The sequence below is a fragment of the Triturus cristatus genome, chromosome 10, assembly GCF_964204655.1.
Source record: "Triturus cristatus chromosome 10, aTriCri1.1, whole genome shotgun sequence".
NCBI classification, from domain to species: domain Eukaryota; kingdom Metazoa; phylum Chordata; class Amphibia; order Caudata; family Salamandridae; genus Triturus; species Triturus cristatus.
The window spans coordinates 473,220,593-473,292,681 of NC_140593.1; the positions used below are offsets into that span (position 1 = coordinate 473,220,593).

The following is a 72,089-nucleotide window of genomic DNA, read 5'->3' on the forward strand; positions in this document are numbered from 1 at the left end:
TAGGCTACTTTATGAGGAACCTTTGGCTAAAATCGCGGTGAGCGGTAGGGCGTCATCTCCGTCCGAGCTTGGGAGGAGCACCCGGCAGGGTTGTCCTCTGTCGCCACTACTGTTCGCTCTCGCCCTCGAGCCGCTGGCGGCATGGATTAGATGGCAGCCAGACATAAGAGGGATCCAATGGTCGCCAGACCACGAGGACCGCATTTCTTTGTATGCAGACGACATCTTGTTATACTTGACCTCGCCTCGGAAATCCCTCATAGTGGTCTGTGACGTTTTGAAGTCTTTTGGTAGTAACTCGGGTCTCGCCATTAACTGGGGAAAGTCGCACCTATATGTTCTCAGTGGGGACACTCCTACCGTCCCGCGGGATTGCTCCATCCAGATCGCCCAGCGGGGCTTTCTGTACTTGGGGATGTATATTTCCACAGACCCCTCTGTCCGATACGAGAAGAACCTCCTCCGCTGTCACGCTTGAGACGGGATGTTGCGGGTTGGAGGCGGCTACCGCTCTCCATCCTAGGCCGCGCCGCATTGTTTAAAATGATGTCTCTTCCCCGGTTTCTCTACGCCTTACAGAACACCCTAGAGTTAGTTCCTGCCTGTTATTTTCGTGAGGTGGAGAGCCTCCAGCGTTCGCTGTTATGGGACGGTCGACCGCGTATAGCTATAGCAAAGTTGACCCTTCCATGGTATGACGGAGGGATAGCACTCCCTGACATCAGAAGATATTATTGGGCTACCCAATTGGGAGCGATCAACCATGGGGTTTACGGTCCGGCGTTGAACCCTGGGTTTGCTGTGGATCGGTGGCTGTTGCGCGGGGGTAATTACCTTAGGGCGCTGTATTCCAAATCATTGGATGGGTCCCTCACAGGACCGACCAAGACGGCAGTGCATGTGTGGAAGGCGGTTACAAACTCGTTGGGCTGGAAGAACAGACTTACCCAGGCTACTCCGCTTTTTGAATCCGATATCCTAGGGAAATTATGGCACACGAAAGGGTTTGAGAAGTGGGACCTAATTGGGATTTCTAGAGTTGGGGATTTGCTGACTAAGGGTAAGGTGAAATCGTTTGAGACGCTGCAGACGGAATACGAATTAGGGGGTACTGAATACTTTCGATATGCCCAGGTGCGTCACGCTCTGCTATCTGTTCGTGCCGAGGGGGAGGCCGTGCCTGAGTCTTCTCCTTTGGAGGATCGGATTCTGGATGGTCATATGCCGGAGAGTACAATCTCCTTGATTTACAAAAAGCTTGTAAATGTCCGGACCGACCTCCTCCTTGATGTGCGAGAACAATGGACCAGGGATGGTCTCGAACTGGACGATGAGGACTGGCAATATGCCGTCTCCTCTCCGAAGGAGGTTGCGATCCCGGCTAGACTGCGGCTGGTGCAGCTTAAGATACTTCACAGGGTTCATGTCACGGGGCCCCGCCTGATTCATATGGGTTTCTCTGACGATGGCTTATGCAAGAGAGGCTGTGGGATGGTGGGCACCTTTCTACACATTATTTGGGAGTGTGGGGAGATCGTAGAGTTCTGGAAACAAATTCATGATGTGATGGAAGAGGTCACGGGTATCGCACTCTTCCCGGAGGCAAGACGATGCCTGTTGAATGTCTGGGGCCCCACCGACTATGATGCCGCTCAGACCCAATGGGTGACTCTGGGGAATATGGTGGCGAAGCGAGATATTGCGCAGCTGTGGGGATCCCAGAGACCTCCCACCTTGGTAACATGGATGGAAAATATGGACTGGGGCATGTTCCGGGAGAAAACGGTGTACAGTTCCCGGGGTCGCCCTAAGAAGTGGCATAAGATATGGGGGCAATGGAACCACTATAGGGGAGATATTTGTGTGCCCCCGGTTGCTGAGATGCTCGATGTGCAACTTTCCCCCTAGCTCTACTCCCAACTATATACGTAAACTGTTCATAACCTGGAGTCCGTACCCCTGCTTTCCCCTCACTTCTTTGGAATGGTCTACCGCTCCGCTGATGGGAGTGGGACCTCGCCCTAGCTGAGAACTAGCGCATGCTTATTATATGCTTTGCCTTGCTCGTGTTTTTATTTTTTTGGTTTACATTAAAACTAAACCTTTGTTACTCCTGATGTACGGATATGGACCTTCCTACGTATTGTTCCCATCGTGCTGCCGAACCTCCGGGATGTCGGCTGAATAGCTGTGTACCATGTTGACGTAAATAAAGGTTTTAAAAAAAAAAAAAAAAAAAAAAAATCTTTTATCCTATTCTGACTTTTATAGACCGTTGGACTCATTTTGCTGCTTTTTTATATTTTATTTTTTATTTTCTACTTTTTACAATATTTAGAAAAAAAATGGAGAGATTATTTTTGATCTGCATTAATGTGTGAGCTTCTTCTAGCATGAGATCTAATTATCATTAGAGACAAGTATAAAGGTCTTCGGTTGTATTCAGACCCGTGGGGCTCTTGGAGTCAAGTTCTAAGATGTATTGTATTTCTAGTTTGCATAGGGTTCTCTCCCTGTCACCTCCCCTTCTGTTAAAAGGTACACTATCAATTATGTAATATTTCAGATGTTTAGGGTCTGACTGATGGTGTTCCTTAAAGTGACGGGCAACTGGGTACACAGGATCCTGATTGACTATTGCTCTGATATGTTGCAAAATCCTCTTATGTCCCTGCAGCTTGGTACTTCCCACGTACCGAAGACCACAGGGGCATTCGAGGACATATACAAAAAATTCCGTTTTGCATGACAGAGCTTTTGTAATCATCTGTTCTTGCTCACTAAAGGCTGTTTTGTATGCTGTAGTGTTAGTGCCATATTGGCAGGCCTTACATGTTTTACATCTTTAAAAACCGTTCCTTTGAGCTAACCAAATGCCTTTTAGTCTGTATACTGGATTATTTTGTACCAGCCTATCCTTCATATTTGGTGCTCTTCTGTTGCGGTTGATGTCCTTATTTTGTTTGCTGTAGCCCACTAACATCCTGAATTCCTCATTTGCTGTTTTTTTCGGTGATTCCGGGGCATCTGGTGTTCTACCTGTATGGTCCCCTGATACATCTAGTTTCAAAAGAGTATCCCTGTTTGTCAACTCACTTTTGGATATGGCGGCATCAATACATCTTTTAGTATATTCCCGTTCGAGGAATCTGACTCGACTATTTTGTTGAGCTATCTGTAGCTCTTTGTCAGTGCTACAGATTATTTTGAGCAGAATCATTTCCCCGTAGGGAATACTTTGAATAAGATGTTTTGGATGTAGACTTGTCGCGTGCAGCACTGAATTTACTGCTGTGGGTTTCCTGTGTATTTTTGTCTCGACTTTACCCTTCTCTATATATACTTCTACATCCAAGAAAATGACCTTCTCCGCACTGATGTTTGCGGTAAACTGAAGGTTAATTTCATTTTGGTTCAGTTTGTCAATGAATATTTTAGACTCTATTTCAGAATCATGCCATACTAAAAACAGATCATCAATATAGCGCCACCAACATTTCACATTGGACTTCAGAAGGTTTTCAAATCTTCTATGTAGGACCAGTTACTCCCACCAGCCCATGTGGAGGCAGGCATCGCTGGGGGAGAAACTGGCCCACATAGCTACTCCCCGTAACTGTTGGTAAAGAGTGCTCTGAAATAAAAAAAATTATTATTCAGGCAGAAATCAATCATGTCTATGAGCATTTTACTATGTTGTTCTTGCATAGCTGGCCTTTTCCTAAGGTAGTGTTTTACCGCCCTTAGACCATCTTTGTGACTGATGCTCGTATAGAGAGCTGTGATGTCCATTGTTATCAATAAAAAGTCGGGTTGCCATTTGCAGTCATGCATTTTTGCCATCAAATCACCTGTGTCCTTTAAGTATGATGGTAGAGATTGGACCAATTCCTGAAGGAAATGGTCTATATATTGAGATGTGTTTTCAGTTAAGCTGTTGTTGGCGGAAATAATAGGGCGTCCAGGAGGTTTGACCGGATTTTTGTGTAGTTTGGGGATGAAGTATATCACTGGAGTTGTGGGTGTGCTATTTCTCAGAAAAAAATATTCATCTTTGTTAATCAAACCCAAATTTTTCCAAGTCATAAATTTGCTGTAATAATTATCATATGTTGCTTTCAGAGTTGCTTAATCGCTTTTACGATAACATTGGCGGTCTGTCAATTGTTCTAAATCCTCTTTGATATAATCCTCCTTTGCCCAAATTGCCGCCTTTGTCAGCATTCCTTATGATTATATCTTTATTGTTTGACAATTTTTTCATAAGTTGATAATATTCCATTTCCTGTTTATTCTTTTTGGTGCTTTTTGTCTTATTCATCTTGTGATTCAAATGTTTAAATCCCGTGATGACCTGTTCGTGAAATAGATCGATTGAATCCCTCGGCATAATGGGAACAAATGTTGAACGAGGTTTAAATGTCTTACTTTGGATGGTGACATCGATGTTAGTCCCTGTGGATAAGCTCCGATTGAGCTCATCCAGAGTTTCAGTTGTTTGTGCCAACATCTGGAGATTTCCTTATTTGTTGTGTCTTTAAGAAGATGGTATTTTTTAAGTTTTAATTTTCTAATACCTTTGAAATCGTCAATTTGCGTTGCAGCATAATCAAACGAGCTTTCTGGACAAAACGACAGTCCCAGGGAGAGTGGTTGTAGTTCTGCTATGTTAAGGACTGTGGTTGATAGGTTTGTCGCTGTGATGTTACTAGCTTTGACCTGTTTGTTGCTTATTCGCGATTCCATCGGCGTGTTTGATGTCGCCTGGTTGGTTCGCCTTTGTTTTGCCCGTCTCCTTTCTCGGCGTTTGGAGGTACTATTTTTCCTTGCTGTCGTCTTGGTCACAACGTTTGTTTTCGTTCTTCCACTAAAAAATCCAATTCTTCTTCTAATAACATGGCAATCGGGAAACGTTTATCTCTGGTTTCAACCTCCGTTTCACTTTCAATAGCTGAACTCGGGGAACCACCTTTACAACGCAACTTTTACAACGCTATGCTATTACAACGCATTTTTTACAACGCAAAAACTTTTACAACGCATGCTTTTACAACGCATGCTATTATATGGTAAGTACTTTTACAACGCATATACCTTTACAACGCATTATTTGAAAATGCCTTTACAACGCATGCATTTACAACGCATGCATTTACAACGCAAGATGTTATATGGTAAGTACTTTTACAACGCATATACTATTACAACGCATTTTTTAATGTTGGTATTTTAATTAAAATAAATATATATCGTATAATTATTTTTTTTTTTTTAAATTGTAATTGAAAAAAAGTGAGTAGTTTATCAAAATATTAATACTTGAGTATTTTGTCTAGTAGAACTGTTTTGTTGGATAGTTAAATTAATACTTGAGTATTTTAATATTAATACTTGAGTATTTTGTCTAGCAGGAATGTTTTGTTGGATAGTTAAATTAATACTTGAGTATTTTAATATTAATTCTTGATATTTAATACTTGAGTATTTTGTCTACTAGAAATGTTTTGTTGGATAGTTAAATTAATACTTGAGTATTTCTCAAAATAGAATGAGTTTTTTTATATTTAATTTTATAAATAATTGAGAATTATTCTAAATTGAAAGAGTATTTAATATTTTATTTAAAATAAATAAGAGTGAGTAACTAAATTTTAATAATAGAGTATTTTTAAAATATTAAAGTGTATTTCTTAAATTAATTTAGTTCATTGGTTTTTTCAAATTAAGAAACAGCATATATTAAATTTAATTTATTTAAAGTTTGTGAGTACTTTTTAAAAATATTAATAATACAGTATCTATCAAAAATTTAAGTAATCAGATATGTAAATACTAGAGTATTTATAAGTTCCAAAAATACAGAACATTTTTTTTTAAAAAAGGAAGAGTACTTTTGGATTATTTATTATAAAAATTAGATAAATTTATTAAAAAAAATTAAAAATATAATAATAGTTGAAATATTAAAAGAGTAATAAAAAATGCATTTTAAAAACAATAATAGTTTAAAAAAAATAAAAGAAAATAATTACTTACTTTTTAAAAAAAATTCCCACGCTTTTCCATTGAAGTCTATGAGCGTCTTTGTCCTTTATTTATTTTGGCAGCATCAGAATATACAACCCGCGGAACAAGAAAAGAAGGATCAGAAAGTGAAGAAATAGAAAGTTTTGAAGGGAAAAGACAATAGAGTCGAGGTAAGGAACATATTTAGTAAATTAACATTTAATTAGTTACAATTTTGAAGTTTAAATAACTATTTAAAAAATAATGACAGCAAACAATTTTTGTTTTCACATTTTTTATTTATAGAAAAATCACGAAAAAATAAACCATATTTTTAATGAATTTTGCAATGTAAGTAACATTTTTAAAACAAAATATAAATATTTTATTTACATTTATAAACATTTATTTACAGATTAGTTAAATAAAGTAGTCCGCTATAAATTTAGATGCACGCGATGACGTAATGACGTGAGCGTCGACGTAATACGCCATTTTGCAGAGCATCGGAGGAGGAAGCAGCAGGAAGCTGATCTGCGGCCAGGTAGGAAATATTTTCATTTGTAATTGTAGAATAAACCTTTAAAAGGGATACATATTAAGGGCCTCATGTAGGTAAATAAATTTTACCGGTTCTTAAATACCGAGCCGTACCGAATCGGTAAATTAGAATCGGTAAGTTATATGTAGGTAAAAATTCGGTAACAGTTACCGATTCGGTAACATTCGGTAATCACGAATCGGAATTCAACGAATCGGTAAATACCGAGGTGGTATTTACCGAATCGGAAAATACCGAGGTGGTATTTACCGAATCGGAAAATACCGAGGTGGTATTCACCGAATCGGAAAATACCGAATCGGTATGTACGGATTCGGTAAATAAAATCACATGACTTGACGAAACAGCTAATCCTGTGCAACGACAGCCCACCCAACCAGGAAGTGCCCACACCCAGGCAGGTGTACATAATTAGCCGAAGTGGCCACACCCAGGCAGGTGTACATAATTAGCCGACCCTGGAGAGGCTTGGAGTGCAGAGGAGAGGCAGGGAGCCGTTGCATGTGCGAGCGGGTAAACGAACAGCATGTCCAGCCAGAGAACACAGAAAGACGGAGGGGAAAGGAGGAGGAAGCTGAAATTTAGCCCCAAGGAACTCCAGGTGCTGGTGGAGGAGGTGGTGAAGCAGCACCAGAAGCTGTTTGGAAGGCAATCCCTGCAAGTGCCTGAGGCGGAAAAGCGCAACATATGGCTGGCCATCCAGGCGCAGGTCAATGCTGTGGGAGTGACCCACAGGGACATTGAGGTCCTCAAAAAGCGCTGGTATGACCTGAGGATTGTAACCAAGAGGAAGATGGGCGACATCCAGAAGGAGGCCAGCCAGACCGGAGGTGGAACCAACAGGGCACCTGCCCTCACCGAACTGGAGGAGCTGGTGGAGGCCACAATCCAGCAGGAGAGCGTCGTGGGTCTTGGGGACGCCGACAGCTCTGCCAGAGCCGCAACACACCAAGGTAAGACGAAAGCACAGCAATGTAGCCCCCCCTACCCCAATCCCACATCCCCCATTGTGAAACGAGAATCACACTGCAGTCCACACGTGTCAGTGCAGACAGGCAATGCATTCCGGGAGATGTAGTCAGGGCAACACTAACCATGACGTAAATGTTACAGTAAATCACAAAAATAATCCTTGAGGATTTATTCCACTTAAATCAATCAATTCAGTAGTCACCACAGTGAGCTTAATTTATCAGATACTCAGATATATACAAAAAGAGGACCACAGTTCATTCTTTTGTATTCGTTTTCATCTGAAAAAGAATCTTTTTTACTTCATAAATATAATCATTTGCTTTATACATGTACATTCGAAATACACAAATTAAATTCAAACATTGGCAACACAAACTACTGTCTTAATATAGAATATCCGCAGTAGTTATTGACACTTTTCTCTCCAATATATACCATCCACAGTTGGTTATATAATTTCAGCAATTGTAATATATTTTGACACCAAATGAAATTTCTTTGCGTCAAAACAGTGTCATAGCGTCGACGTTTCGGTCTCTTTATCTGTAAGGTTATCCACCGAGACCATCATCAGGACCAAAGTTGCACCATGTATCTAGTACAGAAATACATACATATGAAAAATACCACATCATTTTCAACAACATCCGAGTAATACTTAAAGTATTGCCATACACCGAAGGAAGACAGGTCAATAGGTGTAGTCCCTTAACACCAAATTGGGTGCACAAGTAATGAAACCCCAAGAATTATATAGCCACCAGTGAACCAAACAATAACCACCAAGTCAAACGTGCATTATAAAAATGTCACACTTGTGCCTTAGAAACACCTTATAGTAAAACCACTATACGTCACTTACTCCTTCAGTAATGATTTCTCTCTTATTAAATCGTATCGTTTTGCAAGGGAGCACTAAATTTAAAAAGACAACCAAAGTTTATATTAAAACCGACTCTGCAGTCCCAAACCTTTAGAACAAGAAACCCCTAAACAACACTGTGGCAGACGATTACTTACAATGAAGCAGCTGCTTGCATCAGTGCTTCCGTGTTCTAAAAATAGCCAAAAACAACGGTGAAAATGCTTTTGTATCTGTATTCATGTCTATGGCTGAGACTGGTGAATGACAGACTACACTCCAATATGGCCGATTCATTTTCACCACTAAGCGGCTGTTGTTGCAAGGCCATGACGCTACCGGATATATAATTGACTTCCGCCTTGTTCCGATGCTTGCTGCTCGGACTGGTTTGGCGAGTGGAACAGGAGAAGGCGACTTGGTAGCCTATGAGGTAAATTGGACACGCGATATGGGTACACAAGTTTAGCGCTATTAGGGAAGAGTGAGAGGTGTCCGAGTGGACCGTTTTTGTGACTCCGTTGTTTTTGGCTATTTTTAGAACACGGAAGCACTGATGCAAGCAGCTGCTTCATTGTAAGTAATCGTCTGCCACAGTGTTGTTTAGGGGTTTCTTGTTCTAAAGGTTTGGGACTGCAGAGTCGGTTTTAATATAAACTTTGGTTGTCTTTTTAAATTTAGTGCTCCCTTGCAAAACGATACGATTTAATAAGAGAGAAATCATTACTGAAGGAGTAAGTGACGTATAGTGGTTTTACTATAAGGTGTTTCTAAGGCACAAGTGTGACATTTTTATAATGCACGTTTGACTTGGTGGTTATTGTTTGGTTCACTGGTGGCTATATAATTCTTGGGGTTTCATTACTTGTGCACCCAATTTGGTGTTAAGGGACTACACCTATTGACCTGTCTTCCTTCGGTGTATGGCAATACTTTAAGTATTACTCGGATGTTGTTGAAAATGATGTGGTATTTATCATATGTATGTATTTCTGTACTAGATACATGGTGCAACTTTGGTCCTGATGATGGTCTCGGTGGATAACCTTACAGATAAAAAGACCGAAACGTCGACGCTATGACACTGTTTTGACGCAAAGAAATTTCATTTGGTGTCAAAATATATTACAATTGCTGAAATTATATAACCAACTGTGGATGGTATATATTGGAGAGAAAAGTGTCAATAACTACTGCGGATATTCTATATTAAGACAGTAGTTTGTGTTGCCAATGTTTGAATTTAATTTGTGTATTTCGAATGTACATGTATAAAGCAAATGATTATATTTATGAAGTAAAAAAGATTCTTTTTCAGATGAAAACGAATACAAAAGAATGAACTGTGGTCCTCTTTTTGTATATATCTGAGTATTTGATAAATTAAGCTCACTGTGGTGACTACTGAATTGATTGATTTAAGTGGAATAAATCCTCAAGGATTATTTTTGTGATTTACATTATACCCAATTCCTTGGGGTTTATTGGGTTGCCCTATTGTTTGATATAGTAAATGTTACAGGGCAACAAGGCATGTCACGCACTCGAGGCACAAGGAGACAGAGGACATATTGGAATGTGAAATGTTTTATTGTGACGCTTGCAATGCAGCCCTTCGGGGACACTGAGCCAATGTTGTATTTCTGTCCACAGATGTGACATCATGCAGGACAGGGCATGCTGCAGGAGAGACGGCACACCGGCCACAAGTATCACCTCTAGCCAGCACCAGTTCAGACCAGGGAGCAGGCCCACTGGCAGCCGCACCACCAACACAGCCAGCCTCGCCGCACCCAGAGCCAGCATCACCTCACCGAGAGCCAGCATCACCACAACCAGAGCCAGCATCACCACAACCAGAGCCAGCATCGCCACTCATGTTCGATTCACCGGCCACATCTCCGCTTGCAGGTGTGAGAATGAGGAGGCGTCCAGCAGCCAGGCTACGAGCCTTAGACACCTCGTCAGACGACAGCATGGGCCCAGAAGACCGCACCGGGCCCCAGGAAGGGAGCCATGCCACTGTGCCCCACACCTCACAGGCAGCACAGACGGGAGCAAGAGGGCGCCGCAGGTCGCGTGTCCAGAGTCCACCAGCACCCACTGACGGCCATGGTGTCTTCTTGGGTCTCGAGGACCAAATGTTGAAGCAACAGCGCCTGCAATCAAAGGCAGTCATGTCAGTCCAGAGGCACATGCGGGTGATGAGGACAACATTAGTCAATATGGACAGTAACATTAGCGGCATGGCTGCGGGCATTCGGGACATGTCCCAGTCAATCCAGCAGTTGTGCAGCAAATTAGATGCTGACATTGAAGCACGGCGCCGGGAACGCCAGAGAAGGGACACTACCAGCAGGGCACTCAACCGTCTGGCAACTGCGACTTCTCTACTGTGCCGGCGCTCTGTGACGATGCAGGAGGGCCTAACACAGTGCTGCAGCGACCTGTCTCGGGGGATAGTGCAGGTGACAAGTGCACTAGGGGTGCTATTGACTAGTCAGGCGTCGACAACTGCTGCAGGGGATGCTGCGGAGAGCATCGACACCAGCAGCAGCATCACACCCCCCGTCCCAGAAGCACGCAGGAGCAGCAGGCGGCTTGGGGTTGGCTCTAGTGAGGATGCACAGGCCGTGCAATCCACCACTGCAGCGCGTATGCGCAAACATTGATGTAGCCCTGCTAAGCCACTTCCCATTGGGTGACGTAACCCTGGACATACTCCTTGTATAGATGGTATATTGCCTGATTGGCCTGTTCATGTGTTCATGGCGTGGTGCCACATTAAAACTACGTCAGTATTTCTCACAACTTGCTGTGTCCCCTCACTTACTCAGAAATAGTTGCATGTGATCTCTGCCCGTCTCTCTCTCCCATCGATTGCAGTTGGCACTCTAGCTGCGTTGCCCTCTGGCTGGCCTGACTCATCCTCGTTGTCCTCAAAATATGTTAGTTCCACATCTGTACCTTTTTTCGTGGCAAGGTTGTGCAGCATTGCACAAGTGGCAATAATCTTGCAGCAGGTGATGGGTTTGTACTGGCGTGCGCCTCCGCTCTTGTGCAGGCAGCGGAACCTGCTCTTCAGTAGTCCAAACGTGCGCTCCACCACATTGCGTGTTGTTTTATGTGCCACGTTGTATCGTCTCTCACTCTGGGTTGCTGGGTGTAGGTAGGGAGTGAGGATGAATGACCGGCATGCATATGCACTGTCGCCTGGATGAGTAAAAGGGAACCATCAGTAACATGCCTCTATACACTATGATTTGCAGGTTTCAAGGGGCGTCACTGTTACTTACCTAGCAGGTATCCCTCTCCGAATTCTCCGGCACTCAGTCGTGTGTAGATCCCACTATTCTGGAAGATGTAAGAGTCGTGGGTGCTCCCAGGAAACTTTGCAACAATATCTGTGATGATGTTCCCTGCATCACAGATCACCTGCACATTGATGGAGTGGGTGGACTTCCTGTTCCTGTAGATGTGCTCTGTATCAGCTGGTGGACAGATTGGGATGTGTGTACCATCAATACAGCCGATGACATGGGGGAACTGTGCCATGTGATAAAAGTCTGTTTTTGTTTTCTGCAGTGCAGCCTGTGTGTTTGGGAAGCTTATGTAGTGGTGCATTCTCTGCATCATGGCATCCAGGAACTTCCTGAAGAAACGTGACAGGCAACTCTGGGATACCCCACCCACCGCAGCTATCACCACCTGATAACTGCCGGATGCCAACAGATGTAGGCTGCAGAGCACCTGCACATGTGGGGGTATGGCGTGCGCCCTTCTTATTGGCTGGTCCAGGAGTGGGTGAAGGTCCCTGATTAAGTCCATGATGGTTTCGGGGTGTAGCCTGTACCTCTCATGTATCTCTGCATCAGTCAGCTGGAATAGTGTGATGCGCTGTCTGTAGATTTGTTCCTCCCGTCGCCACACCCTCAGTCCTGCTGCCTGTAGACGTAGGCGCCTTGCAATGACGTACATGGCGGCCATGTTGTCCACGCTGTTGCATTTTGGGTTTGCCTATATGCATTGTTGATGGTTACCACCTGCTTTCAATCCGTGTTAATTACCGACTCTTATTTACCGATTTTCCTGGATTTCTTAATTACCGAGTGCTCCTACATGTCATTTTCAATTTTACCACTTCATATTTACCACTTCATGTTTACCGAATCGTTAATTATGTATTCGGTAAATCTGATTCGGTATTTTGGAATTCGGTAAATATGAATCGGTATTTACCGCCTCATATTTACCGAAAAGTGGTTTTTGGACTCCTACATCTCACTTGTCTGAATACCGGTCGGTAACGGCATATTTACCGAAAATCGGCCGTTACCGACCGGTATTTGGCTACCTACATGAGGCCCATAGTGAGGAAAGAATAAGGGGAGGTTGCGGGAAAACTAATTGATTACTTAATTGTTTTTAAACATGTCCACATTAATGTCATTAATGTATGCCTATGTCGGGTCGCTAAAAGTTATTTATTTAGTTTAAAAAAGTATGTAACTGTAAAAAAATTATAAGTTACTGTTCAGAAAGTTGATTTATTTATTTAGGAAGTAACAAAAGTAATGTCGATCTTCATTTCTAAGTGCAAAAAAGTTGCGTACTTTTAAATTTTGAAAAATAACGATTGTTATAAAAATGATGATTAAGCTGCAAAGTACATTTCGGAATATGGTTTGAATTGTAGAATTTACATATGTTTGAGTTTTGGTGATTTGTTTTGACGGTAATTAAATTGGAATTTTTCGGTAATTTAATTAATGGAGTTCCGATGTCGAACAATAGTTCAAATACTATGGGACAGTAAAGAACCCGACTTGTTTGTTTGAAAAAACTTTTAGAAAATACCTTGGTATGCCAATTGTAATTTGAAAATTAGTAAAATTTAAAGCAAAGCAGGAAAGTAAGTAATTACATTATTTTAAAAAGAAAGAATGTTAGAAAGATTTTCCAGGTAGCCTATAGCCACACACAACGAAAATTGTTGTAGAATTGCCAATAGTCTCTCAGACATTTCCCTTGTTTTGACTGTTACTCGTGGGTTTAGACTACCTGCGAGTGTTTGTGCTATTCTCATTTCTTGGAAACTTTGCTCCTTCTTCAAAGTTTCCAAAAATGAGTAGAAGTTAGGATGTGGTTTACCAATTGTATGGTTGAAGGAGTTATGCCATCCCTCAATGGCATTGTTTGTTTTTGCTTCTCCCTCTAAACAACTCGTGTAGCAGTTCCACCACTCCACATGGAATCGTGGCTTCCTCCTGCGACCCGATCTGCTTAGGTGTCCAATCCATGTGTCCTCAAAATAATTTAGAATGGGTGCCAATTTTTCTTCGTTACTCGTATAATTAACAGATTCTATAATTGCAGTGTAGTACTCGTCCACACTATCGGGAGGAACAAAACAAAGTGCAGTTAATTTTTTTAGTTCAAATTGTAGTTTGCTATCCCGAGAATATTCTGCAACTAGGGATGTTTTCTGTAATTTACGCCAAAATGCCTGCGAAAAATGGAAAAAACATCCCTGAATTTGGGTATCCGTGTACGTTTTAGTGATCACATTGATCATGCTCAATTCAAAATCAATAATTATTTTTCGAGGACTTGAAGATGTTTTACTTTTAATCACTGATAAAAGTTCAGTGTATGTTGCAGAAGTCTTATCAGGTAGCAAACTATAAACTAAGGGAATTACACTATTGTTAATTTTAGCATGTATAGTGTAAATTTGAGTGAAAGGATGGGGTGTACTTTTAAACGTCCCATCCATCATCCAAATTTCACTACTTTCTAACTTAGCAAGGTTACGTGGGGTACTAAAAATTAGAATACGTTTCTGAGGGTTTTCGTTGTCATGCAGAAGGAAAGGTTCATCAGAAAAAGAAATAGAAAGATCATGAGGAATTCTAATGTCAGAGAAAGTATGTGGTGTAGATAATTGAATGTTACTTGCCTGCTTTTGTCTCTGAATAATTCTTCTCAAATTAGGTATTATAGGCATGTCACTAGCAACATGACTGGGGACATGCTGTGCAACCTCTCTTAAAATTGATCCTGTAGAATCATTGGAGGTGCTTGCAATAGCTTTCATCTCGTTTATTGTTTCTCTAATTTCTACATCCATTGCAGAGGCAGAGTGGTTATGTTCTGTGGTTTTCACAACCATATTATCAACAGTAACCGCTCTGCCACTGCAATGGGTAGTGTAGTATTGCACACACCTCCAATGATTTCTAGTTAAACTTATTCTTTCCTTACTATATATGTATCCACCATGGTTTAATACATTTTTGCCCTTCCTGGATTTAATAAAGTTGGCAGCTCCCAGGCTAGACATTATCTGAAAAGAGGAGAAAAGACAAAAAAATTAGCCTGAATAAATGTATGAATTACCTAAAACATAACATTTACACCATCCAACACATTCCCTACTGATGCACCTTCCTGGAGTTAGAATAGTAAATTGCACCCCTACACCATCCAACACTTTCCCTACTGCTGCACCTTCCTGGAGTTAGAATAGTAAATTGAACCCCAACACCATCAAACACATTCCCTACTGATGCACCTTCCTGGAGTTAGAATAGTAAATTGCACCCCTACACCATCCAACACTTTCCCTACTGCTGCACCTTCCTGGAGTTATAATAGTAAATTGCACCCCAACACCATCCAACACATTCCCTACTGATGCACCTTCCTGGAGTTAGAATAGTAAATTGCACCCCTACACCATCCAACACTTTCCCTACTGCTGCACCTTCCTGGAGTTAGATTAGTAAATTGCACCCCTACATCATCCAACACTTTCCCTACTGATGCACCTTCCTGGAGTTAGAATAGTAAATTGTTACCCCTACACCATCCGACACTTTCCCTACTGCTGCACCTTCCTGGAGTTAGAATAGTAAATTGCACCCCAACACCATCCAACACATTCCCTACTGCTGCACCTTCCTGGAGTTAGAATAGTAAATTGCACCCCTACACCATCCAACACTTTCCCTACTGCTGCACCTTCCTGGAGTTAGATTAGTAAATTGCACCCCTACATCATCCAACACATTCCCTACTGATGCACCTTCCTGGAGTTAGAATAGTAAATTGCACCCCTACACCATCCAACACTTTCCCTACTGCTGCACCTTCCTGGAGTTAGAATAGTAAATTGCACCCCTACACCATCCAACACATTCCCTACTGATGCACCTTCCTGGAGTTAGAATAGTAAATTGCACCCCTACACCATCCAACACTTTCCCTACTGCTGCACCTTCCTGGAGTTAGATTAGTAAATTGTACCCCTACATCATCCAACACTTTCCCTACTGATGCACCTTCCTGGAGTTAGAATAGTAAATTGTTACCCCTACACCATCCGACATTTTCCCTACTGATGCACCTTCCTGGAGTTAGAATAGTAAATTGAATCCCAACACCATCAAACACTTTCCCTACTGCTGCACCTTCCTGGAGTTAGAATAGTAAATTGCACCCCTACACCATCCAACACATTCCCTACTGATGCACCTTCCTGGAGTTAGAATAGTAAATTGCACCCCTACACCATCCAACACTTTCCCTACTGCTGCACCTTCCTGGAGTTAGAATAGTAAATTGCACCCCTACACCATCCAACACATTCCCTACTGATGCACCTTCCTGGAGTTAGAATAGTAAATTGCACCCCTACACCATCCAACACTTTCCCTACTGCTGCACCTTCCTGGAGTTAGAATAGTAAATTGCACCCCTACACCATCCAACACATTCCCTACTGATGCACCTTCCTGGAGTTAGAATAGTAAATTGCACCCCTACACCATCCAACACTTTCCCTACTGCTGCACCTTCCTGGAGTTAGAATAGTAAATTGCACCCCTACATCATCCAACACTTTCCCTACTGATGCACCTTCCTGGAGTTAGAATAGTAAATTGTTACCCCAACACCATCAAACACATTCCCTACTGATGCACCTTCCTGGAGTTAGAATAGTAAATTGCACCCCTACACCATCCAACACATTCCCTACTGCTGCACCTTCCTAGAGTTAGAATAGTAAATTGCACCCCTACATCATCCAACACTTTCCCTACTGATGCACCTTCCTGGAGTTAGAATAGTAAATTGTTACCCCTACACCATCCGACACTTTCCCTACTGATGCACCTTCCTGGAGTTAGAATAGTAAATTGCACCCCTACACCCTCCAACACATTCCCTACTGCTGCACCTTCCTGGAGTTAGATTAGTAAATTGCACCCCTACATCATCCAACACTTTCCCTACTGATGCACCTTCCTGGAGTTAGAATAGTAAATTGTTACCCCTACACCATCCGACACTTTCCCTACTGATGCACCTTCCTGGAGTTAGAATAGTAAATTGTTACCCCTACAGGATGGTACATTTTTACAACTGCTGCACCTTAGAATGTTGGATAAAATTACCTTTTTCTTTCGAAGTTGCTTTTCTTGCTGACTCTTCTTAAGTGGGAATGGCGTGTAGGCTGGAGTAGACACTTATGAGGTGATTGGATTTCGAATGGAAAAATAAATGTCTGGAAAAGTGAAAAAAGAAAAGAATGAGAAAACTGAACGATGTTGAGAAATGCGATTTCACAATAATTTTTTAAAAATTGTATATTTGTTATAAGTTGCAGTAGATAACACTTTCCCTAATGCTACACCATCCTTTAGTCATGAAATAAAATTCTGAATTCTGCAAATGTAACCATAAATAAATTGGTTTTTTTTTCAACATTAGCAATGAGATAGCTAGTCTAATATATTGAAGGTTAAGAAACCATCATGAAAATCAATACCTTGTTTTGTAGAACTTGCTTTTCTGGATGAGGCTTCTGAAGATGATTTGGTCTGTTGGTTCAAGATTTAACGTGTGTGGTGGAAAGAATCTTTCTGTAAGGAATCAAATTGTTGTCTTTTGAAAAAAAAGAGGATAAAAAAAAAATTAACGTTGGTTTGAAATGTAAAATCTGAGTATATTTAAATTAATATTGACATACAATATAACTAATACTACATGACACTGTACTAACCAATGCACCTTCCTGTAGTTGAAATAGAGATATCTACCCCTACACTATAAAAAAATCTCCCTAATGTTGCACCTTCCTGGAGTAGAAATAGTATATTGTTACTCTAAACTATCCATTTTTTTTCTAATTTGGTACGTTAGAGGAGTAATAATTGCAAAAGGAAGGATTAAAAATGTATAGTAAAAATAATACTGAAAAGGTAACATACCTTTTTCTGTTATTGTTTGTTTTCGTGCCTTTAAGGTAATGCTTGCAGCAGGATAATTTTTTTTTTTGGTACAGATGTACTCTGGGGGAAAAAAAAGTTGAATAAATTAATGTTCCTTAGCCAACGTTGGTTGGAAAAAAAATACAATTTATAAACAATTTGATATATGACAAAGGAGTATGAGTAACAATTGGTGAAAGAAAACATATTACACATTTAATGCATTTTTCAAAAAAAAAAAAAAGGTTAATCCGATACTATCACTAAATTACTATAATGCAGAACATTCTAGGACTTTGAATAGAAATAGTTGCCCTAGTAATATGAATCGCTTTTTCAGATGTAGTACCCAACTGAAGTCTTATTAGTAATTGTTACTCCTGCATCATGGTATTTTTTCGTTTATGATGTAGTGAGATTGAGGTTTAAAAAAAAAACACCATTGCCATACATCACTTTAGGTAATTTTTAAAAATATATTTTACAAGTAAAACCATTACAAATAAATTACATTTACCTTCACAATTTTATATGTCAGTCGTTAACGTGGTGGTGATGCTCAATTAGGTACACCAATTGTTGAATCTCAAAATATTCCGAGTTTCTGTTTTTGGAAAATAAAATACTTGTTTTAAGTTGGTGTATATTTTTAGTGATAATAAATTAGAAACAGTACATTTTAAAAGTTATTATTAAGAATTTTATTTAAATTTTTTTTGGGTTAAGAAAATATATTTTCCTCAAAACCAACGTTTAAAAATATTATAATGACTTACTAGTAGTTGCTCTATTGTAATGCTTTTACGAATGAATTCCGTGCTCTCTCTGAGGAGGTCGCAGTGGAGGTGACAGAGGGTCAGCTTTTCACGTCTGGTCTCTCTGCTAGTTGATAATCAACTGAGTGCAAAATGGTGTCTTCCTTGTATTTATAAGTTTTACTCTGTGTCACTATTAATTTTTTTTAAAACTGCGTTCGTTGTGTTTTTTTAAATGCTTTGTTTTACTGTGGAAAATGATAATTTAAAAATGCTTTTTAAAAAATATTGTTTTCATTCATTTGCTCCGTTTTGGCATCCATTTTGGAACATGTCTTTTGGTATTGTTTACATAGAAACTGTGGTAGGACAAGTTTTACAAGTGAGATGGTTAAAATGGCGCCTATGTGTATGTGTCTTATGTTTTACTTTGTTTACTTACTTTCCGATCTAATCATGATAAAAATGTCTATGTACTGTTATTTAAATTTTCGTTATTTTTGTAAAACTTTGAAATGTGTGAAAACGGAATTTTATGGGGGATTTTGAGTATTAATTGTAATACTCGAGTATTAATTTTAATACTCGAGTATTAATTTGGTAATGCGTTTCAGTCGATTTACGTACAGTTTTTCTCCACGTTTTAATACACTTCCCCACCCTAAAACCCCTAATTTCCCTGCATCCCGTGCCAGATTTTATTGAACTTTTAATTTAAAAAAAAAAAAAAAATCGCGTTGTAATGGTATGCGTTGTAATAGATTTCGTTGTAACAGCACTTTTCAGTATTTTAATAGGTTTTGCGTTGTAAGAGTATTCGTTGTAAAGTAATGCGTTGTAGTAGTACTTGCGTTGTAAAAAATGCGTTGTAAAGGTATGCGTTGTAATAGCATGCGTTGTAACGTCATACATCCGCTGAACTCAATTCGGAAGTAGAGAATTCCGCTTGTTTATTCCCTCTATTGCCTCTAGATGGAGTTTTAGAGTTGGCGATGTACTTGGATATTTTCATGTTCTCATATTTTTTAGCGAATGTAAAATGCGCCCGCACTCGTAATCAGCTTTGTCTCGATGGTATTTATACATTTTGCGTTCGCTTATCTTATCCTCCTTTTTTTTTTAGGCGTTGTGTCATTTCATCTCTTAATTTCTTATCTTCGTCACTTTGACCTATTGCACCGATTTCATCATTCAGGGCTTCTATTTGTTCCTGTAGTTTGAGTCGATCTGACTCTGCATACTTTAACAAAAGAATTACTAGTCTCTTTGATGATTCTAAATTTGTCTCAGCCCACTCTTTCATCATTTTTGGGTCCGGTGTTTCATAGCTGGGCGCTATTAATGTGAGTAAACCTCGTGGAATCCTCCCAACATCAAGGTACCGCTGGAGGGATCCCCCCTCCCACCACTTGCTCTGCTCACTCTTCATTAGTTTTTCTAAACTTCTGTATTTATCCTGGAGACTTGTATTGTTTGCTCCTGCTGTTGCATTCTGGGCTATGTAGTTTGTTTTGAGTATGTTCATGTCATTGAACATTTCTACCGCAGCTGCCTCGCGGTCTCTCAGCGCGTCAGCCGACATTACTTGGGGATTATGTTCTTTGTGACTTTTGACTTTAGTACGTTTTTTTGCAATTATGAATCCGAATTAGCGAAACCGTCCTTAAGTCCTTCGCACACCCCTCTACCCAGCGTATCGCGTTTTTGTTGATCCTACCTTGGGTTGCTGTCAGTCCACCTCGCATCCTCCGACTCGAGTCTGTGCTGATTTGCTTCCCGATAGGTATCTTCGTCTGCGTTGCTGGGGGTAGGACACCGTAAAATCCTCCTGGATTGTAGAAATGGTGTCTGTTACCAGACAGCATTTTCTTTGCTCACTGCCTGCCCGAAGTGGGGGTCCGTGTACAACTGAAGAAGACAACCGGTTTAAAATATCTCGAGCACTCCACTGCCGCTGGCTCTTCGATTCGGAAGAACGGAGCACGGACCACAGCTATGGTGCATAAAATCAGATATATTCACCCAGAGGTAAAGCAGCCATTACGCGTTTTGGCTATGGAGAGCCTTGATCACATGCCACGCATGGAAGTCAGCTGACATTATTTATACCATTTTTTTCTACTTGTTTGCTGTTTGTGTTAAAGTGACATATATACATATTGCTTCAGGAAAATCAAAAGGTCCTGGCTGACACTAGACTTACAAGTAGTGACTGAGAGGCTAGTGGGCGAAATCATCCTTTTCAGAGTCTCCTTGCTTGACGTCTATCTTACTTTGTTTTTGCCACATGAGCGGTTTTGAAGGCTAAATCGATACTTTTGCACACACAGGCTTAACTCCCAAAACTGGAAGACTTGATTACAGAACATCGCACACTAAAACAAAACATGAGAAAAGCATCCAGAATGTTAGTTTGCTGTTTTATTTTTGTATTGTTTTTTATTTTATTTTTATCCGCAAAACAGCACATTTTATTGAAGATAAATCATTAGTAAAAAATGTCATAGAGAGGGACTTCCCTGTTGGTTATTGTTAAACTGAAAACAATGAAATCAAAATTTTTTGTCAGAAGATAACATGTATACACCTCTCAGAAGAATTGTATGGAGTTAGAAGAACGCTTCCAAATTACTACTAAATCATGCCCACTGGTTCGTCTTAAGAAGCACAATCAAACCCTTAAATGTCAAGATGCACAGTTTGCGGGTCAGCCCTTACCAAACCAAATGTTGGCTGGGCACCCACCCTGCAAGTCTACTAATGGAAAGGAAGTGCAAAGCAGATGCTAGACAGTAATTTTCATCCATATGTTCATTAGTGCTCTTTTGTTTTGTCTAAGGAGAGAAGCACGTTGCATTGAACAAATTTGCCAATGCTGCCAATGTTTCCTTGTATCCTTCTGTGGAGTCGGGCATGGGATGGCAAAAAAATGAACTTCCCCTTCGCCTATCAAACGGTTACACCAAGTTTCTCAAGGATGTAGACTTCTTTCTCCAGATACTCTAGTCGAGTCATCCAGAAGCTGTCCTTGTTCTTCATAATGTCAGCCAGAACTGCTCCACCCAGGAACACCAGTGTGGTGGATCCTCAATTCAGATCTTGAATTATGAAAGTTTCCCCATATCGTCTTTCAGGACCTGTTCTAGGCAGAGCTGTTTGAGTTCCCATTTCAAACGAGAGGGTAGACCTGGGTACTTGGTGGATCCACCAAACAGCACAATGTGTTTATAAAACTCAGATCTGGTATCGATACAAGCAGCTTGAATGGTGTTGAAGAGCAATTCTGCCACACCAACTCCTTCCACATTATTGATGTCAGGGTGGAACAGAGCTCTCACAAAACTTTCAACTTCTACTTTGAACACTCGTCCATCTGGGATCGTATAGGATTCCACGAGCACTGTAATGTCCTGGGCCAGTTTCTGCTCTTGCTTGCTGTTATATCCCATGAAGCACAGCTTTCCCATCATCAGCCTCGCTGTCTCAAAGTCAGCCAAATGGTTAAATGTGTATCCTCTCAGGGGCAGAAGGTTTATCAGGTAGCGTGTAATGTCTCTGCCACCAATGTCCAAGCGACAGGTAAGATGAGGTAATGAGAAGGACTCATTGACAGAACAGGTGTGGATCATGCCATCTCATGAGTCCACAACTACCCCAGTGAGCAAGCCCTGTGCACAGAATGTCAGTACTGACTGGATAGCGATATAGACACCTTCAAACTGATATGACTCGAACATCACCTCAATGATCTTCTCTTGGTTCTTGATGAGATTCACAGGAGGCTCCGGCAGCAGGATTTTGTAATTCTGGGAATCCACATTTAGCTTCTGGGGTCAAAAGGAGTAGTCCCAAAGGTGCTTCATGTCATTTCGGTTGCGGACATTTCTATTCTCCATGAGGTAGATAAACCCAAGCATGGAGTTTAGGTCACAGGCCTCATCTCCAACCATAAGGTCCTTGATCTCGATATTGCCCACTTTCGTGGAGAAACTGGGAAAATATGTTCTGGGAATTTGAGCCTGCATAATCACCCTGTGCCATTGTTACAGACGGTCACTTCCCTGGCTGTCCAAGCTCTACCCCCTGGATCACTGCTGGAGCCTCTTCTATGGCAGCTGCCTCCACCTGATTTATTATTGTAGTGCAAATAAAAAACATACCTGAGCAAAATCAATGAGACAGCACACTTCAACAAGATGAGTTTTCTTGGAGGTTTTCACTGATGATGTTAAATGGCACTTGAGTCTGTTGTCTTTACCAGGGCTGGACTGGCATCGCAAACCGGCCCTGGCAATTGAGTCGGACCGGCCACGAGGGAGGGGTGCATGTGGAAAACACTGCAGCTGCTTTTGTTAAAGGGGGCCGCTAAAACAGGCCTTGGTAACAAAAACGGCCCGCAGGGGTCCAAAGCAAGCCCTCACCATGGCGGCCCACCGGCGAAACGCCTGGTGCCCACTACGGCCAATCCGGCCCGTGCTTTACACCGCTCCAGTAATCCTTCCATCATTAGGCTTGTGTTTGAGGTCCAGTGTTGATGAGCACCAAATCTCTTTACATCAGAAGCCTTTTCATTGCTGAAACGTCCCCTCTTTGATTACAAAGTGCCTCCAAATATTACACCAAACATTCTTGTGACTAACACTTCATTCTGAGATTCTGGGAAAGATCATTCAATTCTTCAGGCTCCATCCTCGGCCTCTCTATTTTTGTTTCCTCCTTTCCACTGTCCTGTCGCATCTAGCACTTTGAATGAACTAAGAGCAGCATAAAGTGCATACATGCAACCAACACAACAAAATGTATGTCACTCATTCTGTGTGTATGCTGGTCTGTGTGCATGCGTGGCCGCGAATGCATTGCTTTATTAGTGATTAGATATCTGTAAGTCTGTTGCTCGGAATATATTTTCACTTTGTTGTCTGTGTCACAGCAAATCTGCTGTCATGCCTGCATGCGCCATATAATAGACTTCAACATCACTTCTATAGACATGAACTCAGTGTGTGAAGCACAAGGTAACATGCTGCATAAAGGATTTAAAAATGGCGTTCCTGTTTTCTTAATGCAAACCCACATATTTAAATTTTAGCAAATAACTTTTACCTTAGTATTTTTTTATTTCTTCATTCTGCAGAGGTGTACAATCACTATAAGTGGTGGTTGTTTCTGGATGTTCCCAGCTACCCTTCTTCTCTCTCCAAGGAAAGCATGGTTAGAAAATGGGTGTTGAAGATCATGGTACAGCCCCAGAGAGCAGAAGGCAGTGAAAGGATTTCCTTAAACAATTGTCTAATTATGAAAGTATTCAAGACTCTTAAGATCTGATGTAAAAGCAGTAATTTGTCAAAGTATGCCGTTGGCATGCCTGGAATGACATATTTGGTTTGACGGGCATTGTAGAAGCAGCAAACTAAGCTACAGTCTCAAGATGCCATAGTCCAGACTGTCCAAAAATGCATTCCACTGCATTTTTTGCACATATTTAAGCTCACCTATGTATCTCAAATATATAAAGAATTAAATACAATGTACATAGGCCATCATTGTGAGGCCCCTGGTAATTTTGATTTGGGTGGAAAATGGTAACTAAATTTCAACTATATCTTGTGTGTAAAGTTTCTCCCAACAGAACTTTTTTCACAACTTTGTAAACAAAGTAAATATTGAAAAATATATGCAAAAAAACTGCACGATTTACAGGTTTCCAGGCCGGACTTGGGGAAAACGTGCAGTAATGCCACACCGCGAAAAAATACAAACTGTGTAACACTGCACATACATTTGCCCAGGCGGTATACCTCACAGAAAAGCTGCCGAGGACATTATAAGGCACTCGGCACTTTAAATGCCTACTGACATGACTGTTTTCAGAGGTATGAACAAAAGAATAATTAAGAAACGATAGAAACTGCCAGAGCCCTCTTAATGATTTCCTCAACACAATTGCTTTTCATGCACACTGCAATCCAATGGAAAAAAAACGCATATTTGCAAAAGGGATGCAGTCAAGCTAGACATTAAAGTCTGCCTTCATAGTTGACACTAGGGAAATAATCAAACTGGTTTATTTTCCGTAGGCAGTGCACCATGTTTAAAAGATGCTACAAATGACAGATTTCAATTTCGAAAAGTGTCCAACAGAAAAAAACACATTTTGAATGAGGTGTCTGAGACGAGACTCTAGGGTCTCACAAGCTGTCACATGAGAAAGGGTGCATGACTGAGACGTCGCTGCTGGACTGCCGGTTCCTCAGCTGCCTTTGAATGCACAAAAAGATGATGAAACAGTTGTTATTTTTTTTATTAGCAAATTCCGAGCCTCACAGCTCTCTCTGTGTCTGAATCGACCAGCTGTTCAGCTTTTAGCAAACGCACACGATGAAGGAGTGTGTTATTCAAGAATAACTGTATCAGACTCACAGTAAACGTGTCGGAAACCACACAGCAGAAATCTTTATCTTAAATCAAGGGCCTGGTGCCCGCAAAGCACTCCCTGCATAAAGAAAGAGATATAAGGCCGGCCCAGAAACGGCCATGTCAGAATCACTGAGCGGGTGACACACAGTATTATTGAAACAGGAAGTGATTCACCCTTGACAACCAGCAGAGCACAGATATTGTGGAAATCTGGACTGTTACATTTCTATTTGCAGTTTAAGTCTCTCTCCAGACAGATGGGCGCATTTAAAAAATGCGTGCACGCCTAAAACGATGTCGGTGCACAAAAAAATAAAATAAAGTGGTAAGTTCCGTTGCTGGAAAATGTAGGTTTACGGGTGGGAAAGATGGCAATGCTGAAAAACGGAGTGAACATCCACAAACTTAAGTGTATCGGTATTCACAAACGTGTTGTGGTGTGCTTCTCTTCACTTAAAAGAGTGCAAAATTACTCCAGTGAAAAGCAGTAGGCCATCTTTGTTCATGTTTTAGCAGGTTTAATTTACTACAAAAAATGTGTTGTTAGCAATTGACTAATGGGGGGGGGGACTAGTGGACAATGAATTTAACACAATTTTGTAAAACCAGGATGATGTGGCTAACCTGTCTGGGAAACCCCCCTATACCTTGGGCCTGCACAGGTATTGGCTTAACACCAGGGAAAAATGATTTCTCTGTGGAGAGAAAGAATAAACAAAGTTCCATATGCAAATTAGCATCTTGAAAAGATTTACTCATGATATTCAGACAGTTAAAAATATGTGCCAATATGTGAACTCTTTGAAATCTCTGAAACTCACAGTTTGCAAGAAATGTTCTGCATTTCAAACAGCACCATTTTCTCATGGTGGTTTAATTGACAATATAAAACAGCCAGTGGCAGCAAGGTAACATCTATTTGCGTACAGGAGTATTAGTGCACATGTTTTGCGTGACATAGCGCATGTTGCGCTCTTTATATATAGGTACACAATGAAAAGTTGATAGGGGATTGCACCACAAGTGAACGTTTTAGGACAACGTCAGCAGCTGTAGGTTATCAAAAATACAGTAGAGATATTTTACACCTCTTTCCTGGCATGGGGCCACCTCTAATGTGGCATTCATTAGCCACTAGTTCATAAGCGATATCAGTTGAAAACATTAGTTCAAAAAACAATTGCAATAGAAGCTTCTTGAAACATCTATTCAGTGGCAAGCCTTCAAACACATTTCCAAACATACACTGTTCCACAGTCTGTACCTTTAACCAATTCAAAAGTAATGTCTTCTACACAGATTCACAATACCCCACAACAATTTGATTCAGTTGCATTCACCTATTCAATACTGTATGTATGGCTAGGTTTCATCCATGTCATCATGATTGTGTTGTGATTGTTTTTCTCTTTAGAGTACAGCGAAACAAGGCCACTTCTATTTGATCGAAAATACTAGAATGTGTGCTTCTTATTTGTAAAAAAATATATATTGCTGCAACTAATAACCGTATTGCAACCCATGAAAATGCCTGCATGCAGAAACACAGAAAATGGGTGCAATGGTGGCTCATAAATGTAATCATAAAACCACATAGCCACACTATTAGGAGATATATACGTTTTAATTTGGTACTGCTGATTTGGAATTGTTCTTTGATAAAATATCCTAAGCTTATTTTTTTTTTTTTTAGCAGAGTTTTATATAGCGCGAACTTGACCCAAATCCAATCAGGTATCAGAGCGCTTTACATAGCACCAGTTACGTTAAATGAAGAAACACATTCTTTTTTTGTTTGTATTTATTTTTTTTGTTAGGCACGGGGAGATTAAGTGATTTGCCCAGAATCACAGGAGGTTTTGGCGTCGTTACCGAGACCCAAACCCAGTTCCCCAAGGTCGAGCGCCCTAACCGTTAGGCCAACTCCTCTCCCCTATTGGCACTCTTCTACAGCAAACAGTTGTAGAAAAATATGATTTCAGATGTGTTTCCTAGAATGATTAGAGGGAAGCTCCTTCTACAGGGGAAACATACAAGTGGATCTAATATTATAGCCTAAATAAAAGACAAAGAATACTTATCAAAGAAAATGATTACAAATAAAACCCTGTGGTACCACTGTAGAGTCACATTCATGTGAGGTAGTCAAGTCCACCACCTTGATGCAATAGCAATAATGTTATCATTGTGCTTTGATGGGTTTATTGCACCAATCTGGCACCACTAAACATAATATGCAATCCTTAGTGAGTCTCAGAATGGATGCAATAATTTTATATTTCTCCGAAAGGGTAAAGTAGAGAGGGACTAGAGACACTGCAAGACAATTACAGAAGAAAAGGCTCTTATAATGAATTCTGTTTTTTGTGATATACTCTTTACTACACTTGCCGCCCTTGGATGAGGAGGGTAATGGAGCTGAGGGGATGATTCCATTTCTAGCAGGTATTTTTCAGGGTTAATTTAAAGGTATTTAGGGTTGTGGTTCTTGTTTTGAGGAAATGAGGACAATCAAAGCAGGGGAGTGCATGTAAATAAAGATGCCCTGTTCTACTTTAGGGGTGGTGGGTATGGATGGATCTAAACACTGCAAAGAGAAATTTCTGTTGGATTCTGCTGTACAACAAACTTGTTGAAGGGCCCCTTTTAGAGTTTGGCAGATGGGTACTCCATCACAAACGTGACGGACATCCCATCTGCTTTATTACAATCCCTTAGGCTATAATGCGCTTGCAATAAGGTGGACAGGATATTAATCACTTTTGTGATGGAGTAACTTGTCTGCTAAACTCTTAATCAGGCCCTTAGTCTGCAGTTGCCAGCAATGAAGGAGACAGTAGAGCAGTGAGTCTCACTACTGTTCTTTGTCCAGAAGATATGATTGTGGTCCCAACCATGGCCTGGTGTATTCCTGTGGATTACTCACTGTGACATTATTTTAATACAGAAGTGTTTTTGTTTATTTTCTTTTGTTGACCACTTTAACTCAACAGCGGCAAAATGTAAAGCCAGGAAGCCAGCCAATGGGTTACACCCAGGAGAAATCAAATCTCAATGTTTGTTGAAGTTACAGAACATAGGGTTACAATTAGTGCCAAATTGAGGAAACAGCTGTATTTGAAATCACCCTTGTCGAACATGGTTACTAACACCTAACGGATGGGTTAACATTGCTTTGTTCACTGCACGACTCCTTCCAAGATGATTCCATTGGTCAAGGCACAATTGCTCCTCACCTCCTCCAACAACTGCTATTCATATTCGAATGACCGCTTTGTCCCATAGCCTTTTCCCTGTCTCCTTGGTTAAAGTTTAACAACATGTCCTTGTCACACCCAGTCTTCTTCTTACATAATCACCTATCCTGCTAATATGTTACTTGAATTGTAAGCAACATATCCTTGCCATGACCATAGTTTACTTTCTACAGAATTACCTCCCTACTAATGGTACTTCAGTTAGAGTTTAAGTAACATGTCAACATGTTCTTGCTACATGTACAATGCTCCCCTAAGTGCCCAAATCCATTATTCAGTTGCATTGATCTACTTTGTGACTTTGTCTACATAACCTTGGCTGCTTGTAATTTTAATTCATTCACTATACAGAGCCCCACTCCGATTAAACTGACTGAAGTACAAATTGAGATTGATAGAAAAGCCCCCCCAAAGTGTTTATGGAAATGAAAAAGGAACTATGAGCTTGGAGTTGTTTTGGCTCCACAAGCATCCCCCTAGGAGTGCTTCACTCACTGAAAAGCTCTTTAGAAAACCATTAAGTGGACATATAATTATGTTTTTTACAGTTTTTGTGAGGCAAGTTTATCTGCCAACTTCATCATTTCTGTAGAAAGTGACCCTGGTTAAGTCTGTAAACTGTTTAGTTGAGAGCATTCATAGACTTTCCTGTTTTCAGTGTTTATGTGGAGTTCTGAGGAGTTTTCTGAACAGTTTGGGTATTTTTATCGGTGTTTATTGCCTAGCCTCCAAAATAGAAATTGTGTTTTCCAGTGTTTACAAACATGATGCTTTTTCATTTGACTGTTATATGTAATTTCTTCATTTGACTAATGGTGGACTGTTTATTACACTCTCACTAACACCCACAGGCTCTTCTCAAGTACTTGTCATCCGTAAGAATGGGCCCGTCGAACACTCTAAAAGCATTAATCTGGAAGGAGATTCTGGATAACAGTCAAGCAAGTTGCTGGGCCAAGGCAAGAAGTGAGACTTTAGAAGCACTGGACTCGCAACATCTGTGGGAAGCACACTTACCAGATCACATTTTTATATTTGCAGTGACAAGGCTATTATCCTGGATGCAAGATAAAGAATGCTTCCACAAGCACAAACACTCGTGGCTATGTATCAACACATACAAATCTCTAATGCCACAGAGCTATCTCTTTGAAACCATCAAAGACTTTTACAGAGCTAGCTTTTTACCATTAAGACTCGGCCTTTTACCAACAAAGGGTGCAATGCCACCATGGGCCTAAGAACCGACTTCACCATCAAGCATGCCGTGTCGGGGTCGGACAAATCTTTCTTGCACATATCATGCATATGCCCCATTTTGCAACCGGTAAGCAGAAAGCTTTTACGCAATCTATTTAATGGTAATGAAGTAAGAACATGATGCCAAGCCTTGCTGTTCTGCTTGCAAGGTTGTAGCCCCCAAGTAATAGCATGCTCGGTAAAATATATTTACCACTGTAGAACAACAATTTAAAACAATCAAATGGAGGAACTATATCCCAAAGGCTTTCCCCTTTTCATTTGCACTTTCTGTGCACTGGCACTTTATTGTGTGCTCGTCCATCTCAACTAACAAGCTTTAATGAAGAGTCCTTTAGCGACTAGCAAGCAAATTGAACTTTTTAATTGTTTTATTCTGGTAATATGCAACCCTTTCTTCAGTTTTATCTTGCTGTGCATTAGCTTTTCAGGTAGTATCAGGGTCAATTATAGAAGAGCTCAAGCACTTGCACTTTGCCTTGTGTATACTTGAATTAATCAGGACACTCACTGAAGTGACTTTCTCCTGGAAAAATGTGACCCTTTCTTTGGTTTTATCTGCTGCGCATTAGCTTTTAAGTAGTATTAAGGCTAATTATCGAAGGACTCGCGCACTAGCACTTTACCTTGCGTACACTGAATTATTCAGGACATTTACTGAAGTGACCTTATGTTTTAGCACGCGCTTATTCTTTTAACTGATTGCATACTGGTTAATACTGTGTGCTTATATAATGTAATGGTTTTAACTAACTAAAATTGTGATTAATAAACTTAAAGCACAGGCTCTTCCATGCCTTCTCACATTTCATTAGCTCTCATGTTCACTATTTCCGCACTCTGGGTTACAGAACAATTAGTGGATTCAGAAAGCAAGAAACTGTTACACCCAAATGTTTTTCAAAGAAACAATTCTAATACATAGGTGTGGCGGGGTCATTCACCTACTACTTATGAAATATTATGACACTGTACAGGTGGTCAACCCTGCCAACAGCATAGTACCTTGTGGAACATTTAAAATGTTGAATAACATCAGATTAATTTCTAGCCCTGCATTCTAAAACACCTGAAAATGGATGCTTGCTACATATTTGTTACTACTTTTCTGCACTCTTTGCCTGACTGTATGAAAGTGATGCTGGTGGTGTTGCATAAATTGCTGCCAAGTGTCTCTATGTCCTGACTTTTTAATCGGCATGACAGTCGCTACACAAAATTCTTTCCACCTGCAAGGCTGCTCTTTGTGAGGCACCATGTCCCGGGAACCCTCTGGGAACAGGAGAAGGGGCTGAGGGTCACAAAGTGCACCTGTTAGCCCTGCTGTGCGGGAGGCGTTACTCGCACACCTTTTCACCATCCTGCGAGGCGTTGTTTTGCGAGACTACAGGTTCCAGGATGCCCCTGGAGTTAGGAGGAGGGGTTGAGCACTACAAAGATGTCTATTAGACCTGTTGTGCAGGACGAGCTACACAGACTTCTTTCCACCTGCATGGCTGTTCTTTGAGGGACAACAGGCCCCAAGATTCCCCCTTGGGGCAGATGGAGGGGCTGAGCACTACAAAGCACACTTTGTATTCCAGCAGCGCGTTACATACACAGCACACACCCTAGCCAAGATCAGGCCTGTCTGTGCCTGACTGTGGCCCTTTGAGGCCGGGTTAGGCCACTCCCCTTACATGTTAAAAAGAGGAAAAGGAAGTGGCTCAGCTTTTGTAACCTGTGAAGTGTTGCAAGAGGTAGGAGGTTTTGAAGAGCAGTTTACTTTTTATAAGTATTTTTTTGCATGTCTGGGTATAGCATCTTGGAATGATAGCCTTTCCTTAGAGCTGAACTTGTGTACCTCTTACACAGTAGCATCAAACGTGGGCAAAAGGAAAGCCCAATGCCAAAACAAAGCAGTACAGATGAACTGCACCACTGTGTTAATTTCTTGCCCAGGCTGTTTGGTGGGTAATCTCTAAGGAGATTAACCTTGCGTAAAGGAGACTGTCACTTGACTTAATTGAGCCACAGGCTGTGTGGTCATCTGAGAGTGCTACCAGGGATTGAGGTGGGACACTAATCAACTAGTGGAGAAGTGTAGCTCACTGGTTAGAGGAGGCATACCCTGAAGCAGAGATCAGACCCGGGACCTGGGTTCGATTCCCGACGCGGCAGGGTCCAGAGCCCAATCGTCCACGGACTCGATAATTCTCGCTTCGGTGTCCACTCTAAGCACGAGTTCACACTATGCAGCTCTGGGCAACAAGCCTGATTAATCTCCACAACGGCCCCCCGCGGCGGGATGCCTGGCTTTCACCTTGGGGATGCCCAGTACGGGTTATCTTACAGGGAAAAACCAGGACGGGTTCCCAATGCAAGCGCCAAGATGCCCGTAGGGTGATAGCTGCGCTCTATAAGTACATCAATCAATCAATCAACTCTGTTCCCCAGGTGTCGGCAGGTCCCTCTACATTTCCTATGGGATCAGTTACTGTGTCTGTATTGACTGCTCTCATTGATCCCCATCCTCAGTTAGACAAAATCCAACCCTCGGATAATGGTCTGCTAGAATGATAAAAAAAAACTAGGCATGGGGAATCCCAGTTGCAGTCGCCTATCTAGCACCATACAAGCGTTTGTCAGGCCACGCTGTTCAACTCCACTAACACCCCCAACACTTCTAGTCTGGGGGTCTGACTGGGATATTTTTTTGTGAAATTAATTCCCATGACAGAGTCACACAAATGCTGCTGTACCTGAAGGTTTGCCCATGGAGTTGGGTAGGCCTGATTTTGACACTGAAGAGGAAAAGTTTGATTTCCATTTTTATACAGGATTTCCAGACAGATGATGTGAATCCACTTTTAAAAGTGCAGGAAGCAGCTTGGGGTGGATCATTAACACATTTATTTTTCTGGCTGCAGCACAGATTCAGTATTGGTGTAAGGTGATGGCTTTCCCAAATATTAGCACCCATAACTGGAACACAACAGGTGTGAAGCTGTGCCTTGCTGGATACAACATTCACTGTGAAGGAAAAAAGATCAAGCTCCGTATATAAGATTCTTTCCCTTTAATAACTGAATCTCGGACTCACCCATATCCACCCAATAGCTACAGAATGGCAGTGGTCCAGAAAAATAGGATAGCAATTTCCTGTTGAAAAGGTTGTTATAGGGACTACGGGGTTGTTACTTAGCAATAACCGTTACTACGCAAGTTTTTACTTCGCATACCATTACATTGAAAGTGTTAATGTATACGAAGTAAAAACTTGCCTGGTAATAAAAATAGTATGCGGAATAACGTGTCATATTAAAAAAAGACATTTAATCCCTTTTTTAAAATGTTTAAAGCACAACAGTACTTTAAATAATAAATAGAAATACACTACCCTACACATCTAAAATGGAAAACACTACCAAAATACTCAAACACTACACTACCCTACACTACTGGAACACCACTACACTACCCTTAACCCTAAACCACTACCCCCTGCACGAACATACGCATTTCCCCCATTCCGGTCCCTACACTCATTCACTACCCATCACAACCCCCCAACATTACACTAAACACTAAAACAGTAACTCACACTACACTAACACCACAACACTACCCTAAACCCTAAAACACTACGTCCAGCACGACCCTGCCCCTACCCCCAGTCCTGTCCCTACTCCCCAACACTACCCTAAACCACTTCCCTACACTACACAACACGACAACGCTACCCTAAAACCTCAAACAAAAACCCTGCGCAACCCTCCCCCGACCCCCAGTCCTGTCCCTACACTGAAACACTACCCTGCACGATACACCAACACTACCCTAAACCCTAAAACACTACCCTACACTACACTAACACCACAACACTACCCTAAACACTAAAACACTACCCCCTGCACAACCCTCCCCCGACCCACAGTCCGCTCCCTTCACTACAACACTACCCTGCACAACACCCCAACACTACCCTAAAACACTACCCTACACTACACAAACATCACAACAGTACACTAAACCCTAAAACACTCCCACCTGCACAACCCATTTACACAACCCTACCCTGCACGACCCCCCGACACTACCCTACACTACAAAAACATCACACCACTACCCTAAACCCTAAAATACTACCCCCTGCATGACCCTCACTCTTCCCCAGTCCGCTCCCTACACTACAACACTACCCTGCAGGGCACCCCAACACTACTCTAAACTCTAATACACTACCCTACACTACACAAACACCACAACACTACACTAAACCCTAAAACACTACCCCCAGCACGACCCTACCCCTAGAGTCCTGTCCCTACACCCAAACACTCCTCTGCATGAACCCCCCGACACTATCCTAAACCCCAAAACACTACGCTACACTAACACCACAACACTACCCTAAACCCCAAAACACTACTCCTCAAACACAACACTACACTTAATCCTAAAAGACTACCCCCTGCACGACCCTCCCCCTACCCTAAACCTTTAAAAACAGACCCTCTTACCTCTCTCTCCTCGTGTCCTCTGTTCTCCTTCCTGCCTGCGTCATCAGAAGGGAGGTGATCGTTGCACGTGGTTGTGAGGAAACACCCCAGTTTCCTCACAATGATGTGGTTCGCATTACAACGCATGCATTGTAATAACATGCGTAGAAATGGCTATGTGTTATTACAGCGCATGTGTTGTAACGCTTACGCAGTAATGGTACGTGGTGTAATGACCGCGTACAAATGGATGTTTACCTGTTATAGGATTTCTAAAGACAGCTCTCTCTCTGCTCTTTACCACTTCAGGGTCTTGGGATTCAGCTAAGTTTTCAGTCTGGTCGTCCTCCACCAGGGCAATGGATTAAATGACTTCATCATCCTGGCAGAGGTCCATATGATCAAATTCTGAAATGTCCCTTGGTCGGGTCCTGCTGATGTATTGTAACTTTGCCGTAAGGCTCTGTCAAACATGATGCAGTCATAACGCAAAATAAAAAATAAAAACAAATAAAAAACAAAAGATCAAACTGAGATTTTGTTTTTGAGAAAAAAATGCCCCCACCCCTGCCATGGGAGTTATCTCCCATGGCGAGGTGGCATTTTAAAGTTTTGACTGCCCCTTACTGCCAGGGTTTCTTGGCAGTGAAAACTGACCTGTATGTCTGTCCATCTTAATAAGGTGGGCGGATATACAGGTCATCCTCCGATGGCACTTATTCCATCGGGCCCTCAGAGGGACATAGCCATGGTGCAGACAGAGTAGTCTTGGCCATCGTAACACCACAGATTTGCCTGTATTTAAATCAGGAATGAGGACCAATATTTTGCAACGGAGTGCCCTTTCTGTCAACATATAAATTAGGCTCTTATTATAGTTCCAAGGTGTGGCACATGGAGAAAGATAAGAAATGGCATACGAAATAACTCATTTATGGTGTAGTCTTTCTTAATTCTATTCCCAGGCCAAAATGATAGGATCTTCTTACTTGAATTTCATACCACAGAGGCAACAGTGACTGGGCAAAAGTCGTTTCGATATGATGAGTAACTTTTGCCGGTCATAAAAGAATAGGGGTTGTCTTAGGTAAAAATCCTCTGTATTATCAGAGTGATTCAGTTACAAAATGTGCTTATGTTCACATGATTGAAGCAAAATTCATCTAGTCAATTACTTTCTCCCCAGAAGAACCAACATAATCACCTTTATTAGGATGATTTATGGCCTATGTTTTTCAGGATCAGTTTCATACACTATGCTTTATGTTAATTAGATTGGTGGTCCTCCAATACCATTTATGAATTGGTGGAAGACGTTTTTCTATTAGTATATTATTCTTTTGGCTAAGCTATTAGGTAAAGAACTGTATTTCTCTTTCAAATACAGCCAATTTAGAGCCTGGGAGGTGGCATACCAGTTTGCCAGGTCAGTAAAGGATATCACCTCCACTCCCTGATGGAGGACTGCCAGTCCCATTTATACTGACTCTGCCTGCCTGGTGGAGATATCTAAAACTTTCCTGGCAGCTGCAGTGAAGTGAACTTTGCTAAGTGGGTGCCATGCTTATTGTGCTAGTTTGTCAAAGACTTTTGCTTTCCAGAAACAAATCCTCAAAGCAGTGGTTTGATACTAAAAATACAAAAACCTAATGACCCTGATATGCAAGACTTTTTCCCTGTGTGTGGGGCATAGGCCATTTTACTTCTTGTTCCCGGAGCAACATGCACCACCTAGCAGTCCTAAGCAAGTGACAGCCATCCACCCTAAAAAGGGTGGGATGAACATCATTATCACATTGTGGCCCAGTGTACGGGACACAGATGGAGGGTTTCTGCTAGCGCTGCCAGCTGAGGCTCTGCTGTTGTTGACCCAGAAGTTCCTCCACCTCTAAATGGCATTGGGATATCAGGAGGTTAGCCGCGCCGGCGAACTCCCTCACAATCAAACTCTAAATTACTCCATCAGCTGGGGCTTAACTTTCATTGGTGCAGCAGGTGCAGTGGTGCCAGGGCCCAGAGGTCTAAGGGGCCCACTGAACCTGATTATTGCTGTATTTTACAGTTCAAGCATAAGCCGGGGTGGGGACATTTCCTACTTTACACTAGGGCCCATGATACAAAGGCTGTGCCACTGTCCATTAGCTTTTAAATACGTTTTTATATTTTTATGCTTCTATGAAATTTGTTTTCTGGTATTACATGTCATGAGGAAATGTAATCAATTGTTATACATTACTGGAAATACATCTTTAATTAAATCAATGATGTAACAAAGCACCAACATGGCATCATGTCCTATTTAGTTCCATGCAAAGGAACACTATTAAAAATAGGCCCCTGACCCTTCTACCCTTTAGGGAAACCTGGGTTTTATTTGCATTACTTGAAAGAGGAGGTTCTCTGGGACTCATCTTTCTTCCATACTTTTTATTTGTTATGTTTACACATGGTAATTTGGGATACAGTAATAGCGGAGGGCTTTTGATAAGCAAATGTCAATGCTTCTCTTTAAAGAATGTTTATCAAGTTAGCGCTGTTGGATCAATTCAAAGTTCCAACAGGATCAATTTATTTTCATCATTACCTTTGAATCATAAAGTACAATTCCATCAAGGGTGCATATCGAAAAACCAGACACTGCCGGATGAGTGTAAAATGAGGAAAAGAGTGAGATATACTGAAAAAAGGTATTGAAGGTCCCTATACAATGGTTTTAAGTTTTTACAAGTAAAATAAATAATTGTGTGAAAAGGAAAAAATATTATTAATGAAAATTAAATCGAAGCGACCCATGTCTTTGAACTTTTATGGGGTTGATCTCTGCACGTTTGGAGTGCGCGGTCATTTAATCATGAGAACAGTGCCAGGCACATAACAGGACAAATTGTTAAAAGTAAATTCTTCAGTGGTCAGATTCACAGATCATTGAAATAAACTTTAATTTGTTTTATCTTGTGTTAAACAGTTCGTTTTGCATTATCATGTTTAGTTTTTTCTCTGTGCTCCTAGCGATTTAGTTTATTTTTAGCCTTTGCAGTGATGTTTCATGTACATGTTGTTTACATTACCGAAGTAACTTGTGACCATTCAGGCGGAGTGTTGTGAATGCTACATGTAAATGTGATGTTGTCAACATTCTTATCATCAGTCTTATGTCTACAAAACATCCGCGGAGCTAAGGAAGAGCTGAGTCACATGGCAGTCCCATGCCTCGGAAATGATCAGATACCAGGGCCTGGGCAAGTCCATTTATACAACATATTTTGAGCACAGCTAGTGACGGGGGATGAGTGGAACAAATTAAAAGGGAAATTACAAACTTGAACTCAAAAGTATGAGGAGCTACCAGGGGAATGGGAAGAGCATTCCAGCGGAGACACAAGTGTGTAGGAAAGTGCACATGAGAAGATTTTTACAGATGTGGTGGAAGGCAGTGGCACTGTGACAAAGTGGACAGAAATAGATGGCACATTCCAAAACGTAAGAGCAGATAGAGGGAGTAATTAGAGCGGATATTCGTGCATGGTGGTAATTGATACAGGGATACAGTCTTCCCCTGTTTTAAGACAGTTCTAAGATACTAGTTCTAGGCAAAAAAAAAATACTATCCTAAACCAGGAAGGATATTCTTACAACTCTCTTAAATCAGCTCTGAATACTTCTTAAATCAGGACCGTTTTTCTTGGCTTACAACAGTGGCGGCTGGTGAACTTTGAAATTAGTAAGGCGCCAGTCCTGAATTATACTGTGCGAGGAAGAGCACCAAGTGAGCATGACTGGTACAAGGGAGGCTCATGGGAAATCCTCTGCTGAGAATAAATATATATTTTTTTAAATGGAGTAAAGTAGTGCATATTTTCGCACAATGTATAAAAGAAATTGATCGTCAATCCCCACAATTACCTTTCTTTGTGAGGGGCCATATCTGGGTCATGAGGGTATAGCACATATTGTTACCCTTGCATAGTGCAGAGACCCTCCCTCTGCTATGCTTCTCGGTGGCTAGTATTAGCAGATGGGTAAAAATGGACATGGGATATACAAAGAGAAAGGAGTTATGGTATTATGTCTGGTGTGATTGAAAAGGGTTTAGGAGACAGGGCCACCTTCCCTCTTCTGTGTCCTTTACGCTTTTCTCTTTTGTTCCTTCCCTTCTTCTATACCTCTCTTCCTCTATATGCCCACGCTTCTCCCTACTAGTTAATTGCATTCCTTTTCGTCTCCATCAACATGCCTCTCCCTTCCCTCCATTTTCCTTGCCCAGTATGTTCCCCCTCGCACCCACAGCTTTAAAAAGTGCAAGGCTGACAAGGATAACAGCTTGTTCAAAATACCATTCACTGCTCTAAGGCCTCGCTGCAAGCCCCCATCAGCAACCAGCCACTCAAAATGAAGTTATCAGGGCATTTGATGAAGAGTACTCTATTTTTTTGTTTTAATTTTATGTAGTGAGAAATCGAACCAAAGGCATTGGAGTGCTTTAGATGAAAACCAGCAACATTACTCACCGAAGGAATGGTTTAGGGGATCTTGACCAGTAAATCCAGGCCTGCGGAATAGCATGACAAACACCAGCATGAGCATTCTCATTTGTTTAAAATGTGCAACCAGACTCACTAATGATGCTTGTTGCACTCCTCATGGTTTGCCCTCCTGACTTCTCTCCTTCCCTCTTTGCCAACTTTGCCAACTCGTCACAGGCTGAGGTGTGATCAGCAGATCCCAGCCTATGACGAGTTGGAAGGTGCACCCTCGTTGAGTGACCTACGGCCTCGGGCAGCACTGGGCTGAAACCTAAAGCACCCAGGGTGCATTCAATAAGCAAGGGTGCACACGTCACGGAGGGGAGTGGCCCTACAGTTCTAAGAGGTGAAGTAGGCCAGGGCTATTGAGTGTCACTCTACAGCAACATCCTTCATGAGGGTGCTATAGAAGCTGTGAGATGGTTTATTGATGAGTACCAAATTGAATGTCCAAAACGTTTTCTATTGGAATGTCTAGACATCGTATTATCTGAAAACACCTTCGAATTTGGAGATCGCCAATTTCAACAAATTAAAGGAGTTAGCATGGGAGTGTCTGTGGCATGGACAGTAGCTAACATTTATAAGGCCACATTTCAGAACAGGCATATCTTTAATGAAATAGCTATGTGTTTTGAGTCTATATGCGGTTGGTCACGTTGTAAAGATGATATATTTTTTATCTGGACAGACTCAGAGGAAATGCTTCAGGAATTTCTTCTATGACTTAATATATGCGATTCAAAAATACACTTCACCAGCCATGTAAGCCATAACCATGTAGAATTTCTAGATATCTTGGTAAGACACAAGAATGGCTCTTTAGAGGTAGACTTGTATGCTAAACCTACAGCTAGAAACACTATGCAGGATTTTGAAAGCTACGACCCGAGGACATAAAAACAAAGTATCCCCTTTGGGCAATTTTTGTGACTCTGCAGAAATTGCACCAACCTGTAAAACTATGATGCTAGATCCATCACCATGAAGGAGAAGTTCATCATGAGGCTATCCCAGGCGCCTAGTGAGAGAATCATACAAAAGAGCACATTTCTATGACAGAGACCATTTACTAAATAAACAACATAGATCAACCACATCTCGTTTAGTCTGTGAAACACACCAATCTACTGTAAATGAAAAAAATCTGACAAATTGTCAATTCGAATCGACACATTTTAAATAGTCAGACTGATAAAAACTCAGATTTACCAAAACCAATGTTTGCTCATCGACGAAATAAAAATATCGAAGATATGGTGGTGCGATACGGTTTCAAAATGGACTCTCCCTTCGTTCAAAAGACTGTAGATGGCAGTCAGCCTATGGTTGGCACATTCAGCTGCACTCAATGTAAAGCTTGTGCATCAGCAATACAGACTGAATCCATTATGCATAATGGTTTTACAGTCTAGGCAAAAAATCACTAACTGCAAGAGCAAAGATTTGATTTATCTCCTTTTATGCCCATGCAATTTAGGCTACATAGGAGAACCCTCATGGTCAATGGCGATCCATTTCACAGAACATCACTCAGTGAGCAGAACATCTTAGATGTCTGACCCTTTGGTCAAACATTACCTGGACCACCAACACAATACAGAAGACATCAAATGAGTGATTCTGGAAAAAGTTTGAGATTCCCCACATGATTATTGGTACAGAGATCTGGTAAAAGAGAGAAGTCTATAAGATGTTCAACCTTAATACATTTAAACAAGGTTTAAATAATGAGCTACATTGGGAAAATGCAATTCGGTACAACAATAGTAAACATAGGTTCCTCATTGTTATCCATTATCTGCAGCTTTTTAGTTACATCTGTATTTTGGTTGTAATTTTTGGTTTTGTTAGATACATCATTGATACTTTTTTGTTCCTATTTTCAGGCTCCCCAATTCTCTATTGGATTAGTTTTCTTTATTTATTCATCACTTCTAGCTATGTTCGTATAGTCTTTCTCACACACCTTGAGCCTTTCTATGTCAGCAGAATCGTGAGCTATATACCTAATTGACAAAGATGTCAGTCCTATTTTTATCACCATGACTTGCATGCATCAAGTACACATTACTCTGGCCGTACATAAGAGACACGCCAACTGGGTTTCCGGATTCTTTTTTCATCCTGCAGGCATTTATATTGGCCATGAAGTAAGCTCTGGGTATCCGTGTGACTTCTAGAAAGTTTCACTAGTTTTGGGTACTTACCACATTGCCCAGCATCATTATGTTTTGATGTATGTATTCCATAGAGGGGGGTATCAATCGACCCTAGGCGAATTTTAAGGGTTTTATGCCTCGCCTTATCTTCCTCGGCAAATATCAGCCCTTTGATGCCGTGTGGCAATTGCAACTGTGGGAGGCCAAGATATTTCCTGACGTAGTCTGCTTTCACTATTAAGGTACCTACATTGTGCATTCATCTGAGGTCTTTTTCTAATACATTTCTACTCAATAATAAAACTTGATGTGAAACCTTTGCTGCTATGTCGCTTGTAGTCTAGACTCAACCTTCAATCAGTGTTTCTGTGTACGCTTGTATACATCAGTTAACTTTGCTATTTTTTGTCATTGTTCCTGATTTAAACATTTAAGGATATAAGTCTTGATACGTTTTACAATGAGATTCAAATTTATACTTTAAGTTAGCTTACTTTCTTTCCTTAAATTTTATTTGATGGGGTTGGTTGACCCATGTTTACCTTAAATATGATCTATTTAGTGATCAGGGAATTATCTGTTTATAGTCTACATTGGAAACTGGCTGATATTTTCCAGGTGTCGTTGTGTTTGGGCATTTCATAACCTTTTTCGGGGGTGGATTTGAACAACGTCTTCTAGCATGCGACTTGACAGGTAAATCAAATCTACAAGCTAGTTTCTCTTGCTTTGTATTTTGTTCTATAATGTATCTCTTCGTCACTATATTTTCGGTTTTCATTCATTAGTTGTTCGACACTGTAGAATCTGATTGTCATCACACAAATCCCTATCACAATTACAATATCAGAATCAAGAGTAAGTGAATAGACCCTTTTATTTTCTTGTCTATTTTTCTCTACTTTTTGCTATTACTGTCCATACATCTGGCCTAATTAAATGGTTAAACACATTGGCTAATTCACGGGACAGGGTTAAAATGTGGAAAACCTCTTGCATGGTATCAATACATGCATGGATGCTTTTAATTTTGCGATACAAAAGTAAAATGTGGAAAACCTTTTGCATGGTATCACTACCTGCATGGATGCTTCTAACTCACTGTTGTACAGTTTGGGCTTTTTGACTTTCTCCATAAATGTTTCTATTTTCCAGCCACACCTTTGTTGTTCAGATCTTTTGTAGTTTATAAATAATTAAATAATAAACTCACTATACAGCCATTAAGTACATGTAATATATTTCAGGTTTGCATTGCACTTCATTGGTGGCTTTTTCCTGAAGAAGGCGGGTCAGCTTGCCGAAACGCGAGTAGAACATGTAATCTCTTTCATCAATTTTGTCTGCCTCTGATATTCATTATAATGTTTAAACTATTTTGAAAATGATGTCTCATGTTACTTATAACTCTGTTTTGTACTTGTTTATAGTACATGGTTTTAAATGTTCACACATGTTTTTCTTTCATCTAAATGTGTTATTTTGTAGATCCAACACTTTGTTCATTTTGCATTTGCATTTGTATTGAGTACTGAAATATCAATCCCATTGTATATTGGAGCTTTCTATTACCCCATGCAAAAGAGTATCATTTACATGTCATTGCTATGTCATAAAGTTTCCTGCTATTTTCACATGCTCTGATGGCCTTTTTCTATTACGGTAACTCTTACTATTGAATGGGCTGCCTAGGGATTTTGTCTTTTTTCAATGTTGTGTTACCATTGTACATCATTGATAGTGTTTTATCTGGAGTGCTGATTTCAGTTCTTAAGAATGCTTCTGGATGTTGTTTCCAAATCTGGAGCCCTCAATCAGATCAACAGGCTACACAAGCATTTGTGACACTTTCAGAGCCACAGCCTACCTTCACGGTGTAACTTGATGACAATACAGTGAACTCCCATACACTATAAGACAATAAATAAACAGTATTCTGCTTGCTCTGAAAGTGCTCGCTGCTCTCTGACCTAGGCAACTGTCTACTGCTTAATAAGAAGACCATGTCTCTCCATCCTCTTTCTCTTCTGTTTTATCTCCTCAAATGATTCATACAGTAATAAAGCTACATTGTAAAATAAGCATTGATCATTAAAATTGTGTTGAAGCATACTGAGGGTCTGAACATCCAAATGAAACAAGCTGGTTCTGAACACACAACTTCAGTTTCGTTATTTTTTTTAAATTGTCAAGTTCAAAAGGAAATGCTATTATTAAGACAGCAAATAAGAAGTGCATTGTAATTAATTTAAGATCCATACCATCAATATCACATCACAAGTAAATACAAAAGAAAAAATATGAAACTCAGAAAATATACATATTGTATTAAAAAGACAAGTCATAATGCAAACAGGTCAACAAAAAAGGAAATGCATGTGAGCCTTACAGAGCATAATTAATGGCAATACAATCCTTTTCCAATTCATTTTTATAGAACTATCGGCAGGTTTGACGCATTCAGCCTGCTCTGTTCTCTCCAAACATGGCTCTTCAGGGAATTTTCTCCTACCTAACTGGAGTGAGGCTGCAACAGATTACCACTAGGCCTGGGCAAAAATTTCGTTCCGTTCGCGGAAATTGCGATAATTTGACATTTTTGCGTTCCGCGGAGAGCGCGAAAATGTCAAAAATTCCGGTTTCCGCAGCTTGGCGATAATTTGTTTCTTGCTCGCGCTGTAAAATAATACATTCTCGCGCGCGCGCGATCGCCTTACCTGAATCCCTGCGTTCGCCGACAAGTTTTCTTGATCCGGTCGCGTTCTCCATGAGATGTTGTATTGTTTTTAGCCATTTGCGCTGTCTCGCGACAGTTCGCGCCCGCAGTGACGTCATGCGTCACGCGATCACGTCTTTCTTCTCGCGATCATGCACCGCGAGAACAACTCAAAACAAGATGGCCGCGCCCGCAAGCAACCACATGGGTAAGTTGGCGACCCGCAACCATGCAGAAAATCTCGCGAACATGCCGGAAAAAAACTTCCGCATCTTCGCGATATTTCTGCTTGTTTGCGATAATTTTAAACATTCTCGCGATAATTTGCGAAGGTTAATTCCGCAAATTCCGCCCACCCCTAATTACCACCAACATCTTTCCTGTAAGTGTCCCCCAAAAATTTGTTCTAGGGCCTTACTTATACCGCACCACTTGCCGACATCATCTCCTCTTTTGGTTCCTCATACCATCTATATGCCAGACACACACACAAATCTCTTTTCTACTTTGCTCTCTGTCTCCAATCTTGCATCTCTGACTACTTATTTGTCATTTCATACCGGATTGCCCTGTGGTGCTTTATGCTCAACTATTCCAAGATGGAAGCTTTCTACATTCCCCCATCATCTACTCCTATTACAGGCCATACTCTATCCTCTAACTTGCCAACAGCCTGACCTATGCTTTTTGAGCTAGGATCCTTGGTGTACTGTTCAATCATTCAATACACATTGAAGAATTCATTACCACCACCGCCAGAATACCACCTTACCAGGTCATCAACCAATTACAAATATGATCATTCCTCCCATTCCATAGCAGTAAGGCATTAATTAATCCCAAACTCTGCTATTGTAACAGTATGACAGTAGGGCTGTCTCAGTATTACTTAAATTGACTAGACAAGGTGCTTAATTTCATAACCAGGACATTTGCCAGCATTGCCAAGGCACCCTGTCACTATTCACTTTTATCATAAAGCTGGTGCTCAAAACAGCACCTTCTACCAGCTGTTGGCTATCACACACCCCTCTAGTCTCTTTATGAGACTGGAGTTCAAAGTACTTAAGTTAGAAGATAGCAATCATCAGTAATAGCACAAATACACATTTGGGCCCTAGGGGCGTACCAAACCATATACCAAAAAAGTGGTACAAGAACCACGACTGGGATAGACACTAGGCCTATAGCCTCTAGAATCGCTGGGACCCCAAGGAACCACTCAAGGTAGTGACACAGGAGACCCACGGGGACTGTATGCAGTGTGTAAAGATTAGGGACACTTCTAATTGAGTCTGGACCAAACCCTTTTGGACTTAAGAAGTTGTAGGGCTAGCACCCACGAGATCACCGGAGTACTCGAGTTACCTCACCCAGGGTCGCGTCGTCGATTTCAATGGGAGCCTGCAAAGAACTGCTGCTACCGTGAAGAGGAGAAGTGTCCGGAGAGATCCAAGCCTGGATCTAGGATGTAAGGAACCTGAAAGCAGAGGGGATAGAGTCTGGGTCACTTGTCAGTAACCTAGGGCAGGATGGACCAATGCCCACAGATGTCGGGTGCTTCAGGTGAGTGGATGGGTGTCTTGACTCTTCAGCCACGAGGTCCAGGATGCGTTGACGAAGTCCACAAGCCGGATTCGAGCTGTCCCACAAAGTCTGTCGAGTGCTGCGGTATCGGCGACCAGAATGGACCCAACAAGCCTTGGCAACGGCAAGTCACTGGAATTCAGAGAAAGGACTGCGGTGCAGACCAGCAAGGTCTGGGGGACTCACCCAGTGAGGGTAAGTCAGGGCACTTCTGGAGCAACCAGGGAAGCCCAATCAGAAAAGGAGTTGCCTTTGTGGGGACCTGCTAGCCAACGGGATAGTGATCGCGAAGGAGCCTCGAGCGGTCGCACTTGAAGCTGGCCCACGGGTCACTCGTGGAGTGGAGGCCAACAATCTTTGGTGCAGGAGGTGATCAAGGCTGGGGCCACTCAGAGCCCAAAGCACAACTTCGAGGAGGACCAGGAAGATAGTGTTGCTGCAAAAGTTCACGGTGTCCAGGGGTCATGGTTCCACGATAGCCACGGGCCTCAGCTTTGCTGTGGACTCTGGGTATCCTCTGGGAAGTCCAGAAATCCACCTCTGGGGATGCAGAGGCTTCGGCGTCCGGCGGGAACTTCAGAATTGCAGACTGGTCAGTTGCTTCTTTGGTGCCTGCCAAGCAGGGGAGTCACTCCTTGACCCTAAGGGAGATCTCTTCAGTCTTCTAGTCAGGATAGAACATCGAAGGTCCAGGATGTATGTTGCAGAGTTTCGTCCAGGGTAATCTAAAGTCGTAGGGACTGGATTCCTATACTTATAGTGAGTTTAGGTGATGGACTCACTCTAAGGCCCCACCTATGGGTGGGCCCGGAAAGAGGGGTGGTTACACCCATTTCCTTTGTCCAGTTTTATGCCGGAGAAGGGGTAGGTAGCCCCTGCAACCGGTTTGAACAGGAGTATGCACAGGGACACCAAGTGTGCCCCCAGTGCAGGACTTCAAAGCACCAGAGAGTGCTCCCGCCCAGCCCCAATACACATCTGCCTGTCTGGGGAGGTGGTCACACCTCCCTTCGACAGGAAACCTATTGTCCAGGCCTCCCCTGCCGGAGTTTCGGTCAGCAGCAGGAGGCCAGACCCGTGTCTGTGTCAGAGGCATCCATTTTGTGATGCCAGGGCTCAGGAAAGTCCTACCGGGTTTAGCCAGCGTGAACATGTCTCTCCCTCTAGAAGGGTGGAATGCTACCCCCGCTGCCAGAACTGGCGGGGAGGGGGTAGTATTCCAAAGCGTTTGACACCAAACACGACATGTTTTGATGCAGCCATCCCAAAGTTAGCATTTACCGCGAGATCATAATGCACTTAAGAGTATATGGTATGGCTGTATCACAGAACAGCCATAAGGAAGTATTTCCGAAAGATGCAGAAGGGCTCAGCTCATGCTTGGGCACACTCTCACATAAAACCAAGCACTCTGCCTTCAGGATTGTCATGGCCTGCTATAGGAGTGGCTCATAGGTTTATATGTGTCTGTATAGGGTAGTGATATAGGTAGCCTATACCACAGTAAGGGGTGCAAGCACACCCTTACCCAGGCTGCAGTAGCAGACCTGTGGTGTCATTTTGGAGTGCTTCCCAGGGGTGGCATAATATATGCTGCAGCCCCTGGTAGGCCTCTGAGGTACCTATGCCCTAGGTACATAGTATACCATATACTAGGGGCTTATAAGGCCCTCCAGAATCCAATTAGATATGTACCTAATGTACATGCAAACCATTTTAGAGAGGAAGCAGCTAGGCTGTGGTCCTGATTAGCAGGGCCACAGCCAGACTAAGGTTGAAAAACAGTGAAACACCAGCAAAAAGTGGGGGTACTAATGTGAAGCAGATCCTACTCTCCTATATATGTCATATCAAGCCAAACCTTACAGAAGTGCAAAGGACTTAAACTTACACCTTCTTTGAAATTAATTGTCATAGAGTCAAAAAAAAGTGTCAATGACAATCAAAAATAAAAAAAATACTGAGACTTCTTGCCCTGTATTAAGAGCTTCACAAGACACTAGGTGAAGGTGCAGAGACACAGCTTAAAAACAGGAAAAACGTATTGTGTTGGTACTAGACTTTAAAATTATTGACCTCCCCACCAGGTATTCTATATCCGGCTGTTTTGAAAAAAGAACATATTGCATTCTATACATTCACAAAAATATAAGCTTTGGAAAATTAATAAAACAATTTATATTTAAATTGTATATTAAAACAGGAATTGGGAACGAGTTGAAACAAACAGGAGTCTAAAAATCTAAAGAGAAAGCATGAATATGGGGATGGGAATAGATTAAAAAGACTAGTTTCAGTGCTCTATGAAAATTCATTTTGTATTCACTCAATACGTTGTCAATTACGTTGTCTTGCTGCCAGACGCTGTCTCAACTCCTCAACAGTCTATTCCCAGAATTTATTAGAAAACAGCAGCAAATATATGGACCTCTTTCAGCAGACATAGACCAGTCAATTGTTTCAGCATTGTGCAGGGATTGCCTACCCCCACTGGCTGCATAGATTTGCTGCTCAGGACAATCCAACAGTTGTGTTTAGTGGTAATGGACTCTGGACAAAATGGCCTCACAAATGGCCTAAGCAAGAAACACACTCGCTTAGGTGTTTACTTTGATGGTTCGGTCTTCATCTATCAAGACCTTTTGTTGGGACCTGCTACAGATGCAGTGTGTATGTGCACAGTTTAAAGTGCACATGTCTTTTTAGACGGATGTCTTGCAAAGTCCAGCCACACAAGTGCACTTCAGACATCTCTAACCCAGCTATCTTAAGACAACTGGGTTAAAGCAAGTGCAAGCCTCCAGAGTGCCATGGAATGCCGAGTAAAGCTACTCCCTCCAATCAGGGCGCTGCTCTCATGCTGCATGAGAGCAACGCCGGGATTGGTCAAGGGAGTTTCCTGATGGCCGGGGCTGCAGATTAAGAAATAAGATATCTAGTGCAGAAAGTTTTATTTGCACTTGTTCACGCACGCCCACCCCCATCGAAGCCAGCCACCACTGATTAAGATTTCTTAAACATTAACTCATATGATCAGTGTGTTCTAGGTTATAACATGATTTACACAGGATCAATCTGGCGCATCACTAATATAGGATATTAATGCTCTGTCTTTTTATAAAGTTCACTGCAATCCTTTGGCATATAAGCCTTCCTAAAATAATTATTTTGTGCAAAATCTGTTGCACTGATGATAGTCCTTTATTAGTTGCTTTTTCCACAACTAGTTCCAAATAGTTGTTGGTTTATAACAGAAGTAGAAAGTCATTATAAGCTGTTGCTTCACAACTGAAAGAGAAAATTGAGAACTGCTGCTTAACAGATGCCATTTGCCAGATTTTGTAAACATTAAACATTACACAGTTCTTTTTTACTTAGTATTGATGATGTTCACGTTATTGTACACTGAGCCTTCTTTCATTATTGTAATGGTTAACACATTTACTTTTGAAGTCTCAGTGTGATTACAGGATCGTGTGCAAGTATACTATTCTAAAGCACTAACTTTAATATTGATTTTTCATCTACCTTTGTAGATCCAAGTTGGTAATTACAATAAAGAGATGAAGCCAAGTAACCAGTCATGTATTGGGTTTCTATACAAGTGAATCCAAGATGGCAACCTGATCTCAAAAGATTCCAAAATCCTGCACCTTCTTGAAAGGCTTTATGCCTGGTCCGGTGAGAACAGGTGTAGATGAGCATTAGAGATTGTAATATCGGCCTACTCATGACCTCATTGTATTGAGGAATACTAGAGAGGGTCCAGGCACTGCACAATGCCATGAGGGACATAGTCACACATGGAAGTCTTTTGTATGGGGGTAAAGGATAGATTTGAGGGTTCCACCTGATAGGTGTCCCCTCATGCGGAGGATGTTGTGATGGTCAGATGTAGGGAAGAACTGGAGCTGACCTTAGCACACAAGGTGCACATCAGACACATTGTGACATTACCACTGAACCTAACTTGCCACTATTCTCACTAGCAGCACTCAGTTAATTTTTTGCCTACTCGAAAAGTAGGAAAAAAACTTATAGTACCTGCTTTAAGCACTTGTCAGAAAGCAAGAAATATTGTAGGTGATAATCCAAATCATGTAAGACAAAACATCCAAAGCTCACTCTCTAAATGGTAGTGCTTCAGCTACAAGCCCCACCTACCTCTCCTAGTAGGGCTGCATTGTACATGAGCACTTATCAGTCTCTGGTACAACATGTCCTTTTCTGACTTATGTCCAGCTTAATGCCTCAATTAATTTCTCCAACCTGTAGCTCTCCTTCACTGTTGATATCACTCGAATATGGTACCATCCCTGGTCTGTCTTTAGCCCCACACTGAAGATTCTCACTACAATCCTGGATCTCTGCCTTGACTCGCAAATTGGCATCCGTGACTCAAAAAAGAAACTCCAACAACTTCAATCATATATGCTGTTCAGGTCGTTCTTTTTAGGTCGCGGCTAGACAGCACATCTTTAATAGATTAAACAGTGTGTTTAATCTGTGGGCTTCCCATTTGCTCGGTCCATCATCTGTCTCCTATGCTTGGCAACTATTTGCCCCTGGCATGCATGGTCATGCCTATTCTTCTGTTTAGCCCGCCCCAGAGCATGGGCCAAGTACTTGTAGACATCCACTGCACTCTACACAGTGCTCGTGCTTTTACCAGCTCCATCTCCTCCCACCCGCCCTCATGCTCCATCCAGCGGTCATCCCCGCCCCGTCATTGCTTTTCCCTTTATTGCTGCTTTCGGTTTCCTCCACATTCTGATTCACATGTCTGCTTTCTCCTTTGTAACCCCCAGTGCTTGCCGCATCCCCAAATCACCATTGATTAGTAGGCCAGATGCCTGACGTTACGACATGGACCAGGGCGGAAGAGAGAACCCTCATTAGGGAAGACAGCAGAGGAGTGCTTAGGCACCCCATTGCAGGATTTTGGTCAGAGATATTGGGGAACTGGGAATGGCCAGCGGAGGACTCCGAAGGTGCCACTGATGATAAGAGAGGTGAGGATGGAAGTGGCAGGAACTCCTGTCAGCAGTACGGGAACGCAGGAAATATGCGCTGGTGAACGCTCAGAATGGAGATATCTAATGCCCGCACTTGGCTATGCGTTGCAGGCAACAGGCCTATTTCTGCCCAAGAGCCCAAACCTGAAAGAAGAGCGTAGTGGCAGTAGCCTGGTGTAGGGTCTCACCCGAGCCCCCCCTACTGCCCCCTAGCCAGGAACTCCCCTTTCCTCCTAAGGTTCCAGCAGATTGCGGGATAGTATGTACCCGCATAGAGCACCAATTCAGAATAGTACGCTGCTCAAAGACGATTGGGTTTGTTATGGTTGTAATTAAAGTTAATCTTTTGAAAGGCCACTACAACAGTTCCCATTATAGTTTAATGGGGAGCACTGTGAATTGATAAATGGCCATATGCAGTATCCTAATACCCCGAAATCTCATTCGGAGGAACTCTAATGTCAATGGTCATAGATAATAGACACTATGGTATCTATGGAGGCAGGACAAACAGAGGGAAGTGCATGAAAATCGATGAGTATGAGCAGACCCCTATATTATGGGAGGCATTCTTGAAGTCTATGTACAAGTCACTGGTACCCTGGGGAACAGTAATGCTCAACACTGTATACATGGAGGGGTGGTTGCATGTAGGGCCACCCCCATTACTTGCATCAATGCAGATTATGGTTGATGTAATCCTGGAGAAACACTGAGATTATTGTCATGTATAATTATAAAATGGCAATAGAGATATGTTTAAAAAAAAAAGAACTGTTCATGTCACACCTTGTAGCTTCTCATTTCATAGAGTGGGACTCCACTTCCTAAAATTTCTCCCATCTGAATACTTTCTTACTTTTTACGCATTTACCGGTGAGGTGTTTCCGTGCCCCATTGTTGCTTACGTTGAATTCTCTTCAAAGGAGCCAAGCCGAGTCTTGATGTCATATAGAGCTGCCTGCCACTCAGTGTCCATGGCAAAAGTAGTCATTTGAATGTGGTTGCAGATGCTAAACAGCAGATGTGCTGCAAGAAAACATGGCTAAAAGACATTCACATTGACTAGGCCAATAGCTCGGGCATTGCAGAGACCTATTGGCTTTACCAATGCTTGATTAAGGGGGGGTCCCTTTACCACTAGCCTCATCTAAATAAGAGTTGCCTGACCCATCTACATGGTATCACACACAACCATTCCCTGCTTAAAGGGTAAAAGTAGAATTTTCAGACTTTGTTACAATATGTACTTATTATTTATTAATCAAAATTGTCAAAGTAAAACAAATGTAGTTTTTAAGGCAATGATGCAACATTATTCTTTTGCAAATAACCACATGTAAAAACATTTCCCAGCCCACAAATAATAAGTTTCTGCTACACATTTCATCAGCAGAACTGTTTTAATGGTATGTACTGGAAACGCATACTACGTTATTGTGAAATTCCCTCATTTCACAATGGAAGTCTCACAGTGAAAATCATCAGGAACTTTAGGTAGTTGGAATCCTTCAATTTTCACATTGATGTGTTTTCTTTTCGATAGCTTTATCTCATTAGGAAGAAATATTTCATTTTTCTCATGGAATTTGTTGCATGATTTTTTTTAAAGTTTTGCTTGGAAAATTAAGCATGCTGCCAATGTTCAAGTTCAATTCTGCATTAAAAAATCTAATTAAAACAATAATACAGTAATAAATGTTATTTATACATTTTCATTTTAAAAAAACTTCCTCCTTCACAAAACTGTCTTTCTGTCAACCTGGGCATGTGTACAATTTCTCTCACCTTTATGAAATTCCAAGTGTCGCCTCCACACACTCTTGCCCTTAGCGTCCAGCTTGCAAAATCTCTTATGTCATAATGCATGTTATAAGCAGGGCCACTGGAATCATGTAAATTTAGGGTAGCAGTGATTTCCCCATATTTATGGATTTGGCGGCTTCCCGCATAATCCATAACCCTTTGCAAAGGCTAACTGGTCGCCTTTAGTTGCTGATACTAATGACGTTGAACTTTTGCCCTGATAATATTAACATGTTTAAATAATAATCAAGCTGTGAGAAATTGAGTTGTTGGTTTCTGAGGTGTGAGCCCTGGTCAAGCAACAACCATAATCCCTTGCAGGGTGAGCCATCAAAAGTCACTAAATTACCTGTGCTTAACCCTGGGTAGTTTGGCATAAGAAGCAATCAGTCTTAACTTAGAGGCAATGTGTAAAGTATTTATGCAGCACACAAACAGTAATAAAGTGAAACCCAAACATGGGCAATATCCCAAAACAGTTTAGAAACAGAGTACATTTTAATAAATTATTTGACACCAAAATGACAAATATCCAAACAGTAGAACCGGAGTTATGAATTTTAAGGTTTTTAGTAAAAACCAGCCCCTAAAAGATCAAAGCAACAACCACCGAGATCTAGTCGCACAAGCTCGGGCCAAAGTCAAACAATATGGCTGACAACAATGAAGTGTGGTGCAGATACATAAAGTGGATTGGGCCTGGATCGAACTAAAAAGAAACTCTGTGAAAAAGTGTCTAAGAAGGTAAAGTTCAGCGAGGCAAGGCTGCAGGGAGGGAGGGAGCGTCGTCATTGGATAGCCTTGGATTGAAGCCATGGTGAAGATTTCTACATTCAGAGGCAGTCTCTGAACAGGAAGTAAAAAATCTCCAGCGGGACGAAGCAGAGTGCTGTAGCCGTAAACAGTTCCATGAGGCAGGGATCCCCTTCGGGTTAATACCTATGAAATGGATTTGCTTCTGCTGCGAAGAATGTATCGGGAGAAGCCGCACATTCAATCTGACCGGTGATGCACCTCGGGCGGATAGGCAAGCAGGTTGGTCCCGCCGGGATCCTTGTGATGCAAATGCAAGTCCTCAGGAAAAGGTTACCACAGGGTCTTCAATTACATCAGCTATCTTATTGGGAATAAATGTTGCATGTTGTTGTCAAAATGAAAAAAGATATGCAAGAAGTAAAGAAATCTAATATTGTAAGTAGAAAAAATTAAGGAAGACCAGGACAGAATAAGGAAAAGGGGGGAGGAACCAATCGGGAGCTGCCTACTATGGGCCTGTTGAAGTAGTACACAGGTTAAAACAGAATAGTCCAATTCTCCATTCTGTTGAGTCCAGTGTGTACGCTATTTGTCCTTCGTATCCATTTCAGTTCTTCTTTGTTGAGGATAGTGCCGATGTCTGTGCTTCGCAGTGGTGGTTGAATTACACAGTTGACTTGCCATTTTAAGTAGTTCTCTGCCTTACAAAGGCGCTTCTCAGGCATATATCTTTGCGTCCTGATAATGTTGGGATCGAAACATCGTCGACTTACACATCTTGACTCTAAACTGTTTCATTTGGATTCAAGTGGAGCATAAGATGTTCTTCCGTATTGTGACTGTTCCTAATATGTAATAATCATCATAGTCACTATGTATGTATATGATTGAGGTATTGAAATCTGCTGATTTCCAACCTTTCTTCCCACTTAAGTCTTTGTATATATTTTTGCTTTGTGTTTCATATGTGTGCAACTAATAAATACATTGTCTCTCCATTTGGACGATTTTGACACAGGTCTCAATGCAGTTCTGTGCAACATTGGTTCAAAGCTTTTAGAGGAACTGTTGTCTCTTAAAACAAATTTCTTAAAGTGGCATTTTCAATTTTTTTATCAAAAATCAGACTTTACCATTTAAGAGGGTTTATTATTGCAATTTCATAGACATCAAACATGACATAGCTTTCTACTACCAATTGGAAATTACAGTTTATTTGATGTAATATGGAATCCCCAATGTTATTCTATTCACAGTAGTGGAAAATGAGTTTAGGAGTTCTCACTAGCAGGACATGTAAACCTTAAAAGTACATGGTCTACCTTTTAATTACACAGCACTCTTCCCTATGGACTTCTTTGGGCCTACTTAGGCTTCACATATATGTAATAAAAGAGGAGTTTAAGGCTTCGCAAGAGTAAGTAAGTGAGTAATTTTTATTTGTATAGTTAGTTCAAACCAATGCAATGCAACCAAGTTTAGGAAACAAATATATACAAAATAAAATGCATAAAATACATTAAACCACACTTAAAATAAATACATATTGAGCACTATTGGTGGAGTGTGTTGGCTGGCACTTGGTGTTTTCTTTTGTAGCAGCTCAAGAAACTTTGACAGCCTGGAGTTGAGCTGAGGATCCTCTGGGTTGAAGTAGACCATCACTGCCTGTATCCGCGTGCAAACCCTTCTTGAGTTGAACCGAGTTTGAGCAGTCAGATCCGTTCTCCCATCAGCTCATTGCAAATGGTGAGCAGGTAGAGCAGGTCTTTAGTGGCTGAGCCACGTTGTTGACATCAGTTTGATAATTGATCCCTCTGCCATGGTGGAAGGTGCAGAGCCCAGACAATGTTTTATGAACTTTTGTTTTACGTTCTTTGAATAGCCTAGAATGAAATATTTCTGAGAAGCGAGTGAGATTTGATCCTCATCCAGGTATGACTGCGGCCTTAGAATGTGGCCTTGCCTTCTACTACTGAGAGGCTTTTAATTGATTTCCAACCCAGTTTTTTTAAGGTTGCCTAACTGGTTGGAATGTCCCAGGCCTGGGACAGTCCTGTGCTTGCGATGGATTCCTGGAGGAAGTTTTTGGCAGGCGATGTGCTCCAGTGCTGCAACTCTTCCCATAGAAGGTGATTCAGGCTGTTAGGAGCGGCGTGCCTGGTCTTATACCAGCAGAATGAATGCACCGTCCTTACTGAGGACTGTTTCGTTAGGCCAAACTCCAACCGGATCTGTGCCATCGAGGTGTAGTTTGGGATGTTAAAGATGAGTCTATAAGCCTTGACTAGTATACTGTCCAGAGTCTTAGAGTCTCTGCCTCTCAGGGATATGCTTCAATAGGTGGTTGCTGGTAGTATTTTTGATTGAGCTACCTGGAGGATAGGTGACAGTGTCTGTTCTGTTAGCTTCAGTTTGAAGATCCTTGATGCCACTGGCAGTGCCATCCCTTTCCTTTTGACTGCTTCCTTTTGCATGGCGAATTGCACCCCCTGGTCAATTATTAAGCCTAGGTACTTGTAGCTTGTTGTGGATTGGATCGGTGTAGTCCCCAGATACCAGGCTGGTTTATTTTGCCTGTTGCCATTGATGGTCATTGTTTTCGTTTTCTCAAGGTTTACTGCCAGGAAATTTTCTGTAGCGTATGCCTGTATTACGTTGAGGAGGTGTTGCATGCCCATCTGTTTGTAGGTCACCAGGACCACACCATCCTCATATAGGAAACTCGATAGCATTGCGCCCCCCAGCCTAGGGGCATGTGAGTTGCAGGAGTTGAGTATATGATTCAGATCCGCATTATAGAGGTTGAATATCATGGGGGTAAACTTAAACCCCTGTTTTAATCCTTTGATGGTTGGAACTCACCTGGAGAGGTGTGTGCCTCACCCAGTTTCACCTGCACCCCAGTGTCTGTGTGAGGTAGGATTAATATGTCCAGCAGTGGCCACGGGACGTTCCAGTCTGCCTATTTCCTCCAGAGCCTAGCCCGGTCTATGTTGTTGAATGCTTTTCTGAAGTATATTAAGCAAAGATAGAAGGGCTGCTTAGAGCATCTTGCCACATCTATGAGCATAGTCATGGCCAGGATATTGATAGTTGCGCAGTAGATTTGGAGAATCCAGTTTGATTGAGTGGGATGATGGTGTTTACCGATGCCCAGCCTTGGAGTTCCTCGAATAGTGTGCCTGCAAATTATTTTGCCTCATTGTCGATCAAAGCGACCAGGCGGTAGTTTTTGGTGTATATTTGTCTCCTCTTTTATGAGTTGGAGAAATGACTGAGCCCTTCCGGGAGGCTGGGAGCTTCCCCAGGGATCTACTTTCTCAGGATCGAGGGTCCAGGGTCTCTGATGAGTAATCCCCGTCTTGCCTGAAGAGAGTCCTAGGATCCCGTTGGGTCCCGGGGTTCCTTCTCTCTTGCCTTTGGTGATTTGTCGCTTGATGGTGGTAATTTTGAGAAGCCGTTGAGTCATGCTGGTTGTGGGTGGTTAGAGAGGGATGACGCTGCGTTGTGGGTCAGTGATCGGGGGATCTTCCCTCCCCGTGCTCACTGGCTGGCTCGAGGATTGTTGATTGAAGTGAACCCAAAGAAAGCCTGCCCAAATCTCTTCAGAGATGTGAGATGTCATGCCCTCCTGGGCGGGACACATTATTTAATTTGCCGTTGTTTGATTTGATGTCAGAGAATAGTTTAGCGAAGAAGTCATCTTCTCGAGTTCATTTAAATTTTTCTACAATCTTCTTTGTTGGTGGAGTAGAGATTGGAGGTAGGAATCCGTAGATTTGTATCTCAGCAATCTCAGTGTGCTGTTTATGGCCCTATTGAGTTGGTTCAGTTGCTTGTGAAGAGTGATGAAAATCCGACCTACTTCCCTAGTACTTTGGTTGAATCTTGCTTTGGCCATCGTGGAATAGGAATTAGCTAGGTTATCAGTGAAACTTTTCCATCTGTTAGTGAGGATGCCTGCAGATTTTTCTTGTGCTTGTAATAGATCCTTTGCCAATTGAAGCACCTCCTCTGAGACTGCCAGGGCTGTTCTGATTCACTTTAAAGTTGGTCATAAAGCTGGAGTATGGAACCCCTGCTAAGCATTCCAATGAATGTGCTGCTGCTAGGAGGAATATCTCCTGTGGCCGATGGTAGGTGTCTCTTTTGTCCGCTAAATGGAATGCGGTGACTCTGTGAAGCAATGGAAGTGAGACAAATGTATAGTCTAGAGTTGAGCAGTTGGACGGAAAGTAAAAGGAAGCTGCCGGCGGGGAGTCCTCAGGGAATCTTCCATTGAGCACCCTGAAGTTGGTGTTCTCCAAATCTTCCAGTAGGCGTCTAGCTAGTTTCCTTGTTCTGCCATAAGGACTATATAGCTGTTGAAAAGTATTAACCCCTCCTTGTTCCCATCAAATATAAGGCTGATCTTGACTGCTATTATGGCTGGGCAAGGGGATTTAAAGGCCAAATTGACATGGTAATATAACGCTGCATTCAGACTGCAATGGCAGTCTTGAGACATGTTTTGAGGTGCTACTTAAGTGGGTGGCACAATACGTGCTGTAGTCCCACTAGTACCATTTTGTTTACAAGCCCTGGGTATATGGTATACCACTCTACAAGGGACTTACAGGTAAAGTAAATATGCCAACTGGGTATAGGCAAATGTAACCATGTGTTTGGGGAGAGACCACAAGCAATTTAACACTGGTTAGCAGTGGTAAGTTGTACAGAGTCCTAAGGCCAACAAAAACAAATTCAGCAAAAAATTAGAGGGTAAAGATAGAGCCTCGGGGCGAGGCGGAGGCTTAGCCATTATTCATAGGGACACTTATCGCGCTAAATTTGAGCCCATTCTAAGTACCAATTGCGAAGCTCTCGCATTTACTATCAATCTTACACACAAACAGGCGTTTAAAGGAACCCTGGTGTACAGGCCACCTGGAGCTCGAACCAAATTTCTAGCTGCACTTATTGAAATTATGGAATCAGCAATAGAATCCCCGACTTATACAATTCTTGGGGATTTTAATTTTCCTCTGGAAAACTTGGAAAACAAAGATACACTCCAACTTATTACTGATATGCAGGCAATAGGACTGCAGCAGCTGGTGAAGGGCCCCACGCATGAAGCCGGACACACGCTGGATGGCCTGTTTACGAATGACCATGGCATTGAGTTGGTAGCAACACTACCTTTGATCTGGTCTGACCACCAAGCCATTATTTTTAGGATCCGGATGCTACCACTCAAACCCCTTAAGACCAAAGATAGGGCACCAGTGGGGGCGCGGATGTGGAAAAACGCAGACATACCACATCTCTCAAATCTCTTGCTGTCATCTGCTCCAGAAAGCGGAGACAATACTGAAACTATGTCCATTAAATTTCAGGAATGGATCTTAAAAGCAGCGAACGAAGTTGCTCCTGAAAAAACTTATCGCCCCAATAGAACCACTCCATCTGCCCAGTGGTATACAGAAGAGCTGCGACTTCAGCGTCAGTTCTGTAGAAATTTAGAAAGGCGCTGGAGAAAGCACTATAGTCCATCGGCTAAGCAAGAATACAAAAGTGCTCTGGCTATATATAAGAAAGCTATCACCACACAAAAGAATCTTTTCTTCACTGGTCGTATTGAGCACGCCCAGAACTCAGCTAGGATGTTATTTCAGGTGGTGAACTCTCTGTCTAGTCCTCCAGCTGGCTCCACAATAGAGAACTCGCAGGAATTCTGTACCGCCCTAGCCACATTTTTTACTACTAAAGTAATGGATATTTACTCCACTTTTTCTAACGAGCCGGTAGGAAGAACCACTGATTTAACTATTCAACCAGCACTGAAGCACCCTTCCTTTACTCAGTTTCAGTCAGCTACCGAAGAACAGGTCAACGCACTTGTTGGCAAAATTAAATCAGGCTCTCCGTTGGACCCATGTCCTCCGACCATAATGAACCAACTACACAATGTGGTTACCCAGCCGCTGACCAACATATGCAACTCCATCTTTAGGACAGGTGTCTATCCACAGACCTGGAAGAAGGCTATTGTTAAACCTCTGATTAAGAAGCCATCTTTAGACCCTACCATCACTTCCAACTACAGGCCAATTGCCTGCCTTCCATTTCCTGCCAAAATAGTGGAGGCAATAATGAATAAACAGCTCTCTGAGTTTATTGAACAACATAAGCTCTTAGATGACACTCAGTTCGGGTTCCGGAAGGGACACGGAACTGAGACAGCATTGATAAAGGCCTCGGATGAAATTCGAGAGATCATGGATTCGGGAGGTGCTGCAGTGCTCATCTTATTGGATCTGTCAGCTGCTTTTGACACGGTCAACCACGTCATCTTGGTCGACCGTGTCGCAGCCCTTGGAATTAGTCATCTGGCTAAAGACCTTATAGCCTCCTTCCTTGTTAATCGCAAACAGGCAGTCAAACTGGGCAACTACTACTCGCCCACTTCTGAACTGCCCTGTGGAGTCCCTCAAGGATCCTCGCTAAGTCCCACGCTTTTTAATATCTATGTTGCGGACTTGGCGAGGGTTATTAAATCACATGGGATGCGATTAACTACCTACGCGGATGACACCCAGCTTGTGCTGGCGGTGCATAAGAACGGTCCAGTGGTAGCAGCTAAGTTTCAGGAGGGGTTACTGGATGTACAATCATGGATGCACAGTAACTGCCTGAAACTTAATGCAGAGAAAACCGAAGTTATGACTTTCGGTAAGATCTCCCCCGAATGGTCCCCAACTTGGTGGCCCAGTCAGATGGGCTCCCCCCCGATTCCAGCTGTCAAGGTTAGGAATTTGGGAGTGATCTTTGATAACAGGCTATCTTTTGGTTATCATGTCAACAAGGTGGTCTCTGCTGCATTCTTCGTGCTGAAGAAAATAAAAAAACTCATGCCATACCTACCCGCTTCGGCAGGGAAAACACTGATTACCACCTTAGTGTTTTCGAAGCTGGACTATGGAAACGCCCTCTTCCTTAGCACTCACAAATACATCCTGAACAAACTGCAGTCCGTGCAAAATGTGGCAGCACGAATTCTGTTTAATATTCCTTGGCGACACTCTACTTCAGCAGCCATACGCCATCTACATTGGCTAAGAGTGGAGAGCAGAATTAAATTCAAGGCTCTCTGCATCGCCTACAAGGCCATTCATCAGACTGGACCAAAGTTCTTAAAGGAAGCTTTTCAGGTGTACATACCTGGAAAGAATCTAAGATCAGCAGCAAGCCACCTATTGCATGTTCCCCGAACAAGAACGGCCACATGGGGAGATAGACGCTTCCTGGTAGCGACCCCCATACTGTGGAACACACTCCCCTTGTATATTAAAACAGCACCAACACTCATTGCCTTCCGTAAGGCTCTGAAAACTTGGCTATTTAATCAATAAGTTCCTGTCCTCAATTTTGTGTATCCTAGAGCATCTCATTGCGCCTAGACACCCTAGGGTATTAGTTGCGCATTAAAAATCCCATAAATAAATAAATAAATAAATAAATAAATAAATAAATAAAGGCAAAACGTTTGGTGGTGACCCTACAAAAAGGGCCAGGTCCAAAACAAGCAAAACTGAAATTAATTGTGCCACATTATCCCACATAACACTGCCTTTCTTGCCATATAATTTAGTCAATTTTGCCACATGATGTGGTCATTCCCTGCTGCATAGGTCCAACGGCCCTAATTAAAAGATATTCAATTAAATGGGGAAGGAGCAGAGGAATGTCCTATTATTAGGTTTTACAAAAATGTGTCAAAATGATTAAAGTCTAAAACAAAAAAAATAAGGTGCTTTTTATGTTGGCACTGGGATCCAGCTGCTGCTCCAGACATTTTGCTACTTTAAACCAAAAAGCTGCTTAGGCCTTTCTGCGCAGACATTAAAAGAAATACTCGTACTAATGCTTCAAGTTCACCATCATGTTATTGGAGAAGTGAGCATGGGATCATTAATGCACACGATAATGTATGCATTATGTTTCAAAAATATTAAAATATCTGTCATAGGATTGTCAAGGAAAATGTTGATCAGCTTTCAATCTAAAAATATTTTTAAAACGTCTACAGACATGCAAACAAAATTTAAATTACAAAACAGCAATTCTGTGAAGAGAAGCTTAGTCTCAAGATTAGACCACAAGACCATGAATCAGACTATTTGTTGCCTTACATCTGTCTAAAAATGTTGTTTTTGCATGGCTGCTTTTGAAGTACCATGTTTTGCTTTAGACCACTTAAGTTCACTTCTTCACCATACACACATTTAATACCAGCCCAAACATTCGCAAAAAAAAGCCACTTTATCTTATTAAAAAATAAATCTCTCTACTTTGGGTTGCTAACGTACACACTATGCAGAAAAAATTGAAATACACTATTGGTATTACATTAAAGAACTATATAAAACACATAAATAAATATATAGATACAAAGTCTGACAAATTCTTTAGTGGTTTGGTTCAAGTTCCTGCTTCAACGCCCAAAAGCATCACTTACATCGCCCTATGTGCTAAACCACTACTTTCATATGGTGCCTGTGTAAAGCCAGCACAACACAATGCATGCATTACAGTGAAGCAACTACAAGGCAATAAAGCAAACCATCAGAAAAAAAGTCAATTGATGTTACCAAGTGATGTTGAAGATCTTATGGAAATGTACAAAACGTATTAGCATGAGGTTTTGCTACTTTGTGAATGTGCAATTAACACAAAACAGGTGCAAGCATTGGACTCTAATTAAGCCAGCATTGGAGGCGATAACAGGTCAACACATAGACAGAGTGCTGTAATTGGCCACAAATTCTCCCCAGAAGGGTCATCATACACACAAATTATGCAGTCTCAGAAGAACTTTGTTTGGGCTGCCTGAGGGGAGCAACAGTACTGAGTACGCAGTCCCTCTCCCTTGGAAATCAAATATAATGAGATCCTAGATGAAACCCGGTATGGGTGGCAACCTATGTGTTTGCTGCCTCACAGAAACTTTACACTGAACAAAATTGCACTGTACTCCTCTTTCACTCAGTAGGACAAACTGCACTTCAATCAATCGCATTCTCAGTCAGTCACTTTCCCATGTCAATTCAAGATCTCTGAATCATAAAGTGAAATGGGAAGGATTTGCACCGTTAACTGCAGAAATTAAATCACATGTACTGGTTTCACTAGGGAAGCCATTTAGGTGACCCAAGTTGAGGTCCTCCACTCTGATATCATAGCCCAGGTAATATTAAGCCAGGTGAGTGCCTGGGCAGTACCTAAAGCACTTTTTGTTTTTGCAGAGTTTTATACAGCGCGAACTTGACCCAAATTGGTATCAGGGCGCTTTACATAGCGCCAGTTACGTTACATGAGGACACATGTTCATTTTTTGTTAGACACGGGGAGATGTTTGCCGTCATTGCCGAGACTCGAAACCAGTTCCCCAGATTCGAGGTCGACCACCCTAGTCGTTAGGCCAACTCCTCTCCCCAATCTCAAACCCTGATACCTCTGCCCTACAAGAAGTCAGAGCACCTAAGGGGCACGCTCACACTCATCTATATATGGCACATCAGTGCCTTCATCAGACGTATGACTCACAATGCTGCTAAGTCCAACATACATGCATTCAGTGAACTTCTAAATGCATTCAGTGAACTTCTAAATGCATTTACGAGCACTGCTGTCAAGAAAGGATTACATTTTTTGTATTTATTACTTATTTGAGATCAACTAATGTGTGTAACAGTCAAACCCATTTTGAACATCCATTGTAAGACTACAGTAAATTAATTAGATTTAGTAACACAAGTCCATGCAATTGACCAAAACAAGTCAACCCCGTTTTGAACATCCATTTTAAGACCGCAGTAAATCAATCAGCGTGAGTAGCACATGCCCATGCAATTGACCAAAACAAACAAACATTTACACCACTGTTATGCTGTTGCCACTGTGAGATCACTTAGTGCCTTGATCTGAATAAGAAAAGTGAAGGATTAGAACAATGCACAAAGAAAGTAAAGTGTTGGATGTTATATACAGAAACCATGTGTAAGAATTATAGGACATTTCTGTGGCTTTCACAGCAGAAATAAATGTTTGCAATTCATTAGAGCTTGTTGTATTAGTTGAGATGCTAAGTATTGGAAACCTATTGAGTCTTGTAACTGGGTTGAGGACTAAGCAACTGGGTTTGTATTACTTCTTTTTTCTGCATGCCTCACACTTCAACCTACACCTTACACCAATACCAAGAATTAGATAGTTAGCAATCAAATTTGAAGCTCACACTTGAAAAGAGTCTGAGGCCCTGTATGGGTCAAACAAAATCAAAGCAATATGTTGACTAGGATAGTAGGAAACATTTTTACCCTCATCATCTGGCATTGGTTTTTATTGTTACCACATGGAAACATAATTAAAGAATCTAAGGTCTCACACTATGTAATTTTCAAATGAATGCACGGTTTCCCCACTTGCCTACAAAACAGGGAATAGGGATAACACATTGCTGAAGCATAAGTTCAGACTCTCCAGTAAACAAAGATAGGGGACCTTATTCTATCATTCCCAGGATTCCCTTAGTCTATTATAATTATTGCTGATTGAATTAAACATAGAACGTGTGGTAGATCTTACCCACTAAAAACTTCACTCATCCATGTGTTTTAGTTTTTGTTGTAAGAGCCTGTATGAACTTTCTTTTGTTGGCACAGCTACAAGTACAACTAAGGTTAGAAGCATGGAATGCAGGCCTGAAATACCCCAACATTAATTAAACATTTTAAAAGAAAGATATGTTGTGGAATCATCATACACTAAGATACAGAACCCCATTCGTGAAGAGTTTCACACTCTGGATAGGGTAAGTAATGGTAGTGTGAGTTTGACCCTAATGACTGTGCTCCTAAATCTGAGAAAATTAGGAACAAGTATTCCAGCCTTACGGATTCGACAGTTCCCTAGCGATGGCGAGGTCTGATCTGTGGTAGGTGCTAAATTTCATGAATTTACCATTCTCAAGTACTTGTTTTATGTTATTGTTGCACCTTTATGATTTTATGTCATAATCAAAAACAGATTTTGATGATGATGAAGTCCGTTAATCTAGCAAATACATTCCAGATTCACGATGTCCATATATTTAGGATAGGATCTGGTGGTAGGTAGACTCTGAAATAAATGTAAATAGCAAAATATTGTGAAACCTAAGTTGCCAAACATTCCATTCACTCTAGAATCCATTTACTAATAAAATGCACACAACATGCCCTACTCTAATGGATTGGACCACTTTCATGATTTTGTGAAGATTGGACTGCTTCAGATAAGTTTCCTAAGAAAGAGTGCACTGTTCCCAGTTAGCTCTGATTGAATATTATTTCACATATAAACTAATACTGTGCACAAGCCTCACAATTAAAATTTCCAGTGATTATGCATCCAGATATGTCTAATTTGCAGTACAATATTTTCCTGATAAGAGTTAAAATCAGCAACTCCAGTATCAACAGACATGTAATCTATGTACCATGGAGTCTTATTTATTTGTGCACCTATATTGCAAACAGTGAATGAGCAATGTGTGTCCCAACCCTAAACCTGAAAGCATTAAAACGTACGAAAATTTAGGGCTAAATATTATAGATAGAATGGATTATTTATGAATCTGCCAGGGAGCTTAACCCCCTCCTCAGTTAGCATGCCCTTGTAGTTGAGTTGAAAATGCATTTGGCTCTTTCTCCATCTAAGGCAAGTAATGCTGACAGCTGCCCTTGAGAGTAAAAGGATGAACTTCGTCTTGCACCTCTATCACCTGTGAGCATCTGAATTATAAGTCATAACCAGAGGCTCTTGCAAACCATAGTCTCATACTTTCCATGCAAGCAGGAGTCTACTTTTGTAAAACCAAGACATTCTATGAAATCTAGCTTGTATCTAACTCCCCAAACTCCCTGATGCCCCCCCCAAATATGTTGTAGATCATATAGCTCTTTATTTATTAATACTTTTTATTATCTTTTTTTGTATATCCCTCTTGCAACCCTGGGGATGCTGTCGCTAGTATAAAGTGAAGAACTATGGTTGTTATCCATGGACTGTCTTGAAGCTGTCACTATGAGACACAACATCTACCTAAGGCTTTGACAAGAAATCGGTTTTCAAAATGCAGATAATGAATTTTCCTTTCGGGTGAGATCTGGTGGTTCTTGACCATATTAATTACTGGACATAATAAATGGTTCTGGCTTTTCCAATGCCTCTCACGGTCCCATTGAAAAACTTTCAGCCTCTGCAGCTCTGTCATATGTGGGCCCACATCACACCTAATGGTTTGTAAAACAACCCCAGGGGTGAGGATACTACAATGTGGATCATCCCCAAGCTATGCTTCCTCTCACAAGCTTTGAGTAATGGAACTGCAGCTCAAAATACACCGGAGGCGCTGCAGAAAACTCTCAATGTGTTCATACAAATATTATTTTTACGGTTCTACTTATCAGGCCCTGATTCACCCGGCAGGGTGAGTTGTGGTTATGCTTGCCCATGTTCCTTGACTCCCACAGGGAGGACATCAGGGGAGTGGAGGGAGACTCAGGACAGCTGGCTCCACAACCACACATCCGGTTCCTGTCTTCTCCAGTACCTCAATGCAGGCGATGACAACGTGGCAGGCCTGGATCTGGATCTTTCAATGAAACCCCCAGAAAAAGTGTACATCTTGGAAGCCATGACAAGATTGCATATTATTGTTGTATCACTGCTGTTTAAAATATTCTTGTGATGCTTGTCCCTTTATATTATTTGGTTTAATTGTGTTTGATCACAGTCACACCCTGTTACAGAGACAATCTGTCTACCAGAGCATAGTAGGTGAATGCAATTTTGTGGTTTTAGAATGCTTTTTGTAAAAACTACTGTCATTTTTCATATGCTTCCCCATTGAAGAAAATTGCTTGAGTCTGAGTCTGTACATCAGGACAGCTCATTGTTATGTTTTATGTGAAATAAATGTTCCATTTTATAGATTATACTCTTATAAATCATTATACGGGGATTTGGAGATGTATATCAATTTGAATATACTCAGCAAACATTGAAACCTCTTTCTTTTAACATTCAAACAATTTCTACATAAAATAGGAGGTGAAATATTTTGGTGAAGGATGTCTCAATGTTTGTACTAAGACTAAGAAAACTGTTTCTAGCAGAATGGAACAAGTGATAAGGAGTGTCTGGAAGGGATACTGAGGGATAGATGGGGCTAGGGCAAAAGGAGAAGAAAAGAAAAAGGAAAGATCATGGTCCTCGTCACAGCATGAGCAGAACAAACATATACTGATAAAATTGCTGCCAGCTGAAAATGCATTACCATCAGTAATCTCCATTACAAGAACAAGAACTGACAACAAGCATCGGCATAGCCAATAGGTCTCACCCTTGGAACCTTAAAAGTATTTAGTTATGCAGTACAATATCCTTGGTGCAACAACATCAACTGTTGCATGGCTCAAAAATTATAAGGTCCCAAAGGCGAGACCTATTGGCATATCATAAAAACAACGCTAAGTACCGACGGAGAAGGTTCATATTGGTGTTGCTTTCCTAATAAGTAGAAAACAGATAGAGCACATTGCGAGGTGGATCTTTGTGGATGGGTTAGAGCAGTAAGCCCAAGGCACAAATCGCAGAACACAGGCCCCATGCTGGACAGGTCTGAAGAGGTGGACAGAAAGGTTAGCTGATTTTCGTTAAAAGTAATTAAAAACCAGCAGACAATGCATAAAATGAAACCAGTTTTGCGCAAAAGTGTTACAAGCAATGTGCACATTTTTCATGTTAAATTCGGAAAGGGCATACAATCGATTTGAAATAAGGAAGTGAATCCTTACTCAATGTTGCCCATGAGGGGTCTGAATTAACTGCCAAATGACAAATTTCATTGTCTTTTATCTTGTATAATTTTTTCTCCTGTATGTTATTATGTTTTTATTTGTCCTTTTTTAACAAAAGTGAAAATGTTCTTTTTATATTGACCATATTTGTGTGAAAAATATCTTTTTATGCTAATAAATAGCTTGTTTTATTATAACTGTTTTTTGTGTGTAAGTGTTCCATCTAGGGGAGTGATTGGTTGAAGACTGAAATTAGGAGTTAGACGAGACGGAGTATTTGTCATAATCTTATGAGTGGTTGTTCAAAAAGGAAAGAATCTTTTTACTTCACATTTTTCAGACCACAGGCCTAACCATAGAACAGTTAGCTAAAGCAGAATGGACAGCAGAAGTTGACTTGCTCGAAGGCTGGCCTGGTGCAGTCTGGACAGTACATTTTGGAGCGGAGCAGTGCGAAGAGTCGAAGTAAGTGTTAGGAAAACATGGGACGGTGGCCAGCCTAGGATAGCCAAGCAGCAGCTTTGGTCATTGCAAAACTCTCATGGACTCCGATGTGCATACAATGCGTGAGAGACTGAAGATGTGGCTAGACTCGCCCCTTGTGCAAACTGCTGTCTTTCTTAGAAAGACGCAGGTAAAGCCCAATAGCCTGGGATGAAAACATCACCACACGCACGAGCGTGGGGTGAGCTTTCTAAAGCCCATTACTAAAACATAAAAAGTGAGTCACAAACAATAATTCTATCGTGCTCAGAAGCACACAAACACCACTGTGTTTCCCCTCCCCATTCCACCATCAAGAGTAATAAATAGCACGTGTCAAATACAAACAGAGATGACTTTGCGATAAACAAGCCTTCGTATAAGCAATCCTGGTGATAATAAAAGGGGCGCCTCATTTATTCAGTGTTCTAAAGCCCGTCTTCAGTTTCGGGTTCACCGCTTATGCTCGCTAGTGAGCCAAGGGCATAGGAGACAGCCCTGACAAACAGTCTGCTACATGTCATGCTTATTTACAATATGTCTCACCAGTGTCACATTAGGACTCAGGACATTGGAGGTCAAAAACAGGTGCCACCTGGCTGTAAATCTTGTGAAAACAAAGTGCCCTCTCTAAATAACTGCTGCTTGATGGACAGCCTGTGATGTAAATATGATTTTCTGAGAATAGCAACCCAAAATATTTTCACGATTAAGAAGGAATGATTGTTTCCAACAATTTATATTTAATTAGTTTAGTTTTTTTGTTTCCTGTAGCAGGCAAAAGTCCTTCTCCCAGCTTATCCAATTGAGGTTGTTTTTGCTCTCTGGGCACACTTGTCACCTCTTTAAATGGCCTACTACAGCAATCAACACCTGACAGGGGAGCAGTTAACTTTAAAAAACTGTCAGGCACAGCACTTGAACCTGTTTGCTGTGATTCTAATAACTTTTGATAACTTTGAGCTAGAAACTACTTGTTCGACTCTTCAACATATGCGGCAGATGGTGGATTATGTGGAAAGTGTGACAAATCCAAAACCATGTGCAGACTGCTCCAGTTGTACAACTGCATATCTCCAGAGGCCTAGCTTAGGTCAAAGTGTTGAACCATAGCAGGGCTGATTCTGCAGTCCATCCGTTCAAGGCAGATACCGGAGTATTATTGAACTCAGCAGTATGCACTACAGAGAAAAAGGCTGCAGCAGGAAACGCCATATACTAATATGAGTTATATTAAATATTGGCACTGTTGATATGTTTCAGCACTCTGTGATATTATATAAAAAGGGCAACACGATTGATTTCACAAAAGGTCTCAATACCTCAGCTAACATCATCAAACAAAGGAATATTCTGGAATGCCTACTGCTGGCTGGGTAAACAGAACTGTTATATTTCTCTACACTGGATTGTCCCTTTAATGTCTCGTTACTTTGCACTAACTGCCACTAAAGTGGCACCCAGCAGCACCTTCACTTACAGTCTCCGCAAAGAAGCCAAAGCTTGAATGAGCATGGAGTTTGCTCGTCCCCGCATTGCATGGGTAGGTTGGATGGACACTGACGACCTGCAATGCAGGGCTGTGGGTGACGTCATCTGGTACTGTCAGAAGAATGAAACTCATGCCCTCTACTCACAGCAGACTCTACAGGCATCAAACACACGCACACCGTCACCTCTATCTTTATGAAGCCCAACCATTGGCTACCCGGACACATGTATACACCATCCAGCCCTCCGATCCGCCTTGGATAGTGTATGTCAGAGAAAGGAAGATACACGTACAAATATAGAACACCCCCTCACTCCGCCCCCTTGCTGTTCTGGTTCCATGATTTGAAAATAACAATACGTATTATTTAACCCCCTGAAAATAATTCCATTTGAGATATGCACTAGTTCTCAACGAGTAGTGTTATTTGTTTACTTAATCTAAATACATCACCGTGCCCTTGCAGATGACGTGGAAGAGTCACAAGGAATGTTATTTTGTCTGATAGCTTGTAAGTGTAAGCACGTGTAAGCTGAAAGCACGCACAATCAAAGGGTTCCAGGGTTGGTTCTCATTATGACAGACGCAGCCTCTTAACATTCGTTCAATTACTGCCACTGGTGCACGCCTGCTATTTACAGCGCCACAAAGCCACAAACCTGCAGCCCGTTTCATAGAATAACACTGACGCCTGAGCTGTGAATGCATCTCCTTGGTGCAAGTTAGTAGGAGGCAGCCCTGATCCTCTAATCACCAAACCTCTAATGTGCGGCTTGGGAGGTTCACACCTGCCGCCGGCGCCAGCCACGTGTGCCTTCTGCCCAGTGCACATGCACCGAGGCACCTTCCTTGTCAGGCAGCGCACGTCTGCAGTCTGAGCTGTCTCCGAGGCTGTGGCTGCGGTGCCGTGGACTGCACCCCACCCGCTCCGGGAGGAGCACCCCACCCGGGCCCACGACCACCCTCCTGCGTCACCAGGGGCACATCATCAGTGCAGGGCACTGTACCCGTACTAGAGAGTGATTCCATTCCTGAAGGACACTATACCCGTACTAGAGAGTGATTGCATTGGTGCAGTGCACTATACCCACACTAGAGAGTGATTGCATCCCTGCAGCACACTATACCCGTACTAGAGAGTGATTGCATTGGTGCAGTGCACTATACCCGCACTGGAGAGTGAATGCATTCCTGCAGCACACTATACCCGTACTGGAGACTGAGTGGATTCCTGCAGCACATGTTCACAGTTTACCAGAGGTTCCAACTTTCAAGCATGCGAGTGGTGCGCGCGCACGCGCCACAGTGAGCGATCTGTTTTCAATTATCACTCCCGTGTCTGGGCACGATAATTGAAAACAGATGTGGCCTGTGCGGGTAACCGCAAGCAATAGGCCGTGGGCGGAGCAAAGGCGGGACATGTACCCTCCTTTGCCCAATTGCGTGCTCTTTTTCTTAGAAAGACGCACGCTAAGACCAATAGCCTGGGAGAAAAACATCACCACACGCACGAGCGTGTGGTGAGCTTTCTAAAGCCCATTACTAAAAGTCAAGCAAGCAGCGCATGCGCATTGCTCTAGGCTCGACCTAGAAATGTTGGTGATTAGCTCAAAAAAAAGATGAGTTGTGCACTGGAGTTTACGACTCAAACTGATAACTGCTCTGAACTAGCAGGACTTTCCACCTGACTATCAACCCTACCACTGGTAGAATGTATTTAGTTGATATATACAAAAAGGTGTTGTGCTATGTGCTATGGTTCCACACAGCAATAATTAATATGGGTCTGTTTTCATCCCTGATACTACTTCTAGCACCACTAGCTGCTTTCTCTTGGAAATGAATATTTGCAGTGCTACTGCAGTTACCTCTTACACAAGCATTGATCTTGCCCATAGTTTTGTTTTATAGCTGGCTGACAACTGTTAGTCGTGGTATCAATGTTAGCAGAGAAAGCATCAGGCATCACTAGAATGTAGTGGATGGGTAGAAAGAAAGGGGAATAAATATGCTATAAAGATCCAGTGACACTTGAAGAATAAAAAGTTGGTAGTTATACAATTGTGAAAGTAAAAGCTACTTTTTTTAAAAACAAGATTTAGTGAGAAATTCACTTGCCCTATTGTAAATCTCAAAACATACTTGATGCTTGGACCCTAGGGTTTAAGGCATGTACTGCATATTTGTTTCCATCCCTGTGTGTTCTGTTTAAATCTACATGCTCAGGGGTGTGTTTTGGATGCTGTGCACAATGACTACCATCCGGTTCCGAACGTGTTCTCGGGACAGTACTTGGATTGAAGCGTACTCACTTTAAGACTTACAGACTTACTAGGCATATTCCGGCCTTTTACACCGTCACTTGCCTTAATAGAATATCGACCACAGTGGCTCGCATCTAGTTAGCCGAGGCCTTTTATTATAAGAATCACAAAACTTTATATCAGAAGAGAAACTCTGGATTTCCTTATAACCGAGCGGGTTGGAATTATCACCGGCTTATAGGTCTGAGACATATTTTGACTCAACAGCCCTGAAGAAGTCTAAGGTTACTACACTTAATACAAATCATGTGTTGGCTGGACCCTGTGTTGTTTCATTGAATTAAAACAAGGAGAACATCCTAAAAAGACATCATTTGCCTTCATCCTATCGTCTGTATACAATCGAACTTTCGTACAATACTATAGCATGTGCATAGGACTTGCTTTCACATGACCACCTCTTAATGTTCCCTTGAGGTAACAAGGAGCTTTATTCAACTTTTCTATAGGTGAGGTACACTGAGATCCATGAAATTAAGCTCCAGAAGACTTCACCTTTCGGGCATCCTCAATGATGTGCTGCTTCTTCCTAATAACATCTATTTCTACAAGTTGTTCATCATGCATGCTATGAGGTACATCACAAGCATGGCTACAATTTTGTGAAGCAATATAGTGTGTTGCTGTCAGATGAAATTGAGCTCTGTTAAAATTAATGAATATTATATTGAGAGCAGTTGCTTCACATTAGACAATTTTATTTCTGTTTCACAATAATTCCTATGACTTAGCTTTGAAGTTGCATTGGTTTATTAAGTCCATTGAACAATGTTGATTACTTGGCAGTCACTTTATTTTACAATTTGTAAGTTATAAATGGCATCCATTAGTGTTTGTCTCTTGAATTACTCCTAAAAGTAAATGTCCTTTGATGCTTTTTTCTACAAGCTTTTTCTACTACTTTTCTGCAATCTACCTTAGAATGTTTGCTACCTCCAAGAGCTTACAGAGTTTTTTGAGTTTTTCATATTAATGTAATTTTACAATTTTGTTACTTGCTCTTGTACAAGAAGCATTACCCTGGTGATCTATTGAACTCATGTATGGGAAAGACAAGGAAAATAATATTATCTAATAGGTTTTTATCATGCAGCTCTATGCCAAATGTTCATTTCTTAGGTGAAATGGAGGAATCTTTTGCCCCAAAAAGATGTTCTAAATTCAGCAATTCCTAACTTTATTACACCTGTCAGACGGACAACTGCTTCTACAAAGAAAATACAGAAGAAAGATCATCATTCTCTAGTTAATCCAACATCTCCTACATCCATGGAAGTTTTTTTAGACAAAGTTAAACATTACATCCTTGCGTGAAAAAGATGAATAAATGATGGTCTAGAAGAAAAATAGCCTTCAAGGATGAAAGAGTCACTGAGGCTAAGAAGTGACGTGCATAACACTATTTAGAAATTTCATAATTTACAGGCTGATATTAAAATCTCAACACATTTGCTGAAGACCTCAAAAAACAGGAACAGAAGGAATA

At 41.6% G+C, this 72,089-nt stretch overlaps 1 pseudogene; it reads right to left on the minus strand.

Moving 5' to 3' along the window:
- Positions 1-21,384: 21,384 nt before the first annotated feature.
- Positions 21,385-22,415, minus strand: LOC146789623 (actin-related protein 2-A pseudogene; annotated as a pseudogene).
- Between the last annotated feature and the right edge of the window lie 49,674 nt (positions 22,416-72,089).